The sequence below is a fragment of the Salvia miltiorrhiza genome, chromosome 1, assembly GCF_028751815.1.
Source record: "Salvia miltiorrhiza cultivar Shanhuang (shh) chromosome 1, IMPLAD_Smil_shh, whole genome shotgun sequence".
In the NCBI taxonomy this organism is placed as follows: Eukaryota; Viridiplantae; Streptophyta; class Magnoliopsida; order Lamiales; family Lamiaceae; genus Salvia; species Salvia miltiorrhiza.
The window spans coordinates 26,191,550-26,263,638 of NC_080387.1; the positions used below are offsets into that span (position 1 = coordinate 26,191,550).

A 72,089-nucleotide genomic window follows, 5' to 3' on the forward strand; every position below is an offset into this window, starting at 1 on the left:
GATAATAATTATATATACTTAAACTTATAACTATTGAAAATAGTATTTTTCGAAGCATGTTTATTATTTGAAATAAAAACAAGCAAGTTGAAATTGAATAAATTTCCTTTATTCTGTAAATAATTATACACACACACACACACACACACACACATATATATATATGTATATATATCAATGGTCAGTGGTCATTCCTTTCACGAGAATTCATCTTTTGGGCAGGTACTATTCGGCAACACATGTGTTATGGTTGACAGATATTATTTTTGTTCGGCAAACGTATTTGAAAAATTTAATATATATTAAACTTATAATTATGGAAAATAATAATTTTTGTAGTTAGTTTAAGAAGTTAAATAAATACAAACTAGTTGAATTCGAAAAAAATTTCCATTTATTTTGAAATTATGTTTTTTTTTTTTTAATTTGTTCCTTTGGAATAAATATCAGTTTCTTTAATTATGTTATACGGTTTTGGCATTTAATATTCGGCAACACATTTTGTATTTCGGCAAATGTTTTTTAGTTCGGCAATAAGGTTTGGCAGGCTATATTTACTTCGGCAGCTCATAGTTTGTGCCGAAATTTAATTAAGTTAATAAAATCAATTTATTTCATATAATTTATATATAAAAAAAAAACAGTACGAGCGATTTTTTTTCTAAGAGGTCGTAGTGCTTTTTTTTTTTGGTATCAGCAAATAATCTCGGCACCCATATTTTTTTGCATATCTGTTATTCTAAAAGTGTTTCTCTTTAAAGGCGGTTTTTTTCATTTTAGCCATTATTATTTTCCCGCTTCGTTTTCTCTTCTTCTCCATTTTCTTCTTCCGATCTTTTTTCGATTTTTGTCTTCCTGTCAGTGAATCTTTTTGTAAATCGGTTCCTCGTTTGGAGGTCGGTCTTCATTTCGTATGGTGAATCGGTCTTCATTTCAGATCTCGCTTGGTGGTGTGAATATGACTCTTATTTTCAGTTTTTTGCTTTTAAGTTTTTGTAATTGTGTAATTCTATGGCTTAGCTGCACACTTTTTGTCAATACTTTAGCCGCTCACTTCATAAGTTCATTGTTTTCAACAAATAACCCGGGCATTCCTATGCAAAGTGCATCCTCTTCACTTTCTTTTCGACGCTACTCAATCTGTATTTCTTCGAACTTAAGCACAAAATCATGCAGAGATGTGCTCGCATTACAAAGGCTCTTTAGAACTTTGTTGGTTACCTCACTACGTGAGGTAGCATGTAGGCCGGCGCATAATCAGTGATTTGTAAATGTAGAGGACCATCTAGTCTTCAAACCGTACATGGTGTTAAACCATCTATGATCACCAAGCTCATACTGATCAATCATAGACTTCCACGCATCTTCAAATTCGACAACCGTATCACAGCCATTCATACAATGAAACCAAGCTTTCTTGAAAATAAAACTCCCGTTCAGTTTTCCGAAATGAGATGGCGCGTTCTGATTGATATGCCATTGGCAAAGACGATGACTATAACTCGTAAATACGAAATCAACTGCATTCATAAGAGATTGGCATTGATCGGTAAAAATCACCTCTGGTTCTTTACAAGACATGCTCGCCCAAAAAGTAGTAAGTAGCCATTCATACGATCGGGCCATCGGCTAGTTTCATCTGATAAAAAACCAATTATGTACATCACATTATTCAAGTGGTGGTTGACACCAACAAAAGGTACACAAACAAGTTTGTACTTGTTCGTTCAATATGTATTATCCACATATAAGACATCGCCGAAATACTCATAGTCCAACGAGCTGCGCGTGTCTCTGAAGAAGAAATTCAGAAGTCGGCCCTCATCATCAAGTTGAAAGTCCCAATAGAAGAATGGTTCGGTATTTGCCTTCGTCGTAAAATATTGAACAAGGCACTTTGCATCACCGTTCTCTACTTTCGTCTTCATCTTAAGGCCATTAATGTGATTATATGCATCCTTCCTAGTAAAACCACAATTTTGAAGACCGTCGGACTCCTTCTCCATGAATCTACAAGCCTTAGCAATGCTAATACCGACTGACTGCATGGCTTCTAGCAAAGATTTCTTACCAATCGACAAATTACGGCCTGATCGTAGCAAATAAGATTGCTGACTCGGAAATAATTCATGATTGTGCTCTGCGTAGAATGAAGAAACTTTCCTTTCCCCCTTCCACTTGCGTGACACCCTTAGCTTTCCCTTACACGAACACCGCCGAACTTGCTTCTTGAAAGTTGGCATCCTTCCATCAGATGCTTTGACATCACTCTTGCCATTGCAAGAACAAACAAATTCTTTGAAACGCCATATTTTAGTGCCTGTGAAGTAATCTTGGTTACGTCTTGACACGCTAAAGCCCTTAAGTCTTCCATACTCACAATATAGAAGGTGAGCTGTATCAGGATCTTGCACGGGTTCCCCTGGTTGAAATATTATTTGAAATTGATCCTGCAAATCCAAATCTTCATCGTTCAGATTTGCATCAAAATCTGAATTCAAATTTGCATCAAACTGTCCATCATCCAAATTTTCATTATCATCTTCTAAATTTTGCTCACTTTCTTCAACATCTTCAACATGTACGACATCTTCAAAATCGTCAACATGTCCAACATCTTGAACATCCTCAGCATCTTCAACATGTACACCCCTATCTTCATCTCCAAGATCATCAAAGGGAAGTTCATTCAAATCAAAGTTCATGATTAACCTAAAATATGACAAAAATCATTCAGCATACCAAAACATTACATTGTACAATTACAAAAAAGGCATTTGCCGAACTACAAAACAAAAAATCTTAAGACATTTGTGATTTGCCAATTCCGGCAAGTACATGCCGAAATATGTACTTGGCAGGTTGTTGTTGAATAAAAATATGGTCATAATGTGTAGTTGCCGAAATTTAAAACTGCCGAAATATGTACTTGGCAGGTTGTTGTTGAATAAAAATATGGTCATATATGTAATTGCCGAAATTTTAAAACTGCCGAACAATACATGTTGCTTTTAGTTCGGCAGTTTTAAAATTTCGGCAACTACATATGTGACCATATTTATATGTGTTTTCCTATTCTTGGCAATTTTTTTTTATAAATTTACCTATTACTAGATTGTTAGGCAATTTTTAAATTTCGGCAACTACATATATGACCATATTTTAATTCAATAGCAACCTGCCAGGAAGCATGAAACACGAAATTATTTTGCCATATCAATTACATAATATAAAAAAATGATAAAATAAAACATGACAAACACATACGAAATATACGATATTGTCGTGATAAAAAAACATAATACAAAACCGAATCAACAAAATTCGAAAATAATCGGATAAAAATTCGTATTCTTAGAATGGAGCTTCTAATTAGTCGAATAATGATACTTCACAGTGGAAGAATGACGCTACAATTTTATTTTTCATTTAAGAAAAATTAAGAGCTTCAAAATATGCTCATATACAGTAAAACAAAATAGAATCAACACAATTAAAAAATAATCAGATAAAAATAGAATAATACGTAACCTTTGAATGGAGTTTCTATTTAGTCGAATAATATGATACTACACAATGGAAGATTGAAGCTACAATTTCTTTTTTGATTTAAGATCAATGAAGAGCTTCAAAACAAGCTCAGAGTTCGTGGGGAAGAAAATGGACAAAGAAAACCCAAAAGTCAAGATTTGATCCCCCACCAAAAAAGGAATTCGAAAAATCGCTCCCAAAAGTACAAATGTGTCAGTGTTGCCGATACACTAGGCAGCAAAAATTGCCGAATTCTGATGCCGAGACGTATCTATTCCCAAGAAACCAATGAGTGCTAGACGACTGAATTTGACGGTGTTAACTATTAGTTGCAAAAGAAAAATCGAAATTCATAAAGTTTACTTTGCCACATGTCGCGCATCCAAGGTAGGAGTGCTGGAGACCTTGGTGAAGGATAGAATTTACCGAGAGCCGATGAGTTTTGGAAGAAAGAGAGAGAGTTTCCTCTTTTCTTGTTTTTAAAAGTGATTTATATTGTTTTAGGGTTTTCTTTTTAATTGAATTGGGCTCTATTAATTTGTGTAGATGGGTTTTAAAAATCTGATGGGCCGAAAATTTTTCTTGAGTTATTGGGCTAATTTTTATTTTTTTTGAAAGGGGCTATCTTGATTTAAATTGTTTGGGCTTTACTATTATTTTCGAAAGTGATTCAATTAGTCTTATTAATTTATTAGATTAATTTTATTTTTAATTAAATCCTTATTTCATTAAATTACTAATTGTTTTATAAGTTGTAAATCCATTATTAATTATTTTGGGTATTATTATTATTATTATTATTATTATTATTATTATTATTATTATTATTATTATTATTATTATTATTATTATTATTTGATCTCCAACAAGTCATCACTATTAATTTCTTAAAAATCGGACGAAGTATATCAATAGTTAGAAAATCCCTATTCTTTAGAAATTAGAATGGAACCTCGAGACCTATTTAAGAATAGATTTCTTGTAGGTTAGAGTGATCAAAGGCAATGAAGCTTCAAACGAGCCAAGTGTCGAATCTCCACTCTCGGGGTGGGCTATATTTTGGGTAAAATGTATCTTGAGTTATATAAGCTCTGATATTTCATGAAAATAATTGTTTATTTAATATAAATGTTTTGATGTGCGTTCTGTATTGTTTAATGCTCGCATAAGCATCGATTGAGATTCTCATTTGGCCTAACACATTAGATAAGGATTGTGTACACAAGGTTAGTAGCTCGGTGGGTTGATCACCATCATGCACTAACAAAGCTAAGCAGACGTTATAAGGGTGCTCCTGGACACGTTCCAAAGCACAAATGATGATGTGTTCTGTCTAGGCCAGGTTCACTTAAGCGGCGGTAAGTGATCCGACGGTGGTTAAAGGCCTGGGATCATAAGCAGCGAGTCACAATCGAACGTTACCTGGAGCCCTCAATGTGAAAAATGTTTTGTCATGCTTAGAAGTTGATTTCTATTTTTATAATCTTCTGAGTTATGATATGATTATGATATTGGATAAACTGCTCTATCTATTTATTTCATAATATTTTGTAAACTCATGACCACTACTCAGCCCAAATTCTTTTCAAATGTTTTCAGGGTAGGCGGTTGGCATATATGGAGCTAAGCTGGGGAGTGATCCTTGTTCAATCTTTATCTATCTATCAGATGCTCTATCCAATATTCCTGATTAATGTTTTATCTAGCTATGATGAGCCTAGACTCACTTAACATTATTCCGCTGCTTTTGGTTAATGTTATGTATTGGAGCCATGAAACAAAACCTTATCGAATCCTTGGAGTTTTCGAGTGCAAACTCATTATTAATCGTAAATCCCTTTATTTTAAAAGCACTTTTATTACATTTTTGAATTTTTCCCAAGTCGGGCTGTTACAATTATTGTTGTTGTTGTTGTTGTGTATGAAAAATTTGAATTTAATTTTAGAATTATAAATCATATAATTAACCTTAATAATGTAATTTGTTGTTACGAAAAAAATTAATTAGAAAATTTTATTATGGAGATTAAACTACAATTTAATTCTTATATACATTGATAAAAGAGAGCGCTTTTGAAATAACCATTTTGAAGAAGGAAACACAATATTTGGCCACTAATTGAAAAAAAAACACAAACTCTGGCCATTTATTACGTGCAAAACTATTTTGCCTTAAGTTAGGGTGGACTAGATTCGAGTCAAATTTGGGTTTGCACGCGGGTTAGGCACATATGGCTCTATGCCAACCGAAAATAAAAATAAAAAAAATCTAAATATATGTCACTAATGACACTAATATAGCAATAAGTACCATTCATCCAACACTACATAAGAGAGTATATGGCACTAATGACACTAATATGACCATAAGAACCATTTGTGCACCACACTAAATGGAGAATCTAAACCATAAATGAGGAATCTAAATCCTAAATGATAATTTAAACCCTAAATGAATAATGTAAACTCTAAATGGATAATCTAAACTCTACGGAAAAGTGTTGAAAATGGTCATCTAATTGTACTCATCTAAATAATATCAGCACACATGTATATGGCACTAATATGACCATATGTATCATTTGTATGACACTAATGACACTAATATGACCATAAGTATCATTGTGCAACACTGAGTATATGACACTAATGGCACTAATAGTGTCATGTATGCCTAACCCGCGCGCAAACCCGAATCCGGCCTGAATCTTCCGCTCTAATTAATGGCAAAACAGTCATAAAACATAAAAATGGTCAGATTTTGTATTTTTTTCAATTAGTGGCCAAATATTGTATTTTCTTCTTCAAAATGGCCATGCGAATATATTGTTTCATGATTAAATATATTTATTCAATGATACAAATCTAGAATCCTAACAATTATTTTTGATATTTTCAAACGTCAGAATATGAATTTATTAAAAATTATTTTTCACAGAATCATTTTCCTAAAAATAATAATCTCAATTCACAATATTTCCCGTACAAACAAACATGCCCAAAGTTATTATCCGTAGAATTTAGGTGAACTATTCACTAATTATTTTGAATTGATTTTTTACAGATTAGACGCTAGCTATAAATAAATGAAAAAATAATAATATTGAATTCAGCAAAACCAGAGCCGGCAGAAATCGAATCTTGGATTTGATTCGATAGAGATGCACGAGAAACATATGTCTGCAATTGTAAAACGCGAAAAACTTCACCGCCTATTAACGTCTATATATATATTTTGAGATATAATTAACATAATTTCTTGTTGGTGCAGCGGTGAGAGTCTAAAGTGTCTCACTTCCCAAAGGTTCCAAAGTTCGAAATCTAATACTCTCTCCGCCATTTTTGCGATTTTTTCCTTTTATCTTTTTTTCTTCTTTTTTTTAACACTTTCTGGGTTTTGTTATTCTGGTTTTGTTTCTTTTTTTATGTTTTTTTTTTCCTTTTTCTGTTTTCTTATTTATTTATTTTTTTGCATTTTTTTATATATGTTCTTTTTTTTCTTTTCAGTATTTTCTTTTTCTTTTTTTTACTGTTTTTCTATTGCATTTTTTTAATTTTACTGTTTTTCTTTTGCATTATTTTATATATTTTGGTTTTTTATGCTTTCGGTATTTTCTTTATTTTTCGTTTGTTTTCTATTTATTGTTTTCTTTTGCCTTTTTTATATTTTTTGTGAAAAAATGTACTAATATTTTTAAAATATTACATTTCTTTATAACAATAATTACTTTTATGACGACAATAATTACTTGTGGAAAATAACTAAAAGTATAAGTTCTCGTGAATAAAAATAACAATTATCGTGAACAAATGTTTCAAAATTATTACATTTGTTTATGATAATTGTTACTTTTATTTATTAGAACTTGTACTTTTAATTATTTGGTTAAGTAATTTTTTTTTTAGAAAAGTTAAGTACTGTAATTATTATAGTAATAAAAAGTAATTATTGATATGAATAAAAGTAGTGCTTATTTTTACTCATTAGAACTTATATTTTTAGTTATTTAGTCAAGTGTAAATTGTCCTAAGAAAAAATAACCATTGATATGATGAAAGGTAATATTTTAACAAGATAACATTTCTTCACAATAATGTTTATTTTTGTTCATAAGAACTTTTACTTTTAGTTATTTTCTCAAGTGATTATTTTTGTAAGTAAAAATTATTGATGTGAAGAAAAGTAATGGTATTTTCACTCGCTAGAACTTTTATTCTTAGCTATTTGGTCAAGTAATTATCATCATAATAAAATGTATAATTTTTTATTTTTAAAAATTTTACATACATAAATTTTCAAATGATAGACAAAAGATGACGCTCTCTTCTCCCTCGCTAACCCTAGCCTCATGCCATCCTTAACCGCCGCCGCCGCCGTCCGTTCTTCCGGCAGATGGCTTACACGGTCGTCGGTCCAGATAAGGGGGGACTCAATCTCCCCTCGGTTTCAGCCAATTTTGAAGCACCTCGATCTCAATCTACTTATTCATCCCTTTCTCCGTTTCAGCGTTCTCTGCTCTTGGGGTCGGGATCTTCTGCCGGAGCAGTTGCAGGTCGGCCGCGCTCGCCCGCTGCTGCTAAGGCTCCGATCGGCTCTATCGTCCCTACTTCTGTAGTCGATAACTCCTACAAGAACCCTAACGTGCAGGAAACTAGGGTTTCTTATGCGATTGCCACAGGCAAGAAGACGGATCTGGCAGCGCATAACTTCCATGATCTCAAGCCCACGAAAGAGGGTGATCAGTTCTCCCTCAAAATACCGATGGATCTTTATCTTAAGGAAGTCAAGGAATTCGAATTTTCTTTGACGGGGCGCTTGCTGCTTCGGAAAGGTGATAAGCCTCGATCAACTATGGAACTTAAACTGGAGCTTCAGGACTTATGGAGTTTAACCTCTCATTGGCAACTCATTCTGTTGGGAAAAGGTTATTTTACGCTCCGATTTACTTCGGCAGCGGACTTTATGATAGCAAAGGCGAAAATGGTTTGGGAACTCTCAAAGGGGCATCTTCGACTCCGTAAATGGACCCGAAATTTTGATCCTTTTAAAGAGAACTCTCCTTTGGCGAATGTTTGGGTTCGCATACACTATCTGCCAATTGAGTATTAGAATCCACAGGTGATCTCCGGGATTGGACGGTTTTTGGGTCATCCTTTGAAGATTGATAGAGCGACGGTGGGGCGCGAATTTGGGCAATTTGCACGCATACTAGTTGAAATGGATATGTCTCACAATCCCCCTTCTTCTCTTCTGATTGACCGCGGGGATATTTCATTTTACGTTGAATTTGTCTTCGAAAATTTACCGCTCTACTGTGATAGTTGCAAAATAACTGGTCATGCACATGATACGTGTCGGAAAAAAAGACGTGTAGAGCCGGCCTCTAAGATCGACTCTACGACTGTTGAAGGCGTGCCTGAACTACCAGATCCGAAGACACTGCCTGGCACTGAGTGGCAGGTTGTTGAGATGGGAAAGAAGCACGTGGCTTCAACGGATCTGGCCGTCGGGGCGCAACAGCGTTCTCCGGGGAACTCCTTTGCTCTTCTTTCGACGAAAGAGCAAGAAATACAGCAAGAGCAGCAACAACTCCAGGTTATTTCGGCGGTTCAGGAGCTGCGGCCTCATAGTCCTGATTTGCCAGCTGCGGCGACGACTCCGGATGACAAGGGGGATGATATTCAGCAGGCTGGGAGCGATGTGGAGGTGGACGAGGAGATTCAGGTTGAGTTGCCGGATGGAAGCGCAGCTGAGGTTGCTTTGGGGAATGACCTGACTTCCTCAAATTTGGACCGTAAGGCTTCGGTTCTTGAGACAAGCAGCGGGAATGAGGATGCACTTGCGGCAGCGGGAATCACTTCCCATGATGGCAAGGTTTCGAACACTACTACGACGGATGATTTTGCTAGTCGTCTAGGTAGGTTAGAGGAGCAAGTTAACCAGGGCATGCAAATGCTCGCTGAAAATGTGACGCCTAAGAGACGGGGCCGTCCTCCGAAGGGGATGGAACGTCCACGTGTTCCACAGAGTTCAGAAGATACTATAAAAAATCGCCTTAGGAACGCAGTGGAAATGGGCTATAAGCCTAGAGACTTTGTCATTGATCATGGCAGAAGTGCTAGTATGCAGGTTATGAATAATATCGCCAACGGTAGATGGGCAGATGAAATGGAGTTGCAAGAGCAGCACACAAATATGGATTTTCCTTTTGACTAGTTAGTTGTGTGTTTAGGGTGTTGAAGCCTTTCTGGCTTGTGAGTTCTTTTTCGGTGTTTTCTTGATCTCTTTTTTGAGTCCCGATCTCCTAGTCTGCGTCTTTGTGCTTTCATGAGATCATTTTTTCTTTTTCTTATATAAAACCACATTTTAATAATTATCATCATAATAAAAAAGTAATTATTGTTATCATGAAATGTAATGTTTCTAAATTATTACATTTGTTCACAATAATTATTACTTTTATTCATGAGAATTTGTACTTTTAGTTATTTAATCAAATAATTATTATTGTAAGAAAAAAGTAATTATTGATATGTATGAAAGTAATTTTATTTTTACTCGTTAGAACTTGTAATTTTGTTATTTGGTCAAGTAATCATTATCGTAAGGAAAAGTAACTATTGATATGATGTAATGTAATGTTTCTAAATTTTTACATTTGTTCACGATAATTGTTAATTTTATTTATGAGAATTTGTACTTTTAGTTATTTGCTCAAATAAAAAATTTTGTAAGTAAAAGTAGTTATAGATGTGAAGAAAAATAATATTATTTTCACTCGTTAATACTTTTATTCTTAACTATTTGGTCAAGTAATTATTGTCGTAACAAAAAGTAATTATTGTTACAATAAATTGTAATGTTTCTAAATTATTACATTTGTTCATGATAATTGTTAGTTTTATTCATGAGACTTTTCACTTTTAGTTATTTAATCAAATAATTATTGATATATATAAATGTAATGTTATTTTTACTCGTTATATGTAAACACAAGAAAACAACAAGCAAAAAAGAAATATATTTTTGGAATAATATGAAAATAAATAAAATACAAACAAAATAAAATAAATAACATTATAAAAAATCAGAAAAAAAAAACTAAAGCAAAATATAAATAAAACAAAAAAAAAATACAAGAAAACAAGCAAAAAAAAGAAGGAAAAATGCTAAAAAGAAGGTAAAAGAACGCCAGGTAGTGGGTTTCGAGCTCGGTAAACAAACATATTACCACTGCACCACTTAATAGTTTTAACTTTAATTACGAAAATTTATACTTCTTTCGTTCCACTCCAATAGGCTCATTTTCCTTTTTAAATAAAAAAATTATACTTAATTGGTGTGGACCACACCACTTTACTATCACTTTCCTACTAAAAAGTAATTTTTTTAATTTTCGTGCCTAAAAAAATGAGCCTATCAGAATAGGACGGAAGGAGTAATACATATATTAATAACGTGGGTCAGGGTGGAACGCCCGCATCATATGCGGACATCCGCATGAAATACCAACTGATTTTAAAATGTCGACAGGTAGGCATATACTTATATGCCAAACCTTTACCCATCTCTCTCACTCTCTGTATATATACTACACCATATCTGTAATTAAAGCTGTAGCCTGTATGATATTGATAAGTAAGTCATAATATGATTAAAAAAAATTATAAAATTTATGTACTTAACTTTTTATGTTTAAAATAAATATAGGATTTAATTAGTTTTATTTTTCTACATATTGTAGCTATTTTTTATATTTTTAAAAATATTAAAAAAATGAAAAATTGCCAAAAAAATTACAATATGTACAAAATAATAAAACTAATAATGTTAATATATTTTTATTTTAAACAAAATATTTAAATACATTAAATTTAAAGTTATTATAATTACCCATATTATGGCCAAATAGTGATCTTGGGTACAACTGGGTGTACCGTATAATCGAGTTGACCCTCATCTTGATCTGAACCCGCATTCTAACCCAAATCGTGCAAATGGCATTATTCAGTTGTACAAATTAATGACACTGCCTGTAATTGACATGCACTATTCTATTATACAATGACACTGCGTATAAATGACGCTATACATAATATTATAAATGACACTGTGTTTAATTGACATTATTCAGAAATATAAATGATATTTTTTGTAATTGACATTGTAAATGACATTATAATATTTTAAATGACACTATAAGATTGAAAATGACACTATGATATCTTAAAATTTTACAATGTCATTTATATAATCGAATAATGTAAATTATAGGCAATATTATTTGTATAATTGAATAGTATCATTTATACGATTTGAATCAAGATATAAATTTGAATTAAAATAGGAGTTAAAATTTGAGTGCGGATTAATCCGATTACACGGTAGACCTCATTTTACTCAAATTGGTGTGCTAATAATATATGTATACCTCGTTTTACTCAAATTGGTGTGGTGTGCTAATAATATATGTATATACTCCGTGCCTCATAATTAATTAATCTTGAACGACGTGCATATAATCTTGGAGTATATTTTTTCTTCTAATATTTTATGAATACAAAATCGAGGAACGACGTGCCTCATAATTAATTAATCATCTTGGGGACCATGCTAACATAATAAGAACAAACATGAAATTTGAACTGGAGGCGTACGTTGTAAGACTGTAGTCTGTAGATCTCTCTTAAAAAAACTAGTAATAAATTTCAAAAAACAAGCTCGAATACTATCTAAAAATAATTCACGAATAACTTAATTTATTCACAGCCCTAAGTAAGATTATAAGGGCCCGTTTGATTTTCAGTATTTGATTAATCAGGATATAAATTATCCTGATAATTTAGTGTGGATTAGTCATGATTTCTAATCTCAGATGGGTGTTTGATATCATTGGTAATTAATCCCAAAAAGTGTTTGGTATCCATTGAAATATGTTGGATTAACATATCAAATACCTAAATTAGTAGCCTATGGAGGGGGTGAAATAATTAGTGTGGATTAATCCCATGGGGGAGGTGAGATAATTAGTGTGGGTTAATCCCACAAAATAAGCTAAGGTCTTGGGATAAACCTGGAGTTGACCATATTAGTAACACATAATATCAAACACTACATAAATCCATATTAATTTAACTTATCCTACTTTTAAACCCATATCAAACAGGGTCGTCGTTGATCGTCAATCTAATCGAAAGAGAGACATAGAAGTTCGATTATGATCAAGAGTTTTTAATATTCTAATTAATTAATGTAGAAGTTCGATTATGATCAAGAGTTTAATATTCTAATTAATGATTAACATCTCCTCCAAATCAAAACCCATGCGTTGGATTGGAGAGCCATGGGCAGGGAAGTCAATTGCACTAATTAAGCCACCAAATTTTGAACTAATCTTATCGATTTGTCGGGTTATTCAAATACGGGTTAATCGAATTAAAAGAATTTCGGGTTAAAAATTTTCAATTCTAATTCTAAACGTTCGAGTTTCGAGAGTCGAGCTCAAAAATTTATTAAAAAAATATAACTAATATATTTATGTTAATAATATTATATATGTAACAAACAAACAAACGCATAAAGAACTAACATTTCAACATCGATTTACATAATAACTAGAGTAAAATTTTGAAGTAGCCAAAATGAAGCATAAAACACAATTTATGGTCACACATTGAAAAAACACAAATTTTGGCCATTTTTATTGATTTGGACGTTTTTGCCCTTAATGAGGCGGACTGGGTAGGATCAGGCACGCGGGTCGCGTGCCGGGTCGGGTTAGGCACTTATGGCACTATTAGTGCCATAAGTGCCATCGGAAATCCAAAATAAAACCAAGTAAAATAGTCATTTTGGCACTTATGGCACTAATAGTGCCATAAGTGCCAACGAAAATTCAAAATAAAACTAAGTAAAATGGTCATTTGGGCACTTATGGCACTAATAGTGCCATAAGTGCCATACGTGCAGCACAAATACAGAAACAACAACATCATTTAAACCCTAAATGAAACATTTAAACCCTAAATGGAACATCTAAACCCTAGGGGGAAGTGTGCACTTATGGCACTTATGGCACTAATAGTGCCATAAGTGCCATACGTGCAGCACAGATCAGATCAGATCAGATCTGATCTGCCGCCGCCGTCGCCTCATCATCCGCCACCTGACCAATCCCTCCTCCACGCGTTTCAGAGGATCGGATCTCCTCCACCGCCGCCGCCTCATCCTCTACTCCGACGAATTCTGCCACTGACTTCTGCTCGACGCCGCTGCGATCAGATCAGCTGCGATCAGATCTGCTTGGCACCGCCGCTGCGATCAGATCAGCTGCGATCAGATCTGCTCCGATGACTTCTGCTCGGCGCCGCTGCCGCGTAGCCGCTGGAGAAAGAGAGAGGGAGATGAGAAGGGGAGAGGAGATAGCGCAGCCGCTGGAGAGAGAGAGAGGGAGATGAGAAAGAGAGAGGAAAGAGAGAAAAGGGTAGAATAGTCATGACATACAAAAAATGACTAAAATTTATGTTTTTTCAAATGGTGGACAAAATTTGATGTTGTATGTTGAATAGGGCCATTCGGCCCTATTGTTTCTAATAACTAATATGCAATTCCTTGAGATATAACTTTCCAATATTTAATCAAAATACATTTCACATACTTTTAGAGAAAAAAATTTATTATACTAAATTTTACAAGCAAAGTAAGAAAGTTGAAAATCAAATAACGAGAAAATTTTTATATAATGAGACCGGAGAATTGAATACATTATTTTCGGGTCAGCCTTTTACAGTTCAGACTATTTTTGGGCGATCCCTATCGAGTATCGAGCTATTCAGTTAAGGGCTATTTGGGATATAATTTTATCGGATTGAAAATTTTCAGCCCTAACTTGTTGAAAATAAATGACTATGTTGGAGAATTTTCAATTATATTTGGAGAACACAATTGGAGAAACAAGTTTATTTATATATATTGAATGGACATGTGTGTGTGTGAAGGAATTTGAGTGGGAGGATAATTTACTAAATTCTTCTTCAATTCACTTCGTTCTTAATTACAAACATGCAAGTTATATTTATACACTTATTAGAGCACTCCCAGCAGAAATCCCAAAATTATGCTCCTATATTCCTTCCTAAAGCTTCCCTATTTAATTTTAGAATCTCGATTTTATAAATGCATACACCAGATCTCCTATTTTCTACATAAAAATAATAATTATGTGTGGGCCCTACGAATTATAAGCTTAAAATAAATTTAGGGTGGGTGTAAATTTAAGACACTACAAAAAAAACGGTTTTTAGTGGCGACATTTTTTGTCACTGTATGTATCAAAATTGTCACTATAAGTGATTAGTGACGACTTTTGTGTTCGTCGTTGAGTCGAGACTGTATGCACCGACACTAAAAGTATTAGTGACAACAACAAAAATAACGTCACTACATATTGAAGTATAGTGACAGAGGATCTTGTCACTGAAGATGATGATGTTGTGACAATAATTAGTCATCGCAATATAGAATTTTTATAGCCACGTACAATGATCGTCATTATAGTTCATTGTTTCAGTGACATGAATTATTTGTCACAATAAATCACTTATGTAGTCACACATTATAATTGTCACTAAATTATTCGATATATAGTCACATTTTTTTATCGTCACTACAACTCCATCAATTAGTCACGTCTATTTACTGTCACTATATAATTTGGTATGTAGTCGCATGTCTTTATCGTCACTAGAAGCACATAAATTAGTCACATTCTATAGTTGTCACCAAAACAATTTGTATATAGTCACGTGTGGCTACCGTCACTAAAACGACTCGATTTAGTCACATGATACAATCGTCACTACTATTCCGTAATAATGTCACGCAGTATAGTTGTCACAAAATAAATATTTTTTATTGTCATTATAACAATATTATTTTAGTGACAAATCTATTTCAACACTGAAACAAATTAATATAGTGACTAAAAGAAATTCTATAGTGACATAAATTATTATCACTATAATTAGTGTCACAAATTGATAATAATTTAGTGATGGAAAATAATTTTGAAGGTTGTCACAATATTAATATAATGTCAAGTATACAATTTGTCACTAAATTTAAATTATTCATCATATTTAATATTTTTTTTATCTAATTTGCTAGTTAATATACAATATTATCAATTATTCTTTCATTAAAAATATGAAATATATATATAAAAATTGAGAAAATTAAATTAAAATAATATATTTCATAAAACACATTAAACGTCATATCACATTGTTTGGAAATAAATACATTAAAAGACACCTAAACGACATTAATTGGAATTTGGAGTTTCACTATTTTGACTCAAGCTTTGCATGAGACCTGGGAGCTGCATTCTCAGAACAGCTTCGACTTGAGTCTGTAGGTTGACTTCATTGTTACTAACTTGAGCTTCTAAGGACTCAAATCGAGCTGTCAATTCTTGATTTTGTTTTCTTAATTCTTCATTCTCCTTTTGAAGATCAAGATTTATCATTTCTCCTCTTTTAGAAGTTGGCTTGATCTCATCTCCACATCCACGTAATCTGCTAGATTTTTCTTCTCCAAGAACTTTTATGAATGCTTCATCCTCGGTCATAGGTTCTCCACCGTCTTCTGGTAGACTTTGACACATAATAAGCTTTTCCTGAACATAACAATTTATATTAGAATTTGTACTTCATACATATGTATGTACACATAAACAGAAATATGCACTCACATAAACTTCTTTAGAAGCATCATCAACCCATTGTTTTTTCTCATTGTTGTATCGACTTTTTCTCCATGCGGCTGTACGAGTAGGCTCCTCGCCAGTTTCAGGATCACGCTAATATCGTAAACATGTTAATGTTAACAACATATAATTCAAATATGCACTATTTCGATTGGACAAACATTAATAATCATGTACCTCTTCATAGCAAGCTTGGGCAATGGATTTTGTTCCACATGAGTGATTCATTGTAAGTTTTTGTCTATTCTCTTTATTTCTCCCACTAATTTTCTTCAAACAGTACACGTGAAACATGTCAAAAAAAAGGCAAAAGACAATCTAAGAATAAACATGATCACGCATATTTTAGAAATAGGTTTCAAAACATGATCACGCATATTTTACAATTAGCTTTAAGCAGCCAAAAAAGACATATGATAATCTAAGAATAAACGTGATCACGCATATTTTTGAAATAAGTTTCAACAGTTGCGTAGAAGACAATTTAATAGTAAACTTGATCACGCATATTTTACAATTAGCTTTCAGCAGCAAAAAAAGACATAAGACAATCTAAGAATAAACGTGATTACGCATCAAAAAAAGACATAAGGCAATCTAAGAATAAACGTGATCACGCATATTTTCAAAATAGGTTTCAACAGTGTGGTAGAATACAATTTAAGAGTAAATGTGATCACGCATATTTTACAATTAGCTTTCAGCAGCCAAAAAAAGACATAAGACAATCTAAGAATAACCATGATCATACATATATTCCACATGGGTTTCAACAGTTGGTCATAAAAGAGTAAACATGATCACGCATATTTTACAAATAGCTTTCAGTAGACAAATGAAGAATAGGCGTGGTCATGTATATTTCAAAATTGCTTTAAACATTCAATTACACAATAGGCATGGTCATGTCTAGTTCATACTATGCTTCAAGAATCTAAATATGCTCATTGAAACCAAATTACCAAAAGATCACATACCACACAAATAAAATCAATGTCGATCGAACAAAGTATATCAACATTATCAACCACAACCAAGCTTGAATAAAAAAAAAACTATTACCTTGAATGCATCGCTCTCAAAATAATCAATTAGTAGTTTCCAATCTTCACGATTTACTCCATGTGGAGACTTATCCAAGATAGTTCTTTCGCCCTTGTTTTCAAGATAGTGCACGTGCAACTTATGCCTGTAACTCCTATATTGGCGATTGAATTGGTGAAATACTACTTTTTTGACGTGGACGTCTTCTTCCAGATTAAACTTTTGCTGCAAGAAAAAGGTGATTGCTTAGAAAAATACAAAATAAACGTGATAACACAGAAAACTTTCCCACTAATTTCATGGAACGAACGATTGGGATGTCTTTCCAACGTACGATTGATACTGAAAATAAATATTTTTGTATACCTTCATTCCAATCCACATGGAACGAACGATTGATACTGAAAATAAATATTTTTGTATACCTTCATTCCAATCCACATCTTCCTCTTGTTTTCCATTGGGATGTCTTTCCAACGAGGGTGTTGAACTTGTGCAAATTGTTTTACCATCACACACGCTTCTGTCTTGAAGTCTTTAGCATTCTCGCCAACAATCCGATTTCTTGTCGGATGTATAATCACGTCTAATTTTGGAGTACGCTGACATTTCTTTTGGAGTGATAAGCCTTTCGTAACACCTCTGACTTTCCGTTTGGGCGCACCTATATCAAATATATATTATGGTTTAGCTAACCAATCACAATACGAATATACATTACATACAAACATGAAATTAATAATAAAACCATTAGCCGTATCGTGTTGTGAAATTATTGTTTCCTCCATTGATGGTTCCACCAACTCTTCTTGAAAATCTTCATCCATTTCATCAACTGTAGAGAGAAAAAATATATTATTTCTCATATAAAGAAATCAAAAAATTGAAAAGGAAAAAAATTCAATGAACAAAAATAACAACTTACACGAGGTGTTCACGATGCGATCGTTTGACATGATGTTGGGAAGATGCAAAAGAAAATAATATAATTTTGTAGTTTGCAGGAGAGCAAAGATTTAGACGAGAATGAGGAGAAGAAGTATAGAAATTTGCTTCAAAGTGAATAACGTGAGTTGAGAATGAGAGAAGAAGAATAGGGTTTAATTTGTTGAGTGGTGACTGAAGTGGGAGAACGTGAGTGGATGAGAACGTGTGAATATGTATTCTTTTATATTTTGCGGTAAATATTTGATATTGGCGGTAAGTTTTATGTTTTAGATTTTCTCCAAAAATTTAAATTTCACGTTTCATATATTTTTCAAAATAAATTTAATTCTTTTTTTTAGATATAATAACGGATTGCCTCTAAAAATATTGAAGACACTGCTAATTAAGTCTGCCTTTTTTTGGTAATAAACGTGATCACATTTTCTGTTAAATACTCTTGGTCAAATTGTAAAACAAAACATATTATTGACGCCAAATTATTATACACGCTTTTCTTGTTATAAGCATGATCACGTTTATTTTGCAATAATTTTGATAGAGAATATAATACGAACTAATTCATATTATAAGCTAAATCAAACTCTACATATATATTCTTTTGCAAAGTTCTACATATAAGTTATAAAATTAAAATTTAATTATTAATTTAAGTTAAATTAGTGAATTTGAGGAAAAATATAATAAAATGAGGTGAAATGGTTGATATGAATGTATTTCACTCGCAAGACTATGTATTACAAGTCGATTCAACTATTCGTTAAATATTTATTAATTATTTTAAAGTAAAATAGTGATTTTGAGGAAAAATATAATAAAATGAGGTGAAATGGTTGATATGAATGTATTTCACTTGCAAGACTATGTATAGCAGGTCGATTCAACTATTCGTTATAAAACTTGTAGACAATGTATTATAATATAGTATTGAAGTCGATTTGATAATAAAAAAAATGAAATACTATAGTGTAAATAATGAAGTCGAAATAATTATACTCAATGAAATGAAGTTGAATTAATTAATTGAATTAAATTAGTGAAGTTTTAATAAAAAAACGAATCATATGATGGGGTTTTTATCGGAAAGCTATATAACATATACTTTATTAAAAGCGATATAATAGTAAGAAAATGAACTACTATAGTGTGAGTAATGGAAAAAAAATTAATTCAAGTGAATCATACAATGGGATTTTGCTCGAAAAACTATATAACATATACTTTATTTGAATATATTATAATGAAGTATTGTAATCGATATGATGATAACAAAATGAACCACTATTGTGTGAGTAACGATGTCGAAATAGTTATACTCGATGAAATGAAGTTTAATTAATTAGTGAAGTTGTAATAAAAATAAATTTTATAAGATATATATAATGAAGGAAATTTTATTAAAGTATAATCAATCCTACGTAGAGATTTTGCTCGGAATCTATATAACATGTACTTGAATACAATGAATTATAATATAGTATTAAACGCGATATAATAATAAGAAATAATTATACTCAATGAAATAGAGATGAATTAATTAATTGAAATAAATTAGTGAATTTGAAAAAAAAAATTGAATCATACAATGGCATTTTGCTCGGAGAACCATATAACATGTAATATAATACAATACTTTATTATAATATATTACAATAAAGTATATGTAATATTGTTTTTCGAGCAAAATCTCATCGCATGATTCCGTTGAAAATTTTCTGTTTCGTTACTCACACTATAGTAGTTCATTTTCTTATTATCATATGGCTTTTAATAAAGTATATGTTATATAGTTTTCCGAGTAAAATCTCTACGTAGGATTGATTATATTGTATTTTTGCTTTCAACTTCACTAATTTATTTCAATTATGTAATTAAACTTGATGAACGTTGAGTTTAATTATTTCGACTTCAATAAAATATTATAATACATTCTCTTAAAGTATATGTTATATAGTTTTCCAACCAAAATTACATTGTATTCACAATTTTTTTTTTGAACTTCACTAATTTATTTTAATTAATTAATTAAAATTTGTTTCCTATTGTTATATAGCATTTACTGGATTATTATAATACATTTAATTCAAGTATATGTTATTTATTTTTTCAATCGATGCCCCATCATATGATTAATTTTATTTTTCTTTCTAACGCTTCACTAATGCGGTTGCCACTATCGGACAAGGTGGCAAAGTATAACTCACATATTTTTAGTGTCTCAGGTTCAAATCCACCAAACACCTTTTTTCTTGTATTTCGCTTTTTTTTTTAAATCATCTTCGAATTTTTTTATTAAATAATTGAAAAAAATATAAAAATGAAAACAAATCTAGGAATACTTTGAAAGGAATCTCTAAATTAGTAGAAATAAATAAAATTAACATATAATTCCCAAAATAAAAAATAAAAAATAAAAATTGAAAAATAAAATAAATGTCAAAATAAATCTAGGATTATTTTATAAGAATCTCTAATGTCGTTGGACTCTTTCAAGCTAATTCCATGTCTCTTTTTTCATTTCTTTTTAAGTACCATCCTTTTCAATTAATTTCGAAACAAGTTCATCGTTCTATTGAGATTTGTTTTAGATTTTTTTTTACTATTTCCATGTATATCTCCTGATTTTGTTATGCAAATCTACTATCTAATCTCTATATATATTAGAATTATTGAGCTGAGTGGTCACATCTCTTCTCATTCTATTATACCAAATTTTAATAGACTCTTTTATTGCAGGTGTAAGATTTCTATATTCTTGAGTTTTATGGATGCGAATGAGGATAACAAAGTGAGATCATTCGATATGCAATTGCTAGTCGATGATTATTTTGTCGACCCAATAGCATCGGTGAAAAAGCTTTTAAAGGAGGCAAAAGAATCCTTAGAAAAAGCTGAATATATGGCTTTGCATCTTAGGTCTGCACAAGAACGTATGAATTTGTTTGCACCTGATTCGGAAGTTGAAGACGACATTCACGAGTCTCGTGCACCATGCATTCGACGTAGCGCAATTAAGGTAGAAAAGAAGCCCATTGTGAATGATGAAGATGCGCAAGAAACTGTTAGAAACTCGAACTCGATGCTTAAGATTCTCCTACCAGACTCGACAGCGAAGATGATTTATGATGTTTTTTTAATTCTATTTTAATATATTTGTTGTTACGAGAATTATTTAAACAAGATTGACTCTTATTTCATATATAATAAACGTGATCACGTCTTCTGAACAATACTGTATTCATAATAAGCGTGATCGCGTCTTCTGAGCAATACTCTTATTTCATAATAAGCGTGATCACATTTTCTGAGCAATACTCCTTATTTCATAATAAGCGTGATCACGTTTTCTGAGCAATACACATATTTCATAATTAGCTTGATCATGTCTTCTGAGCAATAATCTTTGTGAACCAAAGCCTGATATTAGCATATCAATTCATTGCATTATGCTTTTTTTTTTATTATAAACGTGATCACGTTTAATGTGCAGTAGTGTGGTTGAAGAATTACAAACTAATTCGTATTAAAATACAAATTAATTTGTATATTATCATCGCATTTCTTAATATTTATAATATCATTGTTATTTTTGTGACATATAGTGACAATACATCCCGCCAACAATTAAGTTTGTCACTAATGAATTTTTTGGTGACGAGTGAAACGACTGTCACAACTTAACAAAGAAATTTAGTGACAATAAATAAGAATAATTAATATCGTATGTCACTATTGCACTTTGCGGTGACACCATAATATATTGTCACTATTTATATGATTGCAGTGACAAATTTAACAATCATCACAGACGTATAGTGACATTAAATAATGACAATAATACAATTCATCACTGTTATAATCATTGTGACGAAAATAAATTATTGTAACTATAAAAATATTTATACTGACAAATTGACAAGTGTCACTAATATATAGTGACAATAAATAATGACAGCAACAAAATTTGACACTATTATGTTATTTTGTGATATTAATACGTGTTGTCACTATATTCAAACTTTTAGTGATAAAAATATAATTGTCACTACTATACAGTGACATTAAATATCCGCAACAATATAATTTATCACTATTACATTATATTGTCACGATACACAATATTGTCACTATACATATGTTTTGTAGTGATAAAAATAAGATCATCACTAACATGTAGTGACAATAAATACTGACAACAATTAAATATGTCACTACTACACTATTTTGCAACGGTATATCGTACCGTCACTACATGCATATTTATAGTTACAACACTCAATTCGTCACTGATATATAGTGACAAAAATTATCGACAATACATTTTTTTGTCACTGATACATTATTTTGTGACAACGATTTTTTTTGTCACTGAAAAGCTATTTGTAGTGACAGAAATATGATCGTCACTCGTATTGTTGCCACTAAAAACCGTTTTTTTTGTAGTGAGATTGAATTTAGGTAGGTGTAAAATTTTTTGTGGGCCCCATCCAATTTAGGGGATCTGCTGGATGCATTTTTTTTTTTATCTCATTTTCAATTATTTTAGCCTAAATTTAGAGTTAGTGATGCATTTAGGTGATCTGCTGGGAGTGCTCTTATATCGGTGAATTAGTAGCACCGATTTTACTTTGTGGCTAAGGTCAAATCTTCTAGCTTTTTTTATAATTCTCTATAATCTTCATGCTTTAGATTTTTTCCTCCTATTATCACACGTGCACTTATCTAGAACTTTCTCTATTTGTCTTTCAATTCTTGTATCTAGACATTTCTTAAAATATCTATTACAAAATATCATATCTTATTCAATTTTAGAAATCAAGTTTACATTCTAACACTCCTCCTTAAACTTGATTTGTCATTCTAAGCAAACTTCTGAACTTGATAAAGTCTTCATATTTGAGAGGTTTGGTGAAGATGTCTACTATTTGATCCTGCGATTTCACGTATTCCACTTGAACCTCCTTTTATGCAATGCATTCTCTGATATAGTGGAAGCGGGTGTCAATGTGCTTACTTCGATTATGAAACACCAGATTCTTTGAGAGTGCGATCGTTGACTTGTTATCCACGCAAATAGTTGTTGGCTCCTTTTGTGGCCATCCGAGCTCCATTAATAAGCTTCTGAGCTAAACTGCATGGCAAAAACTGGATGTGGCAGCCACATATTCAGCTTCACATGTTGATAGCGTGACTATGGGTTGCTTTTTCGACATCCGGGTGAAAGCGGTGTCTCCAATAAAAAACACGAACCCACTCGTACTCTTTCGATCATCGTTATCTCCAGCCCAATCGCTATCACTATAACCAACAAGCTTATAATCATCAGTATTCACTACGCCAGATTTGCTCATAGATAACGGATTTTATCCGTTATCTATGTGCGAAAACATCCGTAATATATAATGGTGTAATGTATGTGGATTTCATACATAACGGAGATTTAAGCGTTATCTATTCTATTATACATAACGGATTATATCCGTTATCTATAGTATTATATCCGTTATCTATTCTATTATACATAACGATTGTTTATATATACGTAACGGATTATATCCGTTATCTATAGTATTATACATAACGGATTATATCCGTTATCTATAGTATTATATCCGTTATCTATTCTATTATACATAACGATTGTTTATATATACGTAACGGATTATATCCGTTATCTATAGTATTATACATAACATTTCAAACCGTCATGAAAGTTTAATATTCACTGTTATGTACACACCTATACATAACGGTTTTTTTATATTAATAACGTTTGGTAATCCGTTATGTATAACGTTTTTGACCGTAATTAGATTTCTATTTCTCCGTTATCTATTAATTTATACATAACAATATAAATGATAAAACCAACAATAATAATATTATATATCATCCAAAATATTTAATTTTATATTATTATCATAAAAAAGAATTCATACAAGATTTGAATATAGTCAAAATTCAACAACTGCTCTATCTATACTATTATGCCTTACAAAAATACTAAACATATTAAATATGCAACTAGCTAGCCATATGGTACAACTTTTCTTGTGAATTCACAAGTCTCTTCAGCTCAACGTACGACTCATTTAATCCACCACAAACCTGCCACAAAATCATACAAAGAGCCAACCAAGAATCACAATATAGAGCATCATGATAAACACTTAAAAAGCATATCAAAGTGATTGGTAAAATGGACAAAACCTATCAAGTTACTAAGCACTAAAAACTTCTCCATTTCACATTTTTTAGGAAATATTACTAAACACTAAAAGTACCCAAAATTGATGCAAGAACTCAGTAGGAATAAGCAAATATGACAGTGATGTGAGTTCCATATAAGTTGGCAATTTTTATTAAACTGGTCTAATGTTATCACATCACTCGTATTATCTTTCAAATACACAATCATATACTATATTCTTAATACTAAAAAGTAAATGCCCCTGAGATAAACATATTACATACTATCTACCCTACACACAATTTGGTCGAGGGAGACGAACCTGGAGTGTTAGAGCACTTGTATGCTTAGTCACCAGGAAATTGCACAATAATCCACTGTTGAATTAACGAAAAGAAGAATCCACATGAATTTATGTTCCTTTCCAAGTGCGACAACTAAGTTAAATATATCAGGTTCCATTACAAACACAGCCAAACTACAACAGCAATCGGTGCCATATAAAGCATCAAATTCATGGAGTTAAGCTTTTCCCTGCAATGACGAGTGAGCTTATTAAAAGCTGGTAGTCAGCTATGCTTTGAGAAAGAGAAGATGAATTCAAACATAGAGCAACAATTATCAAAGTAAGGATACAACAAATATTATTTCTATTAAGACAATCAACTAGACTATATATTGCTTCAACCGGTATAGACTTTACTGCCAAAAGATTTTTTTTAGGTAGAAGTCATACAAGAAAAGCAAAAACAATAGTCAAGAAAATATTTAGCAGATATTATGATTAGTTACTTATCCTTCACTGGAAAGAAGAGCCCCACTTGAAGGCTGAATAAAATATGGAGGTCTTAGTTTAGTCCTTTCTAGTTCATGATGGATCAGTTTCAAAGAAGGCACTAGTAGAAAAATATGCTTAACTTAAAGCTTTCATAGAATAACTCACACGTTGCCTTTCAATGGTAGATTTCCTCAATGCGCTATCTGATTCAGTACCAAATCTTTTACTTGGTGCTGCACTCAAAAGTTCCTGCATAACAGCTTACAAGCACAATCAGAATGGTAAAGAACGTAATTTTTTAGTTGGTTAATAAAGCACCAGAATAAGCATCGAACCGCCATTTTAAATTGCACTTACTTGATGACCATTCTCCCCTTCCTGTATATCAAGAGGAGAAAAGGAATAAGAACCAAATGCTGAGACAGTTCCTAAGTACAATGGAAATATTAATGAATATACCATGAGGCCAAATAAACACAATCTATTGATTTCATTAATTTTTTTCACCTGTGAGAAAGAACCAATATTATCTCTTCTAAGGACTTAAAAAGAATAAACTACATGGAAATAATGAGCTAATTGTCCGATAACTGATTCAAGAGTAGAAAAAAAGTTATATATCAACCTCTGCATTTCGGTCTTCAGCTTAATTATCTCTGTCTCTGCCTCCATAGCTAGCTTGTTCGACTCTTCATACTTCTTCTCTCCTTCATCTACTTTCTTTTCCAGAGAACTCACTAAACTCTGAACCAACCATTCAGGATTCGCCACAGCCTATCATGAGTTACGAAACATATGTTTCACCAAGAGATAGTTAAAGCAGACCTCAAATGTTACCTTCAGCTTTTCATTTTCAGCTGTTAATTTCCATACATGATGCTGATGCTCATGAAAAATGCAAGTGAATTTGTACTAACCTCAATAGAGGCCTAGCATCTTAGCTCGGTCACATGGCTGGGATCATTGAACAAAACTTTAGCTGCATCTGTAAAAGCAGAAACTACATACTCAGAGAGGAAGGTTGTCAGGCACTTCGCAGCATCCATCTCACGCTTGCCGGTTTTTTTCTAATGACAAATGCACCAAGATAAACAGGAAAGTTCAGATAACTAGGAAATGGTTTACCACTTGGTAACTAATATCAAAGCCACGAATTCATTTCAAATGACAGAAAATCTGAAGTTCACAGTTCTTATATCAAAAAGGCATTTAGACTAAACAGGAATCTCATTATAGTGACATCAATTTTCTCTAACATCTAGAGTATGCTTCCACTTTACAAAGAGATTATAAACTGGTGACCGGTGACGCCTCTAGCAGGCTATGTGTATTGCATCGACTTTTGAAATCGAAAGATTTTAAGTTAGAAAAATGAATAGAATAAAAACAGTAAAAGAAAAGAAATAGAAGAAGAAGAAGAGGACAGCAGCAACAGCCGCAAGCCACTGCGGCGTGGAGCAGCTGGCGGCGGCAACCGCCGGCGCTGCCCGCGCCACGGCGGTCCGCGGTGGCTACCAACTGAGAAAGAGAGAGGGAGATTGAGCGAGAGACAGAGTGGGATACAGAGAGATAGAGACCGACGAGAGAGAGATGGATGGGGAGAGAAAAGAAGCTTACCTGAGACGGCCTAGGGTACAGGCCGGCAGCCGCGCCGGAAGGGGAAGTCGGGTAGGGGGTAGTCGCCGCTGGAAACTGGAAGCCGGAAGGGGGTAGTCGCCTCCGCCTCCAAGGACGACGCCTGTCGCCTGGGCTGCCGCCGGAAGGGGGCCTTCTTCTCGCCTCTGGAAACTGGAACCGAGAAGGGGGTAGTCGCCTGGGCTGTCGCGTCGCGGAAGGGGAGACGCCTGGCCCAGCCTGGGTAGTCCGCGACAGGCGGACGACACGGCGACGACGGGTGGACGACGGCACGGCGCGGCGCTGGACGGAAGGGAGGGACGAATGAGAGGCTGAGAGTGAGAAGAGCGGCGCGGGTAGGAATAAGGAGGAGTTGAGTTTCAGATGTGTTAGGGTTTAGGGTTAAAATTAGAAAATTAATTATATTATAAAATATAAATATATAATAAAATATTAATAATGTTTGGTATTTAGGTTTTTAATAATGTTTTCAGATTTTAATAATATTTTGTTTCACTTTTATAATAATGTTTGGTATTTAGGTTTTTAATAATGTTTTGTTTCACTTTTATAATTAATCAATTTTTGGTATTTAGGTTTTTAATAATCTTTTCAGATTTTATATAACTGTTACTTAATGAAAAAAAAAAGTTATGAGTTTTTAATTTTTCAAAGTCTATATTTACAAATAGATTCAAATTTTAGAATAAGTAATTTATTTTTTATTTTTAAATATAATATAAGTTTTAAAAAAATATGCATACATAACCATTTTCAAAACATGTATACATAACAGTTAAATAAACCGTTGTAAATAATACTCATATATAACGTTTTTCGTAACGTTAGAATAACCGTTATAAAAAGATGATCATAGATAACGGTCGGCTTAACGGTTTTGTAATACCGTTATGTATGTAACTAATAGATAACGCACAAACATAAAGGTTTAACTCAAACCGTTATCTAAGCGTTTAGACAACACTACATAGATAACGGTTTTTCGTCAAAACCGTTATCTTTTCCTAAAATGCGCTCATACATAACGGTTTTTTAAAAAAACCGTTATGTATGCGGTGTTATGTATGTGCATTTTTGTAGTAGTGATTTGAATAGAATATGCCATAGTTGAGCGTACCTTTGAGATATGGTAGTATTCTCTTCGCTGCCTTGAAGTGGATGGAGGTTGGATTTTCCATATAGCGACTCACGAGCCCTGTCGCATAAAGAATGTCCGGTCTTGTGCAAGTTAAGTATCGTAAACTTCCAACCAAGCTCTTGAATAATGTCGGGTCCACCTTTTCTCCTCCATCGTTCTTGGATAATTTTATCCCGCATTCCACTGGCGTGTTGATTACTTTGCAGTCCTTCATCTTGAACTTCTTGAGAATTTCCTTGGCGTAACCTTTTTATGTGATGAATATCCCATCTTCGAGTTGCTTGACTTCCACACCGAGGTAGTACGCCATCAGCCCAATGTCGGTCATCTCAAATTCTTTTGACATGCCCTTCTTGAACTCCTCGATCATCTTTGGATTATTTCCTGTGAAAATCAAATCATCTACATACAAGCACACAATTAAGACATCTCCACCATTGACTTTCACGTAGAGAGCATGCTCATGAGGGCATTTAGTGAAACCATTATCCTCCAAGTACTTATCGATCCTGCTATTACATGCCCTTGGTGCTTGCTTTAGTCCGTATAGGGCCTTCTTTAACTTCAAGACTTTATCTTCTTGCCCTTTCACCTCGTAGCCCATTGGCTGCTTGATATAGGCTTCTTTGTCTATATATCCATTCAAGAAGGCTGACTTGACATCCATTTTATAAATCTTCCATCTATTTTGGGCTGCAAGAGAGAGTATTAGTCTGATAGTTTCTAAGCGAGCGACTGGAGCAAATACCTCATCATAATCGATTCCAGCTCTTTGACTATATCCTTTCACGATGATCTTCACTTTATATCTTTCAACTTCACCCTTGGAATTCTTCTTAACTCCAATGGCCTTGTGCCCTTTTGGTAGTGTCACGAGCTCCCACGTATCATTCTTGTTTATGGCATCGATCTCTTCATCTATTGCAACTCGCCATTTTCACTATTTGCTGCTTCAAAGCTTACAGGCTCACAATCAGCAAATAGGCAGAATAAGGTGAGATTTTCTAACCTTTCAGTATCCTCATATATCTCGCCCAAACTCCTTGCTCGTAGTGTGGCTCTTTCATTTAAGAAAGATGGTGGCGAGTCTTCAGTGACTGGCACAGGTGAAGCTGGTGGAGTCACTGGCTCTTGTTGGACTTCTCCAACTTGCTCTTCTACTCTTTGTTTGTGGGATATAGGTGAAGTCACCGCCGAAGCTGAAATCCCATACTTCTTCTTCGTCGAACTCCACGTCTCGACTTATTACTATTTTCTTGGTATTTGGATTATATAACTTATAGCCTTTAGAGTTAGAGTCGTACCCGATAAAGATGAATGCTTCACTTTTATCATCGAGCTTCTTCATTTTCTCATGTGGTACATGTACGTAGGCTTTGCTCCCAAATACCTTCAGGTGGGAAATTCCTGGCTTTCTCCCGCTCCAGGCTTCTTGTGGAGTCTTTTCCCAAACGCTTCTTGTCGGCGATCGATTGGACAGATACACCGCGCACGCCACTGCTTCTGCCCAAAACTCCTTAGGCAGATTTTTTGTCTTTAACATGCTTCTTGCCATCTCCATGATTGTTCTATTTTTTTCTTTCCGCCACTCCGTTCTGTTGGGGGAATCTTGGAACTGTCAGTGGCCGCTGAATTCCATTTGCTTCGCAGAACTCCAAGATCTCCTTGGATGTGAATTCTCCCCCTCGATCAGACCTCAAGGCTTTGATTTTTCGTCCGCTCTCCTTCTCGACGACAACTTTGAATTTCTTGAATGCATCAAATACTTTTGACTTCTGATTCAAGATATATACCCACGTTTTTCTAGAAAAATCATCAATGAATAGCAGAAAATAATTATTTTTACCAAGGGAGCTTGGATTTATCGGTCCACACACATCAGCATGAATCAACTCCAAGGGTTTTTGGGCTCTTGAGCTTGACTCCTTTGGGAATGGCTTTCTGAACTGCTTCCCCAGTAGACAACCTTTACATAGTTGATCAGGATGCTTGATAGATGGTAGATCTCTCACCATCTCCTTCTTTGACAGCAACTCCAAACTACTGAAATTCAGGTGCCTAAACCAAAGATGCCATAACCAAGACTTATCTTGGTTACATGCTTTTAGGCATTTTGCCACGTCATTTCGAATATTCAATAAGAACATTCTATTTTTAGACATTGGCCCCTTGGCAATAAGATTATTTTTGCCATCTCTTATTGAAAGGTTATAATCTCTCATGTGCATATCATAACCTTTCTCTAAGAGTTGTTCCAAACTCAAAATATTATTTTTCATATTGGGCACGTAATAAATGTTGGAAATAAATTCATGATTTCCATTTTTCAAGCGAATTAAAATTTTCTCTTTTCTTTTGACTGGAATTTTAGATTCATCACCAAAGGAGACGTTGCCACTGACCTACTCATCAAGCTCCACGAACATGCTTCTTTTCTGCACATGTGATTGCTAGACCACGTGTCATCTTGTCTTCCAGCTTCTCCTTTATATGCCAGAAGCACACTACCAATTTCTTGACTTGTATTTTCAGCATAATTGCCCTTATCTTCAATCCTTAATGTTTCACTTCTGCACTCGGAAGCATAGTGCCCAAATTTATGACAATTATAACACTTCACTGAAGATTTATCGTACCTCGACTGCGGGTTGCTCCTTCCTCGACCACTTGTATACCCATTTCTTTCGTTGTTGTTGACGAAAGCTCCTCGTCCTCGACCACGTCCACATCCTCGGCCTCTGCCTTGATTTTGTCCTTGGCCACGTCCTCTCCTGGACTGTCCATGGCCATTGCTCGAACCTTCTTATTTCTCTTTCGAGCTTACGTGCAACTTTAAAAGTTGCTTGGAAATTTCTTGCTTCTTCTTTTGCTTCTCCTCATATGCTTGCAATTGTGATTACTATATGCTCAAATCTTGGAGTTAGTGACCGCAATATTTTCTCACTACAAAAAAAAACGCTAATAGACAACGGTCAAAATCCGTTGTCTATTAAGAAATCAACTGTTGTAAATGAGAGCATTGTCTATTGAAGGGCGGTTGTCTATTCTCTGATAGACAACGGTCGGGAACCCGTTGTCTATTCTCTTAATACAACCATTGTCTATATTACAGTTTTTCTTTCGTATTTATATTTAAAATTTCCTGCTTTTTCAATATATATTTAAGTAAATCTAAAAAACATAATATGGAAAGCCAAAAATACATAAATTAATAATAAAATTCATACATTAGAATCAAACATCATCATCATCATCCTACATTACATTAAAACATAATTGACAGACACCGGAAACAAGCAAGTTACACGTAGCTTGTGTGACAGATGGATCGATTTCAGTTGAACATGTAGCTCCCAGTTGCTCTGCCATTCTCCACAAGTGGTGGTGCTCGACTGTGAAGTTGATCGGGATAACACGCGTGAAGACTATTTTGCAATCCTTCAAAACTTCCTTCCGAACAGTTTTTAGCACCTGCAAGTAGAGCATAGAATATGATAATGTCATAAATCAGGCAGAACATCTGAAAGTCATTCATCACCTCAAATGGTGCAGTAGAATGCGACATAGGCAGCTAAAACTTAAATAGAATAAGCAGAGATCACTCTTGAAGACCATGAAGTATTTCACTGCATACATGATGGGAACTGATGGATGAACTGAACAAAATATTTTGGATATTGCCAGAGTAAATATCAGCCTGTCCGACCCACTTGAGCTATTCATGTGCCAAATATTTAACTATGAGCATTTTATAACTACAGGTTGCAATGACACAGGTCCAAAACAATATCAAGACCCTTTTGATACTCACCGCTTCTGTATCATCAAGGATGAGGACAGCGCTTTCTCGCCCTAAAATAATATCAAGACCCTTTTGATACTTCTGAGTGCAATCCCGGCAAACCTTGGGCAGCCACTCCTTGACGAAATTGACGTCGCTGAGGAACAAATCATCGTCCTCATCCTCAACGTCGTCGTACGCCACGAGGCGCAGCGGCTTCTCAACGCCGACGAAGACGAGCTCCACGACGTGCAACTCGGATATCAATCTGCAGAAAACTTGCTTGAAAGGCGTGATGGAGGACCGGGTGAAAGGGGATCGAGACTTGGCGTAGCGGAGGTGGGAGCAGTAGAGGTGGACGGACCGGATCTCCGGTGCGACGGAGTTGAGTGCGCGGGAAGCGACGCGGCAGCGGGCGACGTCGGCGGAGTCGGAAAGGCGGCCGAGGATCTCGAGGAGAAGAGGCGGGGGGAGATCTTCCATGGCAATTGAAGAAATTTGGATGAGATCAAATTAGGGCATTAGGGTTAAACTAAAATCTAGAATTTGTTATTATATTGGAATTCAAACTAAAATCTGAAATATGAATTTCACCATAAAATAAAAAGAGGCACCAATCGCATTTAGCGCCGCGCCGGAGGAGGAGAATCTGAGCAGTGCCGCGCCGGGGTGGACGGAGGCGGATGGGCGCAGGGGTGGAGGGACTACGGTGGTTGTCGTCTCTGGCAGGGAGGCGTCGCGCCAGGGTGGAGGGAGGAGCGAGGCGGTGCCTCGCAGCCGCGCCGGAGTGGAGGGAGGTGGTAGGGTTATGCGGCGACTGAGCTGGGTGGAGGGGATAGGGGCGCCGCTTTTCAATTTTGTGTTCACTCACTTTTTGTTTTTTTTTGTGTATTTAGGTTCCGGGTTTAGATATTTGAAAATAAATATAAAATATATTCATTGTCTATCATGACTATTTAGGGCGGTCATAGACAACGAGTCTGAAAACCGTTGTCTATTCTAATAGACAACGGTTTTCAGACTCGTTGTCTATGACCGCCCTAAATAGACAACGGTTCTCCAAAAACCGTTGTCTATAGTCATGATAGACAACGGTTTTCAGACTGGTTGTCTATGACCGCCATAAATAGACAACGGTTTTTGGAAAACCGTTGTCTATAGTCATATTAGACAACAGGTTTTGAAGCTTGTTGTCTATATTGTGTTGTCTATGAGTTGAATTCTTGTAGTGTCTCCATAATTCTAACATCCTCCAATTTTTCACCATTTCTTTTCATTTGATTTGACACCGCCAAGACTCTTGAAAAAAAATCCGAAATCGATTCGGACTCTTTCATATGCAAAGACTCAAACTCTCTTCTTAAAGTTTGAAGTCGTACCTTTTTTACTTGCTCTGCTCTTTTGCACGCGTTCTGGAGCTTCTCCTACACTTCTTTGGCGGTGCTCGCGTTCGAGATTTTCTCGAAATCATCGTCCCCTTCGTTTTTTTCTTTTTTTTTTTCTATTTTGTTCTCCTTATAAAATGTATATTCTCATAATATAACTAATTTTTCTTATTGAACCATAATAGTAAATATGTTATCTTTTCTAAATACTACTCCCTCCGTCCCAATAAAAGTGGCCACATTTCCTTTTTGGGTGTCCCATTAAAAGTGGCTACTTTCTAAAAATGGCAAAAGTTTACTTTAATTAAGTCAACAATTATTCACTAATTTGGTCAACAATTGTAGGCCACTTTTTAAAAATGTCAAAATTACTCACTAATTTGGTCAACAATTGTAGGCCACTTTCTAAAAATTACTCACTAATTTTGGTGGGTCACACTCAATTAAAACATAACAATCCCCTTCTTAATCTCCGTGCCCAAAAAAAAGTGGTCACTTTTATTGGGACGGAGGGAGCAGTTTATAGGTCCATCGAAAATCGATCAGAATTAATAATTAATAATATTTGTGAAATTGTTAAATATACATTAGCAAAGAAATTATTCGCTAAATTTTGTACTTCTTAATTCAAAACTGACATTTTAAATTTGATTCTTCATTATATACAACAAAATCATTTTTTATAATAAATTATGATTTTTTTGAAAGCCCGTCATGCACATACCCACTAGTATATAGTGACACTGACAGTAGCAAAGAAATACAATTAGGGAGAAGTACTAAACTTACATAATATTCTACTTTTTAAAATTAGATTTGCAACCTTCTTACCTAAATCCCACATAGGATTAATTGAACCTTATCCAAAAAATAAAATAGAAAAAGGGAGATGAATTAACAAGAACAAACCCATGTTTAATATATGTAGTTTCATTAGTACATCTAGTCTAGATGCCGCTTTCTCTGACCCCTAATATTTGTAGATGCTTTTCATATTGGTAGTTCTAAAAGAAGCCAAAAGATATGCTCTTCAATAACTCAAACGTTTAAATAATGAGAATATATGCGTATTGACTAATATTAGAAGATGCAATTATTCATAAATGTGCTTATTTCTTTGGATCCCAAGAACATTAGTGATTTTGCGTAGTATTTAGATTTTAATATTATAATGATCAATGTGTACATGTACATTAATTTTATAGAGTGACAAAGGAGCTCGTGTGTATGCAAGCGCTCCTCCTTTAGCAGTTATAGACTAAAAAGGGTATTAAGAGTTATACTCCCACTGTCCACGAAAAAGTGCCCTACTTACCCTTTTTTTTTCCACGAAAAAATGCGATGTTTATCTTTTTGTACATTCATACCCTTTACTTTTCAATTTATTTACAACTTATGTCATTAATAAATCCACACTTTTATTTAATCTATGTAATTAACCCACACAATTAACCCACTAATTAAAACTACGAAACCAACTCCCCCACACCTAATCAATCCCATTTCCCCCAAAATTAAATTACTCTTTCTTTGAACTCAAACAAGTGGAAGAAATACACACAAACCTCCAAATTGTATCTCCAATTGTATCTACAACCTGATTTAATAGCTTTGGGGCTATGTGTGTTTGTTGATTAGCTCAATGGAATAATAAATATGTTCTGAAAATTAACTCCACTTCACGTGTGAATTCCGCACTACAAGAAATTGAGTTTTTACCCACACATAATTACCCACACATAATAATGTGTGGTAGTTTAGTCACACATAATTTCAAAATGTGTAGGTAATTCACAAAAAAAAAAATCATTAGTTATTGACATTTAAAATGTGTGACAAAAACATTTTCGTGACATTTATTATTTTACGATTATTTTTAAGTTTTATTTATGTATAATAAAATTTATTTTTAAATTTGTTGCGCCAACGTGGCAAACTAATAAAAGTTATTAACCACACATAATTCTAAATTATCTATGTGTGGGTAATGAATTTTATCATTATTTATTCTTGACATGTAAGGAACGTGGGAAAATATTTTTAGCTACATTTATATTTTGGCTTTAATTAATTATTTATGCAAATCTTAATTGATGTTTTACCCACACATATTTTGAAAATGTGTAGGTGAAACAATTTGAAACTTTCAATTAGTTATTGACATTTAAAATGTGTAGCAGAAAATTTATTTGTAACATTTATTATATGGCGGTAATTCTTTTTTAAGTTTTATTTTATTTAATGAAGTTTATTTTTATATTTGGTGTGCACCTCTATTAATTTTTTTAAACCACACATAATATATGTGTGGATAATAATATTTATATTTATATTTATATTTTGACAAATTAAAGTAAATTTTATTTTATTTTTATATATTAGTGCCAACTAATCAATTGATTTCTACAATTATACAATAAAATAAAAATTAAATAGTCTTTAACATTAAAATAGGCATAAAAAAAGAATGAATATGTTAAAAAAAACACAAGAATTAAAATAGGCATAAAAATTAAATACTAGTCTTTAACATTAAAATCGAACTCAATAAAGAGTATGATTGTTTAAACTCTCAACAACTAAAAGACAAGAAAATATTAACAAACTAATCAATGTCATTAGAACTATCCCTATTGTAATTTTTACCCCACTCAAAACAACTTTATTAGCTTTCTTAGTACCCGTGCCGGCACCCAAATAGGGCACTTTTTCGTGGACGGAGGGAGTAATAGAGACATATTCCCTTAGCACTTATAGACTATATATAAAAAGGGTAATCAAGAGTTACAATAGATATTATATATTCCCTCTATTAATTCTATAAAAATAGTCGTAAGAGGGAGTGACACGAATTTTAATAATATCAACTGAATGTTTTGTGAGTAGAGAGAAATCTACTTATGTAGTGTTAAAGTGGATAAAAGACCCATCTTAGTGAATAATGGAGTTTATATATATGTTAAATTAAAATGGTGTGTGTCATATATTGCGGAATAGTGTCTATAAATTAAATGGAATATAATTATTTTTTGTGTCCATCTCAAAATGAAATTTAGAACTATTTTTACACAACGGGAAATATATATAGTATATCTTTGAATGTTTACCAAGAGTTAATTACATTAATGGCATATATAACACTACTAAGATATAGTAATTCCTTTCTTCGTCCACGAAAATTAAGTGTATTTTCAATCCCAATGTATAAAAAACTCATATATATAACAAACCATTTATGAATTGTCTAACAAATGAAGTTACCCAACTATTTATTAAAATTTGTGTATCTCGAATCACACCATACTTTTGGTGGACTGAAGAGTAATATTTTTAAAAATAATTATTACGTACACTACTTTAAAAAATATTAATTATGGCTAGGGATAGAATAGACAAAACCTAAATTTGAGAACAAATTAAAACTCCTTTTATATAGGTATGGACACAGATATATATCCAAGAGAATCTTATGACCTAAATATATATAAAAATGATCACATGATACACACGCACTCTCTTTCTACTATATATAATAGAAGCAGGTAGCATTGTTGCAACTCATGAGCCCTCAGCCATTTGTTTAGATATATAGAAAAGATGGTATCAGCATCAGCATGGTTGATTTTGATTTTGGTTTGGATGAGTAATAGTGTAAGGGCAGAGCAGAATTTGAGATGGGAGGTGGGATACATGCGGTGGTCTCCAGACGGGGTGGAAGATGTGATTATGACCATCAACGGCCACTACCCGGGCCCCACCATTCGGGCTGTGGCCGGCGAGACCATTCAGGTTCACCTCACCAACGGCCTTCCCACAGAGGGAGTCGTCATCCACTGGCATGGAATCAGACAGGTACATCTCCTCTCTATATCTCATTATATATTTCATTATCATACTCTATATATATTTTGCATGAAAATTTCAATATATTTTGATTTAATAATACGCAGATTGGGACACCATGGTCGGATGGAACAGCCTCCATCTCGCAGTGCGCCATAAATCCAGGAGAATCATTTGTCTACAAGTTTACTGTCGACAGGGTACATATATACATACATATATTAAATAGATAAATCTGTTTATTAATTATATTAGTTTATTCGTATAATTTATTGATTTGTTCATTATTCTTATTTCTCACTTGAACTTAATCCTATGTATAGATATATGATGGATGGAAAATGATTAAATGTGGTGCAGGCGGGTACATACTTTTACCATGGGCATTTCGGGATGCAACGGTCAGCGGGGCTCTACGGGATGTTGATCGTGAACTCGCCCCAAGGACAGGAGACGCTCCAGTACGATGCCGAGTTGGATCTTCTGCTTAGTGATTGGTGGCATTCCTCCACTCGTGATCAAGAGGTTGATCTCTCCTCCAATCCTATGATTTGGATTGGAGAGCCACAGGTAATTCAATTCCATTGCCTCGATGATATTAATTTAATATGTATATAGTTTTTTACGATGCTTGTTGGCATGCAGACTTTGTTAATGAATGGTAGAGGGCAGTTCAATTGCTCCTTGGCGGCCAACTATGGGAACTCATCGTTAGGGCCGTGCAACATTAAAGGCGGTGAACAGTACGCTCCCTATATCTTTCACGTCCAACCCAACAACACCTACCGCCTCAGGATAGCTAGCTCCACTTCATTGTCTTCTCTCAACTTGGCTATTGGGGTAACCATCTTCCACTTTATTATCAAATCTTCTTCCTCATTTAAAAAACTAATGTTATTTATATACACAGAATCACAATCTCACGGTGGTGGAAGCCGACGGCAACTACGTGGACCCATTCACCGTGCCCAACATGGACATCTACTCCGGCGAGTGCTACTCCGTCCTCTTCACAACCAATCAAGACGCCACCCAAAACTACTGGATCTCCGCCGCCGTCAGAGGGAGAAAGCCGGCCACCCCGCCCGCCCTAACCCTCCTCAACTACCAACCCACATCCGCGAGTCAGCTCCCCCTCTCGCCCCCTCCAGTGGCCCCCGCCTGGGACGACTACGACTACAGCAAGGCCTTCTCCAACAAGATCCACGCCCCCACCGGCTCCACTCCGCCGCCGCCCAGCGCCGACCGCCGGATCGTGCTGTTGAACACGCAAAACAACGTCGACGGGTTCACGAAATGGGCCATCAACAGCATCTCACTGTCCCTCCCGACCACCCCCTACTTAGGCGCCATCAAATATAACCTCACCGACGCCTTCAATCAGACCAGCCCCCCGGACCACTACAGCCCCGCCGACTACGACATCACGCAGCCGCCCCCCGCCGGCCAGGTCACCACAGTCGGCAACGGGATCTACACGTTCGACATCAATTCCACCGTGGATGTGATCTTGCAGAACGCGAATACGCTGACGCCTAATGACAGTGAGATCCACCCGTGGCACATGCATGGCCATTATTTCTGGGTGCTTGCTTATGGAGAGGGGAAGTTTACGGACGCGGACGCCGCCGTGTTGTCGAACTCGACGGCGCCGCCGTTGAGGAACACGGCGGTGATCTTCCCGAACGGGTGGACGGCACTGCGGTTTGTGGCGGATAATCCGGGGGCGTGGGTGTTTCATTGCCATATTGAGCCGCATTTGTATATGGGAATGGGGATTGTGTTTGCGGAAGGTGTGGATCTTCTCGACGTTCCCACTGACGGCCTTGCCTGTGGATTGACGGCCAAATATCTCATGAATAACTGATCATCAGATCATCATCAGACTAGCTAGCTTCTTCTTGCTTTTATTCTAATTTAAGTAATTATAATCCCACTTGATTAATTAATTAATCATGTATTGCTCCACTTTTTTATTGTAAGCGTGATTGTCGATCTAGTATGAGGTTGGTGCATCTCGATTCAAATTCTCTATTGTCTTCTATAGTATGACATTTTCTATTACATTTGATGATAATGAAAATATATATATACACCTAACATTAACCAATATTCTTAAATCCTTAAGATTAATTCATGTCCTTCAACTAGCCTTTCTTGTATAAGCAAAGGAAAAATTGTCCATCTATATAAAAATATGGAAAAACTAGTCTTTTTAATGTAAATGTACAATTATACCATTAATATAGTTATACACTTTTTTCGCAAAAGCATGTAATTGCAAAAAAACACTACAAAAATCTGACCGATTACTGACGAAAAATTATGTCGGTAAAGTCAGATACCGACGGATCACCGACGACCACCGTGTGTTGCCGTAAAAGTGGTCGTTAAAAAATTTACAGACGGAAAGGACGACGGACCGTCCGTAGGCGAGCACGCGACGACGCCGGCGTCGTCCGAAATCAGCGACGGAAATGACCGTCGGTATTAGCGACGGAAAATAATTCTGTCGCTAATTTCATTTTTTTTACGATTATATATATATATATATATATATATATATATATATATATATATATATATATATATAGGGTAGGGTTAATATAAAAACCCTTCTTAAGATGAAAACTAGGAACCAATTTAAAGCCATTGATTTAAATAAAATAGAGGGCTGAGATTAAACTAAATATGCACAATTTCGATTGCATAGATGCACAGTTTCAATTGCATAGATGCACAATTTCGATTTGCTTGAGTATTTTGCATTGTTGGTTTCAATTGCATAAATTGCATATTTTTTAAGTGCACAGTAAAATATAATAGATGCACAGTTTCTTTTGTTGACTAAATCCTAACCATTAGATCTAATATTTAAAAGGTCAAGATTAGGTTTCTAGTTCTCATTTTAACAGAGGTTTTTATTAGAACCTCTTCCTTATATATATATATATATATATATATATATATATATATATATAGAGGGCGGTTATTCAATAAACCACTCTTATTTTAAGAATTATGAACCAGCAAAAATACATGAATTTTATGTATAACACGTATGAATAAACTGTATAAAGGTATGAATTGCGAAAAATAATTTTTTGCTACCTTTGGGATTCGAACTCAGGACCATGAATTTATCCAACAAGATGATGAATCAACCGTAGATCTTGATGATCTAAGGGCTGAAAATGGTTCTTAATTTATATTTTAAGAAGCGTTCTTATTTTAGCCTTCCCCTATATATATATATATATATATATATATATATAGGGGAGGGATCTATAGAGAATTAGTGTATAGTAAAGAATAGAGAATTAATATATACCGTCTGATCCAGCAGATCCGATGGCTTCAATTAAATCAGCTTTTTAATTTAAAAACACGTTTCATTAATTTCGTCCAATTTTTTATAGAGGCGAAGGGGTTATTCGGAATTTTACCACGAAGGTAAATCTGGAAGATTCTATTTCTTCCATCTTTCACGCTCAACTTATCTTTGTTCTTGAGGAATAGATTAGGGCATTCCGAACAAAAACAATTGATATGCTACAATATTTTATGCAGATTGACGAGTAGACTTGAAGTTCATCTTTGTTTCAGAAAATTTTTCAGATAATTGACATTGGTAAGTTCGAAGATTTTGCAGTAGTAAGTTTAACTCCTTATTCGAAAATAATATAATAATTTTATGTCGTTTTGAAAGTGAACGAATCTCGATCTGGAAATTCTTCTTGTTTTTTTTTTTGTGTTTCATTTTCAAAGTGAACGAATCCAGATCGGGAAATTCTTCTTCTTTTTTATGTGTTTCTGTACTTGTTGGTATTTTATTCGAGTTTAGCTATTCTTTATTATATTTATAACCTCATGATCTTGCATAACTATGGGAAAAAGAATTTGTAATAACTATGAAGATATTCATTAATAAATGAATGTTATTCGCTAAGTTAGTGTATTTTAATTGTCAAGTATGTCAACTGTTAGATAAACATATGTGAATGAATATTTGATGAAAAAACTCTATTAATGAATGGTTTCTGTTAATTCTAGTATGTTATTTATACTTAGTTGTTATTGTTAATGATTTGAAAAACATATTGAGGATGATGACTAATTTTGCATGTTTATTTGACAGATTTTGTCGAGGAACTAAATACCCAAAGCTCAAAACCCGAAGCACACATGCTGCATTTTACAAGAAGTTGCGAGATCTGAACGAGGCACAACGTGAAGCTGTTCGTTCCATTGGATTTGGGAGGATCCTGGATTTTACAATCAAAGATATGCCTTAAAAGCTAGCTTACTAGATTATAGACAAATAAAACTCTCAGAGTATTCATTTTTTTTAAAAGCAAATTCATCTTTCTTTACTAAACACATATTTCATAAATATGTGTGTGACGAATATTGTTGGGACGTATGGGGCAACACAAATCATACGAATCATCAATATAACCGGTTATAGAAATTTCTGGAAAAAAAACAGAGTTATAATTCTGTGTTTACGTAAAATCATAACCCGTAACAAAATTGAATAAACAAAAAATAAAATTGAATAAACAAAAATTAAAATTGAATATCTAAACCTGTCCGCTTCATAAACGAAAACACATTAAAACTTAAAAAAAGAATATGAGATACATGCTGCAAACAGCAATAGCAATACTAAGATGTTTGTTTGTTTGGTTCATTACTGGGCATTATTGCAATCCTGATTATATAATTGTTTGTTTGGTTCATCTTCAGTTTTAACTCCTATAATGATTTTTTTCGGAATGATGTTTGTTTATTCAATATTTTTGTATTTTTATTCATTGAAAAAGAAGCACAGCACAAACATTCAATATTTATTTTTATATTTTTATTCATTAAAAAATTGTGAATATTCGTTACATATAATCACGAATAATATTACTTTATTCACCTAAACATTTTTCGTATCATTTTCGCTATTCACAATTTACGACTAATAGAAACATTATTCACCAAACTATTTTGAAATAATTATAATATTTATATAAAAAAAGACTAACATGAAGCTTTTTGAATAAATATAATAAAATTAAGGATAGTGATACCTGATTGAAAATTGTAAAAATATTTAAAATAAAACTTTTCGAACAAGCGTAACAAAATTACGAATATCTAAACAAAATTTTTGAACTTTTTTTGCTCGCATAAAATATTTCGAACGAGCATAAGAAAAATTACAAACACCTAAATAAAATATTCAAAATTTTCCTTTGAGATATAACTTTTCGAACAAGGGTAACAAAATTACGAACATATAAAAAATAATATTCGAATGTTTAAATAACTAAATTAAAATGTAAAAAATATATAACATTTTTTCGAAAATAATAAATACCGATGTTCATGCATGTATCTCTGTAAATAAATTTTTCCAGTTGCGATTTTTTTTTTAAAATTGAAATACATACCTGTATTCATTTAATCAGTGGATGAAATATTAAACTATGTTTTTAAATTTATTCTCTGCGAATTGTGATAGAATTCTTTTGATAGATTATTGAATTCACTCTAATAACGCATTAAAAATAAAAGAAAGAAGAATAAAAAAATTTCAATGATATCAGTTTTATAATTACCGAAAATAAAGAGATTTGGTTTAGATTGATAACTAGATACACGGTTACAAAAAATGTGCATTTACATAATTAGCCTTAAACATAATTAATCACTTAATTCACATACTTAATCAAATAATACACGGTTATGCTATAAACCGTTAGATCTAATAAATTGAAAGGATGTGATTAATTCTTCATTCTCAAAATACTTACCATTCTCTATGGATCTTCTCCCTATATATATATATATATATATATATATATATATATATATATATATATATATATATATATGGGAAGGGCTAAAATAAGAGCATTTCTTAAGATATAAAATAAGAATCATTTTCAGCCCTTAGATCATCAAGATCTACGGTTGATTCGTAATCATGTTACATGGATTTATGGTCCTGAGTTCGAATCCCAAAGGTAGCAAAAATTTATTTTTCACAATTCATACATTTATACAGCGAATTCATACGTGTTCTACATAAAATTCATATATTAAAAATTGCTCTTATTTCTTATTTTAAGATGTGCTCTCACGGTAGCCCACCCCTATATATATATATATATATATATATATATATATATATATATATATATATATATATATATTATATCAGTCTAGCTTTATTCCCCACAAGTATTTTGATATTCATAATGTATTTTGAACTTAATTGCATACGTTAAGACGAATTTTCCAGTGGGTCACCCATCTTAGTTGTGCTCCAAGTTAAGCACGCTTAACCTTGAAGTTCCTTTTGAGTGGTCACCTGTACAAAACACACGTATTATTGATATAACTACCACTTATTAATACATTTAAACTCTATTTCAATATACAACTAGTACACTCGCCCGTGCGATGCACGGCGAATATAGCTTTGCATCAAAATTAAACGATGTAGTGTGTGTATCGGCTAAGTGATTAGGGATTAATGTCTAAAACCGAAGGTCTTGAGTTCGAACCCCCTATGGCGCGACCTTTAAATTTCTTTATTTAATCATATTAATTTATAAAAAAATTAAATGATGTATCAAATGAATAAAAAAATAAATATTAAATATAGTTAGAATATAAGTAAATGTAAATTATTTTTTCTTAAAAAATTAAAATAATCTACATCAATTACTCAGTAAAGATCCTTAATTTTATTTTATAATTTTCAAAAGTATCATTTTTAATTTTCCACCTATTTGATGGAAAACTTTGTTTTCTTCCCTAAAATTATAGAATAAACACATCATTCAAATTAAAAAAAAAAACGAAGAAATAATAAAAAAAAAGTATTCACATCACAATATATATTTTTAAAACATGAGCTAATCATGCATAAAATTATTTTTTCTAAGTTAGCTCATTACCTATGTCATCTTATTAGAAAAGCTTCAATTGATCAGTAGGAAAATAAATTACTCCATATTATTAGAATTTTTTAGAATACTAATAAAAGTATTGAATAATTATTTGATGCCAAAAAACAAATCCCAATAAAAATGAAATATATCATTTTGCTTTAGCTTTCTCCTTCAAACATATTTATTTAAATATATTTCTAAAATCATTTTTTTGCTAAAAAGGTATCATTTCAAAGTTTATAAAATTTTATTGATTATAATTTTGAACATGGTATATAAACGTATATTTATAATTATTTGTAAACTATTTAAATTACTTATAATAGCAATTAACATCACATATTATTATTATATAGTAATTAAATATCTTCATTCACAATCATAAAACAAAATTATTTTTGAAATTCTATTTTTCATATAATCCCAGCTTGACATAAATATGATTGTGTGTAAAATAGATATAACATCAGTTGGATGGAAACAACGTCGTTTCAAGCTGTTAGACAATTAAAAACCCTAAAATTATTTTAATTCCTATTTTCGTTTTCTCCTAATCCTTATCTAATCATATTTTTTGCAGCAAAAAGAGTTTCTATCTATTACTTTGATTTCTTGGATTACTTCTTGTCATTTTCTCTCACCAGCTTCATTCATCTCACTTTCTCTCAATTTAATACTTCTATTCTTAATTTATTTAGTTAGATGTTAATTTTAAACGTAAATGATGGTATGTAAGATTTCATATATAGTATTTCAGCACAAAATTTGACCAAAAAATAAGCGAGTATGCAAAATAAAAAATATATAATAATTGGATAATTTTAATATATATTTCAAAATTGATGTGCAAAGGCCACTAAATTTATATACAATAGTAACCAAAGAGAAAAAGTAAACGTTTGTTTATTATTAAGGAGATGTGATATTTCCACAAAAGAATTAAAGGTATATTTATGTTATGCTTGATAAAATAATTCAACATATAAATATAATGTTTCAATGATATTTATTTTTTTTATCAAAAGAGAAGAGAGTAGAAACAAAATTTTGTAGTAGAGAAGGAAAGAGAAAAAATATTAATAATAACGACAACCTTAAAACAACCATATAAATAAGAAAAGACAAAAAAATATGAAATTTTGATTAAAAAAAAAGAGGAGAGAGAAAAAATAAACATCTTAAAATTATAAAATATAATAATTTATTTATTTTAAATTCATATTTGATAATTTTTATACCAAATTAAAGATCTTGCATTTATCTTTAATTTAAGATATATACAATGAATATTTTTTTAAAATAAAATTTGATGTTTTTAAAAAAAATCACAAAAATATAAAAAAGAGAATATGAGAGAGAGAGAGAGTATGTATAGAAAATTGAAAGAAATGGTGTGATGAAAGAGGAGAGAGGAGAGAGGAGAGAGAAAATACATAAAATTAGAATTTGTTAAATTTTGTAAATACCCTTAACATGATTCTTTAATTACCATTTTGCCACAAACTGTGTTTTCATATAATAAATAGATATCATTTATTCATAACCTTAGAATATGTCGAGATGATATCTAAGACTTGTGGTGCCGACGAAAGAATGACGGCAAAAAAATTAAAATAATAAAAAAATTAATATTATCGTTAATTAAAAAAAGAAAATATTATTGTTGAAAATAACAATAATTTTAAAATATTCTCAATAATTTAAAAATAAGAACAAAATAGAATATTAATTAAAAAATAATAAAAAAATATTTTTTAAATATATAAAATTAAAATAACAAAAAAATTAATAATATTTACCGACGGATTAATTAAAAAATTAAAAAAAATAAAAAAATTTAAAATTAAAAAAATAATATTTAACGACGGATTCTGTTTTGTCGCTAATAATTCCGTCGCTATTCGATCGGTATGACTAAAAAAATAAAAATAATAATAAAAAATAATATTTAACGACAGATTATTATCAGTCGCTAATAATTCCGTCGCTATTCGGTCGGTAAAATTTAAAAAATAATATAAAAAATTAACTAAAAATAAAAAATAATTGTTAACGACGGAATATTTTCCGTCACTAATAATTCCATCGGCAAACTTTGAAAAACATTTTCGTTGGAATTATGTCGGTGTCAGGTAAATTTTTTTGTAGTGAAGTGTGTAACAGTGTAAAATATAATATCACATACATTTTCAAAAATCATGTAATGATCGTGAAAATCGTGTAATAGTGTATTTTACACTGTTACACACTTTTTTACAAAAGTGTGTAATAATGTAAGTGTGATTGCGAAAAAACGTGTAACAGTATATTTTACATTGTTACACACTTTTTCGCTTCTATAAAGTACTCCCTCCGTCCCAAACAAAATGTCCTATTTCTTTTCGGCACGGAGATTAAGAAATGTGTATAAAGTAAATAAAGTGGGTTAGTGGAAATTATTTAAATATTAAATATAGAGAGAGAGTGTATTGCCAAAAAAGGAAACAGGACATTTCGTTTGGGACAGCCTAAAAAGGAAAACAGGACATTTCGTTTGGGACGGAGGGAGTATGTAATAGTGTATTTTACACTGTTACACACTAACAGGACATTTCGTTTGGGACGGACGGAGGGACATTTCCGACTTCTTTTACTTCTTCCCATGTGTGCGAAGGAATCAAGATGCGCGGCTATGCAATGAGGTCGCACATCGATAACTCCCAGCCACTTTTGAATTTCATTCCACACCGCTTCCACTTTCGGACACAACAGAAACAAATGGTTTATAGATTCATGCGTTGCACATTACCTCTTCATTTCCTACCGGGATGTTCCTCTTCTTCAAATTGTCGCAGGTTGGCAATCTATTCCTCAATGCCCTCCATGCCGTTACTCTTGCTTTTCTGCAGTGCGGGTGTATCCCACACTTTGGCGATCAATTCTTTATTGGGATGCGACGTCATTTCCTCTTTCCTTGTCTCCATGATGGTTTCATATGCCGATTTTGTTGAGAAGGAGCCATTGTTGGATGCGCACCAAATCCATCCATCCTCATTTCCTGCAACAAGAGCAACACTGGAAATAGCAGATAAAAGCTCGTTAGTAGCCTCAGCCTCCCTCTGAAGAAGTTCTCGTCTCCACTTCAAATCCCAGACCCATCCCCGCCCCATTCACCCAATTTCCCGACTCGCTAATCAGTGCCTCCTTATTTGCGCAAAGCTGAAACAGTCTAGGATAAGCGCGCTTAAGGGATACGGTGCCCACCCAACTGTGTTCCCAGAATTTTGTTTCCCTCCCGTTACCAATCTTACGTCTAATATTATTCACAAACCACCTATTTGACTGTCTCTCGCCCAGAGAAATAACTTTTGGCCACCACCCTGTCCTATGTCTACCGTTTTCCGATAGTTTCAGCCCATCATCCCCCCATTCTATCTCCCCATAAATCGACCTCACTGTTCTGGCCCATAACTTCCCTCTCCCAACATGATATCTCCAAACCCATTTCAATACCAAAGCCCTATTAAACCACTCTATGTTGTTGGAATAATAAATTATTAAACTTGATTTGTAGAAGGAAAAATCTAGAATAAAGATATTTTGTATAAACAAAAGAAAAAAGAGAGAATAATCTAGAATCTCCTAGCTAGCTAAAGTGCCGTGTGGAATTAGGAAATAATATTAGAAGATCAATCTAGAAGAACTAATTAAAACCACAAGTTGAAGTCGGTGATCTAGTAATCACCGACATAATACTTCTATAAATATGTATTGTGCTCCATTAGTTGAAGTGAGTAGAAAAAAAAGCATAAAGTGTTTTATTTGTTTTATTCACTTTCTTATCACTTACACACACACACGTCCACTCACACACTTGCACAATATTTCTCCATATTTTCTCCCATCAATTAAATCAAATTCTCCATTTATATATACTTATATTCCAACAAAGTGGTATCAAAGCCACAAGATTCTACTTGTGGTATGGCGAATTTACAATCGTTTCAAGTCCCCATGCTCAACAAGAGCAACTTCGACAATTGGAGCATCAAGATGAAGGCGCTATTGGGAGCTCACGACGTTTGGGAGATCGTGGAGAACGGCTACGAAGAGCCGCAAGACGAGGCCGCACTATCCCAACAACAAAAGGATAGATTGCGAGACGCGAGAAAGAGAGACAAGAAGGCTCTCTGTCTCATTTATCAAGCGCTAGGGGACGATGATTTCGAGAAAATCTCAAATGCGAGCACCGCCAAAGAAGCGTGGGAGAAGCTCCAGAACGCGTGCAAAGGAGCGGAGCAAGTAAAAAAGGTACGACTTCAAACTTTAAGAGGGGAGTTTGAGTCTTTGCATATGAAAGAGTCCGAATCGATTTCGGATTATTTTTCAAGAGTCTTGGCGGTGTCTAATCAAATGAAAAGAAATGGTGAAAAATTGGAGGATGTTAGAATTATGGAAAAAAATATTGCGCTCACTAACCCCAAAGTTTGAGCACATTGTGGTGACGATCGAAGAAACTAAAAATTTGGAGGAGATGACAATCGATCTTTTGTTGGGGTCGTTGCAAGCATATGAAGAGAAACAAAAGAAGAAGCAAGAAATTTCAGAGCAACTTTTAAAGTTGCAAGTAAGCCCGAAAGAGAAAGAAGAAGGTCCGAGCAATGGCTATGGACAGTCTGGGAGAGGACGTGGCCAAGGACAAGATCGAGCCAGTGGCCGAGGCCGTGGACGAGGACAAAGAGGCTTCGTCAACAGTGGTGAAAGAATTGAGTTTACAAGTGGTCGGGGGAGGAGCAACCTGCAGTCGAGGTACGATAAATCCTCAATAAAGTGTTATAATTGCCATAAATTTGGGCACTATGCTTCCGAGTGCAGAAGTGAAAAAGTAAGGATTGAAGAGAAGGCCAATTACGCCGAAAGTACAAATCAAGATATTGGTAGTGTGCTTCTGGCATATAAAGGAGAAGCTGGAAGACAAGATGACACGTGGTACCTCGACACTGGTGCTAGCAATCACATGTGCGGGAAAAGAAATATGTTTGTGGAGCTCGATGAGTCGGTAAGTGGCAACGTCTCCTTTGGTGATGAATCTAAAATTCCAGTTAAAGGAAAAGGAAAAATTTTAATTCGCTTGAAGAATGGAAGTCATGAATTTATTTCCAACGTTTATTATGTGCCCAATATGAAAAATAATATCTTGAGTTTGGGACAACTCTTAGAGAAAGGTTATGATATTCACATGAGAGATTATAACCTTTCAATAAGAGATGGCAAAAATAATCTTATTGCCAATGTGCCAATGTCTAAAAATAGAATGTTCTTATTGAATATTCGAAATGACATGGCAAAATGCCTGAAAGCGTGTTACCAAGATAAGTCTTGGTTGTGGCATCTTCGGTTTGGGCACTTAAATTTTGGCGGTTTGGAGTTGCTGTCAAAGAAGGAGATGGTGAGAGGTTTACCATCCATCAAGCATCCCGATCAACTCTGCGAAGGTTGTCTACTCGGGAAGCAGTTCAGAAAGCCATTCCCAAAGGAGTCAAGCTCAAGAGCTCAAAAGCCACTGGAGTTTATTCATGCTGATGTGTGTGGGCCAATAAATCCAAGCTCCCTGGGTAAAAATAATTATTTTCTGCTATTCATTGATGATTTTTCTAGAAAAACGTGGGTATATTTCTTGAAGTAGAAGTCAGAAGTATTTGATGCATTCAAGAAATTCAAAGCTGCCATGGAGAAGGAGAGTGGACGACAAATCAAGGCCATGAGGTCCGATCGAGGCGGAGAATTCACGTCAAGGGAGTTTCTAGAATTTTGCGAAGCAAATGGAATTCGACGGCCCCTGACAGTTCCGAGATCCCCCCAACAGAACGGAGTGGCAGAAAGAAAAAATAGAACAATCATGGAGATGGCGAGGAGCATGCTAAAGACGAAGAATCTGCCTAAAGAGTTTTGGGCCGAAGCAGTGGCGTGCGCGGTGTACCTATCCAACCGATCGCCGACAAGGAGCGTGTGGGGAATGACTCCACAAGAAGCCTGGAGCGGGAGAAAGCCAGGAATTTCCCACCTAAAGGTATTTGGAAGCAAAGCCTACGTGCATGTACCAGATGAGAGAAGGAAGAAGCTCGACGATAAAAGCGAAGCATTCATCTTTATCGGGTACGACTCTAACTCTAAAGGCTATAAGTTATATAATCCAAATACCAAGAAAACAGTGATAAGTCGAGACGTCGAGTTCGACGAAGAAGGAGTATGGGATTTCAACTCCAGCGGTGACTTCACCTTCATCCCACAGTTAGAAGAACAAAGAGCAGAAGAGCAAGTTGGAGAAGTCCAACAAGAGCCAGTAACTCCACCAGCTTCACCTGTGCCAGTTACTGAAGACTCGCCACCATCTTTCTTAAATGAAAGAGCCACACCACGAGCAAGGAGTTTGGGCGAGATATATGAGGAAACTGAAAGGTTAGAAGATCTTACCTTATTTTGCCTATTTGCTGATTGTGAGCCTGTTAGCTTTGAAGAAGCAACAGATAGTGAAAATTGGCGAGTCGCGATGGATGAAGAGATCAAGGCCATAAAGAAGAATGATACATGGGAGCTCGTGACACTACCGAAAGGGCACAAGGCTATTGGAGTCAAGTGGGTGTATAAAGTTAAGAAGAATTCCAAGGGTGAAGTGGAAAGATATAAAGCAAGGCTGGTTGCAAAAGGATATAGCCAAAGAGCTGGAATTGATTATGATGAGGTATTTGCTCCCGTTGCTCGCTTAGAAACTATTAGACTAATACTCTCTCTTGCAGCCCAAAATAGATGGAAGATTTATCAAATGGATGTCAAATCAGCCTTCTTGAATGGGTATATAGACAAAGAAGTCTATATCAAGCAGCCAATGGGCTACGAGGTGAAAGGGCAAGAAGATAAAGTCTTGAAGTTAAAGAAGGCCCTATACGGACTAAAGCAAGCACCAAGGGCATGGAATAGCAGGATCGATAAGTACTTGGAGGAGAATGGTTTCACCAAATGCCCTCACGAGCATGCTCTCTACGTGAAAGCCAATGGAGGAGATGTCTTAATTGTGTGCTTGTATGTAGATGATTTGATTTTCACAGGAAATAATCCAAAGATGATTGAGGAGTTCAAGAAAGCCATGTCAAAGGAGTTTGAGATGACAGACATTGGGCTGATGGCGTACTACCTCGGCGTGGAAGTCAAGCAACTCGAAGATGGGATCTTCATCACACAAGAAGGATACGCCAAGGAAATCCTCAAGAAGTTCAAGATGGAGGGCTGCAAAGCAATCAACACGCCAGTGGAATGCGGGATCAAATTATCCAAGAATGATGGAGGAGAAAAAGTGGACCCGACATTGTTCAAGAGCTTGGTTGGAAGTTTACGGTACTTAACTTGCACAAGGCCGGATATTCTTTATGCGACAGGACTCGTAAGTCGCTATATGGAAAATCCAACCACTACGCATTTTAAGGCGGCAAAGAGAATTCTTCGCTACCTCAAAGGTACGCTCAACTACGGCCTATTCTACTCAAGTACTAATCAATATAATCTTGTCGGGTATAGTGATAGCGATTGGGCTGGAGATAATGATGATCGGAAGAGTACAAGCGGATTCGTGTTCTTCATGGGAGACACCGCTTTCACCTGGATGTCAAAGAAGCAACCCATAGTCACTCTATCAACATGTGAAGCTGAATATGTGGCTGCCACATCCAGTGTTTGTCATGCAGTTTGGCTACGAAGTTTACTGGAAGAGCTTGGGTGGCCACAAAAGGAGCCAACAACTATTTGTGTTGATAACAAGTCGGCAATCGCGCTCTCAAAGAATCCGGTGTTTCATAATCGAAGTAAGCATATTGACACCCGCTTCCACTACATCAGAGAATGCATCGCAAAGAAAGAAGTTCAAGTGGAATACGTGAAATCACAAGATCAAGTTGCAGACATCTTCACAAAGCCACTCAAGTATGAAGACTTTATCAAGTTCAGAAGTTTGCTTGGAATGACAAATCAAGTTTAAGGGGGAGTGTTGGAATAATAAATTATTAAACTTGATTTGTAGAAGGAAAAATCTAGAATAAAGATATTTTGTATAAACAAAAGAAAAAAGAGAGAATAATCTAGAATCTCCTAGCTAGCTAAAGTGCCGTGTGGAATTAGGAAATAATATTAGAAGATCAATCTAGAAGAACTAATTAAAACCACAAGTTGAAGTCGGTGATCTAGTAATCACCGACATAATACTTCTATAAATATGTATTGTGCTCCATTAGTTGAAGTGAGTAGAAAAAAAAGCATAAAGTGTTTTATTTGTTTTATTCACTTTCTTATCACTTACACACACACACGTCCACTCACACACTTGCACAATATTTCTCCATATTTTCTCCCATCAATTAAATCAAATTCTCCATTTATATATACTTATATTCCAACATATGTTTCTAAATCCCAGCCCCCCTTCCTTCTTATCATTACAAAGATCTATCCATTTCACTCACGATATCGAACCTTGACTCGCACTCCCCCACGATATCGAACTCGACGGCGCCGCCGTTGAGGAACACGGCGGTGATCTTCCCGAACGGGTAGACGACGCTGCGGTTTGTGGCGGATAATCCGGGCGTGGGTGTTTCATTGTCATATTGAGCCGCATTTGTATATGGGAATGGGGATTGTGTTTGCGGAAGGTGTGGATCTTCTCGACGTTCCCACTGACGGCCTTGCCTGTGGATTGACGGCCAAATATCTCATGAATAACTGATCATCAAATCATCATCAGACTAGCTAGCTTCTTCTTTGCTTTTATTCTAGTTTAAGTAATTATAACCCACTTGATTAATTAATTAATCATGTATTGCTCTACTTTTTTATTGTAAGCGTGATTATCGATCTAGTATAAGGTTGGTGCATCTCGATTCAAATTCTCTATTGTCTTCTAGTATGACATTTTCTATTAATACATTTGAAGATAACGAAAATATATATATACACCTAACATTAACCAATATTCTTAAATCCTTATGATTCACGTCACATGTCCTTCATCTATATATATAATAAAAAAATGCCACACAAATTGACAATAGATGATCTTAATTAAATGAGTGCATTTAAGCTAGTCATAATGGAAATATATAATTTCTCTATCTCACTCGGATAATCCTCTATTTAATCTATTTTCTAAATTCAAATAACATTAAAATTTTCTTTTACTCAACTGAATTTTCTTAATTAATATGTGTGAAAAAGCAACATGGACTATCAAATGGGATGGATGGAGTATTAATTAATGAAGACAAGTGATGCAGATATATATAAAAGATAATTATAAACCTTAACTGGGATTAATTAATGAATCCTAGTTAATAATTTTAAAATTAAATTAAATCACATAAAATTGAAATCAAAGAAAAAAAATAATTAAAAAAAATGAATAGAGGAATATATAGTAGGACATCAAAATTAAAATAGAGAATCTTACGTAAGGCAAAGGCAGCAATATTTCTCGTCATAACAAACTTTCATGCGAGTAGCATTTTGTAGGAGAGGGATTTTGAGAAGCAACTTCTCATGTATCTGCATAAGCTTTGATCTATATATGCATGATGTGGAGCTAATTGGTGTATATATATCATAAATATTTAAACTCAACGACTAGGAGGGATGGGACGAGGGATGATGAGTATGGCGGTGTTGGTGGTGGCGGTCGCGGTGGTGGTGCTGCGAGGCCCCGTGGAGGGACGATCGTCGGAGGAAAAGGGGAAGTGCCTGATGGGTTGCGGCGAGAAATTGGTGATATGCGCCGCCGAGTGTGAATTCAAGGGCGCCAAAACTGAATGCTATGAGGATTGTGGGAGTGGCGACGCCAAATGTGTTGAGTCATGCATTGCATCTAAGAACACCCGCTTCAATATTATTGCTTCGCCTCCTTGATCATCATTCATATATATATCATCATCCGTAAATAAAGATGTATCTATATCCAAGTTAATTATCTACGAATAAATCGATATATATATTCTTCTTTTATTCAATGATTTTACTGTCGCTCCAAGGAATTAGCCCCACTGGCCGGCACATTTTTAAATTACGTACCTAGTATAATAATACTCAATTCGTATCTTCCTCTAAAAATAAATAAATACTCAATTTGTACCTGAAAATTATGCATTTTTTTTTATTTGAGGCACTCTCCCGTGCAACCGGTTGCACCGTGCAACTGATTTCTCAATGACACTACTTCAACGTACAAATGACACTTGAAGATCTTCAAATGTCATTTGTAGGTTGAAGTAGTGTTATTGGAAAATGTTGAAGTGTCATTTTCCGAATGAAGTAGTGTCATTCTGGAAACCAGTTGCACGGTGCAACAGATTGCACAGGAGTATTTGTATTTTTATTTTTGATACGTTACCCCAAATATATGTACTTTTTATTTTTGGACACTATCTCACGCATAATTTGACAATTTTACTCTTAGCGTGGGATTTTTTCTCAACTATCAATACACTTAATGTGAGACGATTCTCCACTATCAATAAAGTCAATAACATTCTCAAGACTTTTTATTAAAATTCTTGCCAAAAGATTCTATGTATAAGTATATATAATGGATGGATGAAGCGTTATTATTTTACTGGTTTAATTGTTACTATGTTTGGCATTATATTTTATATAGCGAAATAATTAATAATATAGCTACTTTAAGATAGTAACTTAATTATTATTAATTAATAGAGGAGGAATTCTTGAAGCTGCCATGAACAACCTATGTGGAATCCTTTCTCCCAAGAAGGAAAGTCGATATGCTCCTCTGTCAACAAGATGTTCATTGAAACCTATGTTGTCATTGTCGCGAACCTTTGTGAAGATAGTGTCTGCATGTAATTAGTTTTGTATAAGGCACTTACGTGCAAATCATCAAATTAATGCCCAGGGACTGCCATGCAACCACATGAAGAAGTTGTTATAACTAACTTCACCAACTTCTTCATTCCGTTGAAGGTTTTCAAAAGGCATGCAGCTGGGGTGTTTCTTCCTTATGAAAAGGCTGGTTCCACTACAAAAAAATTGTTGATTACCGACGGCGAAATGCCGTCGGCACCAAAAGACGGCCGCCGGTAAATAGTGTTACCGGCGGCAAGATCCCGCCGCTAAACGGTTCGTCGGCAACGACAATAACGGCGACGAACATCCGCCGTCGGCCGTTAACGGCGGCGATGCCGCCGGAATTGCCGCCGTTAAACGGCGGAGCCATGCCGGAGAATTAGCGGCGGCATCCACTGCCGCTAGTTACCGAGGGCGTTTTTGCCGTCGGTAGAGAGCCACCGGAGTCCGGCGGACCCCTGCCGGAAAACTAGCGACGGCGATTACCGCCGCTAAGTGGCGGCGGCAGAACGCCGTCGGTAACAGGGCACCGCCGTCCGGTGGTTCTTTGCCGGAGGAGGGCCGGGTATTTACCGAGGGCAAAACGCCGTCGGTAACTACCGACGGCCTTTTGCCCACGGTAATGTTTTTAATTTTATTTTTTTTATTTTATTTTATTTTATTTTATTTATTTATTTATTTATTTATTTAATTGTATATTGTATATCCATAATTTATTTCCGTATTTATATGGTATTGCATACTTTAGACGAACTTCCCAGTCGGCGACCCGACTTCCCAGTGGGTCACCCATCTTGCTTGTGCTTTGTGTCAAGCACGCTTAACTTTGAAATTCTTTTCGAGTGGTCACCAGTACAGAACACTCGTATTATTGATATATCTACATCTATTAATTCATTTAAATGCTATATACTCACTCATATAATTATAATCTTTTAATATGTGGAGATAATACCTGAAATATGTTGTTAATTAGTGATCGAGTTCGTTTCGGTCCTTATTTTTATCGTCGGTAAAATATTTAATTAATAATTAATTAATATATATATATATATATATTTAATATTAATACACCAAAAGTGTTTTAATTTGGTTATTATAATGTGATTTGAATTTATTTGTTTATGTTAAATGCAATCATCATCATCATTGCCATAAATATATAAAACATATAGTTTTAATAATTAAAGCACTTGAAATATATAGTTCAATAAAATATAAATTTGAAAAGAAAGTGCAAATGTAATTTTGTTTGAAAACATAAATATAAGTCTAGCATGGTAATAAAAGACGGAAAGTTCTAAGCATCATCATCATCATCATTATCATCATCATCGGCATCAGGGTGTGGAGGTGGCTGAGCATTATACATCCTCATAAACGCCTCCAATTGAGCCATGCGGTCCTGCATCTGTTGGCGTTGTGCTTGCTCTGCCGCCATGCGCTCCTCCATCTGTTGGCGTTGTGCTTGCTCTGCCGCCATGCGCTCCTCCATCTGTTGGCGTTGTGCTTGCTCTGCCGCCAATCGCTCCTCCAGCGTGGAGATCCGTGTCTCATAAAGCTGCTGAGACACCGCAGAACTGCCCGTGCTGCGGATAGACCCCCTACTAGCCTGACTCTGCCCGGCACTCCCGACGCCGTAGATCCGTGACCTATCCGGATGCACCACCTCCAAATACACCTCATCTAGCCGTAACTCTCGTCCTGTGGCAGCGGCCAGTCGATGAACCTCGGCCTAATTCATACATAACAATGTATAATTGTTAGAAAATAAATACATTCACTAAATATTTGAATAAACTTAAACACTTACGTCAATTCTTGCATCTCTCTCCGACGTATAACTTTCGTCGGCGTACATGTGGAAGCGGAGGAAGGTGGCATAGTTCGGTGCATCCTGGGGAGTATCATGCTCCAAGCTCTGTAGATGCATTTATATAAGATAAATAAGTTATACTCCCTCCGTCCACAATTTAAAGCCCCACTTTGATGTGGGCACGGAGACTAAGAAAGCTGAAAATGGTGATGTGGATGAAATAAAAGGGTAGTTGACTAAAGTGATAAAGTAATTGACTAAAGTGTTAAAGGTGTTGTGTGGTGGGTCCACTAATGATAAAGTGTAATAAATATAGAATATAAAAATAATAAAGGTGTTGTAAGGTGGGTCCATTAGTGGCAAATGGTAGTAATTTTAAATAAAGAGGGAGGGTAAAAATGTACAAAAAGCAGAATAGGGCTTTAAATTGTGGACAAAAATTTAAGAGGAAGTAGGGCTTTAAATTGTGGACGGAGGGAGTATTAGTCAAGATATTAATTTAATTTATATACTTAATTATTTGTTAATTACATACCATATACTGCTGCAGGATACGAGTCGACTGGGACCCGCCCACGTGCTTACTGATCCCTGTACCCTCCCCATCGGGCTCGGACATCCGGTTGGCACGTGCTCGATCTGAAACAGCCTCAGCCTCGGGACGATGCCAGTAATCCCGGAGTCCAGTCCAAAAATCGGGAGTCATCCAGACGGGTCTAGACATCTCTCTCCCTTGGCGGGTACACTGCTTGAGATCTGACTTGTAGTCGCTCATCATGTCGGAGTACCTTTTGCGGGCGTTTTTCACCCACATTTTCCTCACGTCACGCTCATCACCGGGCTGCCACAGAAACTCTTTCTGTTGAAAGAAAGAGAATTAATTTAAGGGGAAATTGCACCTAAATACACAAACTTTGCCAAAAATTCATATTTGACGCAAAGTTAGGATTTTACATTTTAATACACCAACTTTCGGTGTTGTCCAAATTTGACACAACTTAATTCTTAAAAATTCAAAAAACAACCCCTTTTTGTAAATAATTATACAAAGACCCACTTATGTTATAATTTGGGACATTTAAACCAAAACAAGATACTCCTTATGATGTTTTCTTTTAAACCATTTTAGGCGCGGATCAAAGATTAAAAGAAAAACATCATAAGAAAATATCTTGTTTTGGTTTAAATGTCCCAAATAATAACATAAGTGGGTCTTTGTATAATTATTTATAAAAAGGGTTGTTTTTTGAATTTTTAAGAATTAAGTCGTGTCAAATTTGGACAACAACGAAAGTTGGTGTATTAAAATGTAAAATCCTAACTTCGCGTCAAATATGGATTTTTGGCAAAGTTTGTGTATTTTCACGCAATTATCCCTTAATTTAATATCAAACATTTTAACAATTTAATATGATATATTTATATGTACTATAAATTTAATTGTACTTGTAATTCATCCAAAAATTTATCCTTCATCGCCGGGGGCGTCAACTTCCATGTGTACCCGCCTGGGTTATCAAACATCTTAAATATGCGCGTGCAAGCTTTGGACAGGCCGGAGGGCTCCAACAAAACACTGTGTACAAGTAATTTTATCACTTAATCATGGTGTACGAGAAACAGTAATTTAAACTAAAATACTTACCCAGTCGTAGGATGCCTCTGAAATACCGTCCTCCCATCAGGTGCCTTAACCTCTCTCTCTCTGATAGCGGCAGTTGTAGGGCCCCTAGGCCTTCTAGCCCGTGAACTACTAGAAGCCTGGGGAGTCTCGGGAGTCCTAGAGATATGCGTCCCGAACCCATCAGATGTATCTGCTGTAGCTTCTGGCGCATTAACGCCAGATCGCCTCCCAAATCCCAAAAAACCTCTGTGGGTAGACATGATACCTGTTGCATACAATTACATTAACAAATATATAGCCAAACATAACATTAACAGTAACTAACAAACATAACAAATTTGCAATCAAATTCAACCAAAATGTGCATTTACATTTATTCATCATCATCACTACTATTATCATCACTATCGTTAGATGTCAACGGGGGATCATCGTCTTCTGATTCATCGTCATCTTCAATCTCAACGACTCCACCAAGGGGATGAAGAAGAAGTGGTTGTTCAATGCCTACACTTGTGTGAGTAGGCATAATAGTAACCACTTCTTCTTGAAATGGTTGATCTAATGTTGATGTAGATGCTGCAGTAGACACTTCAACCTTTGATCTTGCGTTGACTTTGCATACTGACCACCAATTTTTCTTTGATTGGTTCGTACTGGGATAGGGACAGTAAAACACTTGAACTACTTGACTCGCCAAAACAAAGGGATCATACTTCTTATATCTTCGTGTGTGGTTCAATGAAACTAACTTGAAGTCTGTATCAATAGAAGTTCCCTGAGCCGACAAGTCAAACCATTCACAGTTGAACAAGACTGTCTGCTTAATTGGATACCCCGGATACTCCAGCACGCAAACCTCTTGCAGACGCCCATAAAAGTCTAACACATCTCTATCACTACCATAGACCGAGCCTTTTATGCAAACGCCACTGTTCACAGTCGCACTCTCTCTATCATGATCAGTTGTGTGAAATCTGTAGCCATTCACGAAATAGCCGGAGTATGTTACAATCTCCCTTAATGGTCCAGCTGCAAGCGACCTAACATAAGGGTTCAACTCGTCGTTACAAGGACGACAAACCTGTTTCACACAAATATTATTTAAGTTTGCTAACCAATTTTATAGTAAGTAAACGTATATTTAACATAAATGTATCGTCTCTTACGTAATGGCTAAACCACACAATAAACTCGTTGTGAAACGCGACCTCAAACTCTGCATCAGTCATGTAAGGATTTGCATATCGTTTTTCCTCCTCGAAGATCCTTGGATACAAAGAAAAAGTTATATGTTAACACCTATATATGATGAATACTTCGTATACATAAATTGAACGAGAATACTCATTTGCTATATGTCTCTGCAACCTCTGCACAATTGCTCAAAATATACATGTGTGCAGCAAGTCATTCGCGCTCATCCATGTATCTCTTCGTCCCTCGGCCAAGTGAACGCCCAATAGGTTTGAATATGGCGAGACAAAGAGGATCATCATTTTCAGCAACGGGCATCTCAATATTGCGAGGCAAAGTTGTCCACTTTGTAGATATTTGATCTTCAAAGTAAAACGAAGAGAATGTTGACATTTCTGCAAGTAAGTATGCATTGGCGATGGACCCCTCAACCTTGGCTTTGTTTTTTATATGATTTTTTAATGTCCTCAAATATCTTTCAAAAGGATACATCCACCGATATTGCACTGGACCAGCCAATCGTGCCTCATCTGCCAAATGAACTGGTAGGTGCTCCATTGAATCACATAAACTAGGAGGGAAGATACGCTCAAATTTGCAAAGAGTAACAGCTATCTTCTCACTCAGTATTCTCATGTCATATATGGCCACGTTGCGGGAAGTTAATTCTCTGAAGAAGAAACTTAACTCTGTAATTGCCTCCCAAACATTCTTAGGAAGAAGTTCTTTAAAGGCAACAGGCAGAAGGATTTGCATGAACACGTGACAGTCGTGACTTTTCATGTTGTGCATCTTCAGGGCGTTCATGTCAACGCATCTACTAATATTTGATACGTACCCATCGGGAAACTTAAGACTCTTGATCCATTGAAGTAAGATCTTATTCTCTTCCCTGTCAAGCGTATAACATGCTTTCGGATACCCTCGGGTTCCATCCACTTTCTTCAACCCTTTCCGCTTGCAGAAGGTGTTCAATTCTTCTCTGGATTTTTCTGTATCTTTTGTCTTCCCCTTCACATTCAGGACAGTATTAAACACGTTATCAAACACATTTTTCTCAATGTGCATGACATCCAGATTATGTCGAATCAAAAGATGTCTCCAATAGGGTAGATCCCAAAATATGCTTTTCTTTTTCCACCCTACATCTTGATATTTGGCGAGTTGAGCGTTCCTGCCATCGAAGTCTTCGGTAACCTTCACGAAGCCTAACCCTTCGATTTGATTCAAGATTTGTATTCCTGATCTTTGTTCTGGTGGACCAACATTGCATGTCTTATTCCTCAAGAATGAAGTTTTGTTTCTCCTAAACACATGGTTAGGAGGTAAGAACTTCCGATGATTATCAAACCACGATTGTTTTCCACTCAACGGCAAAGTGAATGCTTCTGTATTCTCCATGCAATGTGGACATGCCAATTTCCCAGCTGTACCCCACCCAGACAACATAGCGTACGCTGGAAAATCACTGATAGTCCATATCAGAGCTGCTCGCATCTGGAAATTTTGCTTCAACGATATGTCGTAAGTGTTCACACCAACCTCCCACAGAGATTTTAAGTCGTGTATCAGTGGCTGTAAGAATACGTCCAACTTCATCTTTGGGTTTGATGGGCCAGGCACGAGGACTGTGAGGAACATGAATTGTTCTTTCATGCACAACCACGGAGGCAAGTTATACGGCGTGACAATAACTGGCCAAGAAGAATATTGACGCCCTGATTGTGCAAATGGGGCAAAACCATCTGTAGAGAGGCCCAATCTCACATTTCTGATCTCCTCGGCGAATCCAGGAAAGACTGAATTCAAATGTTTCCATGCCGGAGAGTCGGCCGGGTGGCGCATTATCCCATCGTTTGTGGAGGTCGCATGCCACCGCATGTGTTCAGCAGTCGCATGAGATGCAAACAATCTCTGCAATCGGGGCGTCAAGGGAAAATAGTGCATCTGTTTGGCGGGCACTTGTTTCTTTCGGCGACTCCCAGATGCACGCAAGCTGTCCTTATATCGTGATTGGTCACAGAACACAACTATGTAGCTCACTAGTTTCCCCCCAATACAACATGCAGTTATTAACACAGCAATCGATCTTCTCTGCTGGCAAACCCAAACCACGTAGATTTCTTTTCGTACTATAGAAGTCTTCTGGACAGTTGTTACCCTCTGGTAAAGCAGCTTTCATCATCGAAGACATCTGATTGTAAGTCCTCTCTGACATGTGGCTTTCAGTCTTTATGCTCATGAATTGAGTCATCCAGCTTAATTGTGTGTACGTGTCACATCCTGCGTACAATGGAGTATCCGCTGCATCCAACATGTTATAAATCTGTTGAGCGTCATTATTGGGCGGCTGCTCCAGATTTGGAGGATCTTGATAATTACTAGGTCCAGCATGGTCATGCACCATCCTTTCGTAGTTATTTTATAATCCATCATCCTCATTCATTATAGCATGTTCTCTCGGCATATACAGCGGTGCTTCCCCGTGACAAACCCAAACTTTGTAATTCAGGACAAATCCACGCCTACTAACATGTTTTCTGACCGTAGGTACATCTAAATACGCTTGATTCTTGCACTTCTTACACGGGCACCTAATGTTACCTTGTCCATCTGTGTACGCCGTTTGATTGAACGCCCACTCAAGGAAAAACTCAAGCCCCGTTTCAAATGCAGTACGATCATTGTATCTCGCGTACATACACATACGATTATCACTCATTCTTGCAAATTCTAATTGAAAAAAACAAATAAAATATAATAAATTACTTGAAATCTAACAAAATTTCGACAGCATAACCCCACCATCCTAACTACCAAGTGCTCGACTCTACCAGCAACTATAGTGACCATAGTGGTCCTAATTTACTAAGCCTATACTAGGTCTACCCGGCCCCCCAACGTCGAAGCAATAATACAATACAAATAAAAGCAATAAAAATCATGGTAATTAAATTAAAAACAATCATTTGTTGGGAGAAGATCCTTAAGAAATAATCAATTTCTATCCCAAAGGGAGAAGATCCTTAAGAAATTGATTAAATCTATCCCACAATATATATATATATATATATATATATATATATATATATAATAATATAACATTTCATAAACACATAGCACATAACATTTAATTTAACAAAATTATCCAACATATATAAATTATTCTAACAAACAACTTAAACTAATTGATTAAAATTAATATAATTTAAAATTAATCATGCTTCATAATTTAAAATTAAACTAACAACATATATTAAATGGATTAATATTATAATTTAAAATTAATCATGCTTCATATAATTTAGTTATAAACAAAATCAATTATAAATTAATTAACTATATATAACAAATAAATCTATTTAATTAATATATAATTATATACATAAATAAATTCATAATTAAATAAATAAATAAGAGAGCGTACGGTGGTGGTTTCCGGTGGGTGTCGTGAAGAAGGCGGTGAAACGAGGTCGTCGAACTACAATAAATAATATAAGTGAAAATTATATAATTATATATATATATAATTAAAATTAATGAGATATATATATATATATATATAGATCTAGAGAGAGAGAGAGTTACCTGCTAGGGCGGCGGCGGCGAAGGAAGAGTAGCAGCAGCAGGGGAGAGGGGGGGGGGGGTGGATTTTCTGTTCGCGTGTGTATGTGCGGCGCAGAAACTGAAAAAAGAAGGAGAACCGCTGCCCTATATTTTAACGGTTACCGACGGCAAATGCCGCCGTTAGCTAGCGGCGGCAATTTTACCGCCGTTAATTCTATAAAATTAATTAATTAATGCGCATTTTAACATTAACGGCGGCGTCGCCGCCGCTAGATAACGGCGGCGAGTTCGCCGTCGGTAACTGGACGGTAATTTCGAAAGTTCGGGTCGCCTGGACTGCCGCCGCCGTGCCGCCGTTAGCTACCGACGGCAAAATCGCCGCCGGTAGTTTTCGCCGGTAAATACGCGTTTTTTTGTAGTGTTCATAGATGCAGTACTGAGGTTGTTGTTCATTAGAGTTTTACATCAAGTTTAAAGCTTAGTTTAAGAGTTAAGAAACGTAGCAATCTTGGAAGATTAATTTGTGAGATACATACCCTTCTAGTTTCTCTAGTTATTGGTTGAAATCTGTAAATTCTTGTTGAGAGTTAGTAGTGGATTTCTTGGCTTCTCTTCCGTGGATGCAGATCGAAAGATCGAACCACATAATTCGGTGTTCTTGTTCTCTTCTTGCATTTTATCTTTTCATTGTTTCCATTCACAAACCAATCAACAACAAGTGGCGCCGTCTGTGGAAAAAAAATGAGACCGTGTTCGACGCGAAGATCCCAAGGAAATAAGGGATTGATATGAGGAGATCTTAATAGGAGGAGAATATAATTCCAGTGTACAGTGTCTGCTCAATATTGATTGTGATTTAATCAATGGCCACTGCTAAGTTTGACACAGAGAAATTTATGGGCAAGAATGATTTCTCCTTATGGAGATTGAAGATGAAGGTCGTCATAGTTCAACAAGGACTAGCTGATGCTTTGAAATTAGAAAAGACAATCAAGGAAGAGGAAACCAAGGTGAAACATGAGGAAATGTTGCAGAAAGCACATAACACTATTATTCTCTGTCTTGGGGATAAAGTATTAAGGGAAGTGTCTAGAGAAGAGTCTGCAGCTGGTGTATAGGCTAAGCTTAAAAGCCTATACATGACTCAATCCTTGGCCAACCGATTGTACATGAAGAGAAAGCTATATGCCTACAAAATCACAGAGGAAAAGAGCATCTTAGATCAACTCGATGACTTCAATAAAGCCATTGATGATTTGGCAGATATTGAGGTGGAACTTGAGGATGAAGATAAAGATATCCTGCTTCTGAATGCCTTGCCAAAATCCTATGACAATTTAAAGGATGATATGCTATATGGAAGTGAGACTTCTATCTCTTTTGAGGAAGTCATGAATACCTTGAGATCCAAGGAGCTTCACTATAATTTGTTATTTTTATCATATATCATTTCAAGTTCATTTGTCTTCGATTTTCTCTCTCTAACAAATATTTTCTCTTTTTCGCAAAAAAATCTCTCTCTGATTTATAAGCGCAATTACACAAACACTTTAACAACTTATAAGCTCTTAACAAAATATCTTATAAATTATTAAAATATTTTATAAATTATTGGATCTTATAATTAAACTCTTTAAAATAAACTTAACAAAACACCCTCTTAATCTTATTTATTTTGCCATTTTCAATTTTGTTTTTCGTTTATGTCTTTGTGTCTGTATTTTCATAATCGTGGTTGCTTTTTGTCAAAGTTCACTTGTCCGCATTAAGTGACATTATTTATTGGTTCATTAACTGACAGGTTACCAAACTTGTCACGAGGCAAAGTGTGTAAAGAAAATGGTATCAAAATTTTCAAATCACAAGTGTGTATAGAAATTCCCCTAAAAGAAGAAAGTGTGCAAAGAGGCATTTTCCATATGCGTTTTAAAATTATATATATATATATATATAGGGGAGGGCTAGAATAAAAACACTTTTAAGTGTATAAAATATGGATGAATCTCAGCCCTTAGATCATCAAGATCTACGGTTGATTCGTAACCCTCCTGGACGAATTCGTGATCCTGGGTTCGAATCCCAAAGGTAGCAAATATTTATTTTTCACAATTCGTAATCATGTTGGATGAATTCGTAACACTGTTGGATAAAATTCGTAATTTGAAAAAACGTTTATATTTATACACTTAAGAGTGTTTTCATCCTAGCCCACCCCATATATATAGGGTGTGGTTCTGGAGAGAACTACATTATTTGTGAGAACGTGAGAACCATCAAATCTAATGCATTCACTGTAAAAATTAATGCATTCGCTGTTAAAATTAATGCATTCAAAAAAATAAAAAAAATTGCTTCCTTCAGGATTCGAACCCAGGATCTGCATTCATCCAACAAGATGATACATCCACCGTAGATCTTGATGATCGAATGGCTGAAAATGGTTCTCCGTTCTTTTTTTATTTATGGTTCTTTCTTGAACCTCTCTCTCTCTCTCTATATATACATATATATATATATATATATATATATATATAGAAATGTTAAACGGAGAATGCTAAATATTTAGAGAATAGAGAAATCGAAAACAAAAACGAACAGATCTACAAATTTAACGAACAGATCAATGTACCGCATGAACAGCAATTTTCCCAGGGTTCGAATCCTGTTGGTGGCGAGATTTTCTTTTTTTTACTAAATACGTCTGTTCAAATTGCTGTTCATGCGGTACATTGATCTGTTCGTTAAATTTGTAGATCTGTTCGTTTTTGTTTCACGATTTCTCTATTCTCTAAATATTTAGCATTCTCTGTTTAACTTGACCCTATATATATATATATATATATATATATATATATATATATATATATATATATATATATATATATATATATAGGGAAGGGCTACCGTGAAAACACTTCTTAAAATAAAACTAAAAACGTTTTTCAATGTACGATTTTTATGTAGAACACATATAAATTCATCCAACAGGGTTACGAATTGTGAAAAATAAATTTTTGCTACCTTTGGGATTCGAACTCAGGATCATGAATTCATCCAACAGGGTTACGAATCAACCGTACGTAGATCTTGATGATCTAAGGGCTAAAAATTATTTATATTTTATATTTTAAGAAGTGTTTTTATTTTAGCTCTCCCCCGGAAGAGGTTCTAATAAAAACCTCTGTTAAAATGAGAACTAGGAACCTAATCTTGGCCTTTTAAATATTAGATCTAATGGTAAGAAATTGTGCATATATATATAAAAGATGTCTTTTATGTGGTTTGTATTAAAGTTCATTGTGTATAATGACCTAACAGTACTATCGTGTATATCGATAATATGAATCCTTTTTGGGTATATATTGCCAATATGAATCCAATTAATGGGTTAAAAGGAAGAAGACAAAGAGCATGCATGAGATCACATGTACATGAAACTCGGTTTGTCAATTTCAAATTGACCGTGTATATTGTCGTGTGTATATTCATTTATCGCTGTTCACAATTATTAATCAATTCTAAAGTTTTAATTAATTTTGAATTCTACTAAACTTTGAACCCCAAAATCATCATAAACTAACACGTCAATATTAAGTTATTAACTAATTACTTCTACTAAAACTCCGTACTTTACATCTATCACTTATTGAAAATTTGCATCAGATCGATAAATTTGACCCAAACAATATTTTTCTTGAGGTCCATTCTAACGGTGTAATAACATAGTAATTAAGCTCGAGACATAAGTGAAGTTACCATATAATAACTCTCCATACTTTCTGATAAGAATAAAATTCTAGTACATTATAATACTACTACTTTCAGGCAGGAAAAAGAAGAAATAAAGAATTAAAAATCTAAGGCATGAAGAAGGAAGTGACACGACACCAACGAGCTTTTGAAAATGATATCTTCTCCCCGTCCACGAAATGAATACCCATTTGAGTGTGGCACGAGTTTTAAAAAATTGATTAAGTGTGTGAGAGGCGAATAAGGGGCTCACTTTTATTGTAAGTGAGTTGTGTGAGATACAATTACCAAAAAAGAAAATGGATGCTCATTTGGTGGACAGACCAAAAAGAAAATATGAGTACTCAGTTCGTGACTGGATGGAGCATATGATTTATGAATATATTACTCCCTCCGTCCCATTAAGCATGGTCACTTATTTTTTGCCACAGATATTAAGAAGAAAAGTGATTAAAAGATATTAAAGTGATAGAGAGTGGTAGAGCCTATATAACTTTTTGTGAGATAAAAGAGTTTTCTTTTATGGAAGTAGTCATTTGTAATGGGATAGTTTAAAATGAAAAAATGATCATGTTAAATGGGACGGAGGGGGTATGATTTAGTGTGATTATTGTGAAAATTGTGAGAACTATGTAATGAACTTATAAGTTATTGAAATATCACTGCAACAAAATATTTCAGTAGTGATATGATTTTTGAGGAATCATCACCCTAAAAGATATCACTAAATAAAATTGTTACATTTTGTGATGACACGTGTCACAAAAATAAAAGCATATATGTCACAAAATTTAGTGGCAGTACTTGAGGATGTATCAATTTTTGTAAGTAAAATTTTCTTACAGTTGAATATATAACAAAAGCATATAGATACATGCACATAAGTAACTAGAGATTTTGTCACACAAAAATGTAACAAATATTTTGCCACTTCTTTTAATGTTACTACTAGAAAATTTTGTTGTGCTGATAACATTGACGTGTATCCATATTAGAAATGTGGACATACACACTTAACAAATATCGTGATCGCTAGCCATAAAATTCACTATATACAATGTGAAGTAATTAAATTTATTGCATTGAAGTATGTACACTTATCTACGTAAGTACACTCCCCCCACCCCCCCGCTTTTGTAGTATATAAATGAGAAGCAGGTAGCATTGTTCCAACCGTAAACTAATATTTGAAAGCCTTCTCTCCCAGCTTCCCAAACAGAAACTTTTTAATATTTCATAAATATATAAAAGATGGGTGTATTAGTTGATGTGGTTTTGATTTTGGTATATATAATATACACAGCAAAGGCAGGTGAAGTCCAGCATTTGAAATGGGAGGTGGAATACAAGCGGTGGTCTCCAGACGGGAAGGAAAGTGTGGTTATAGCCATCAACGGGGAGTTCCCGGGCCCCACAATACGGGCTCGGGCCGGCGACACCATTAATGTTGAGCTCATCAACAAGCTTCCCACTGAGGGGGTTGTCATCCACTGGCATGGGATCACACAGGTCTAGCTACCTCCTATTTCATTATTAATTATACTATATGATTGTGTATATCATAACGATATTGCATGCGACTTTGAATGTGATTTATTTCGAAATAAAAAAATTGCAGAGAGGGACACCATGGGCGGATGGAACAGCCTCTATTTCGCAGTGTCCCATTAATCCAGGAGAATCATTTGTCTACAGATTCAATGTCGACAAAGTACGTATCAATTCTCTCTCTATATATTATATTTGAGATGTTGATTATGGATGGAAATTAATTAAATCGGGTGCAGGCGGGCACATTCTTTTACCATGGGCACTACGGTATGCAACGGTCTTCGGGGCTCTACGGGATGTTGATCGTCGACGTGGCGGACGGAGAGACGGAGAAATTCAAGTATGACGGAGAGTTTGATCTTCTGCTTAGTGATTGGTGGCATAGGGCCTCTCGTGATCAAGAGGTTGATCTCTCCTCCAAACCCATGCAATGGATTGGAGAGCCACAGGTATATATATATAACTTTTTTTCCTCCTTCATCTCATCGAGAGAGAAAATAGTTGATTGGTTTTGGTGAAACAATAAAGTTATAATGTTTTTGTTTAACTACTTTCAATTGTCTCGGCAAATGCATGGATAGTAACAAGTGATAATATGTTGGCAGAGCTTGTTAATTAATGGGAGAGGGCAGTTCAATTGCTCATTGGCGGCTAGTTTTAGCAAATCGGCAGTCCCATGCGACCTAAAAGGCGGTGAACAATACGCTCCTTATATCCTTCACGCCCTTACCAGGAAGACCTACCGCCTTAGGATAGCCAGCTCCACCGCATTGGCTTCACTCAATTTCGCTATTGGGGTAACATATTCTTCTATTTAAACTAGGGGAAAAATTCAAATATATATAAACAATAACTTTTTCTTAATATATATATCAACTCTATATTAACTATAAAAATAAAATTAGATAATAAAAAATAATTAATTATAAAATTAAATTAAAGCATATAAAATTGACATAGAGATGAAACAAAATAAAATAACAATTGAAAATGAGTGACACAAAGTGTAAATCAAGATACTAAAACACTACAAAAAATTCGAATTCTAGCGACATAAATTTCCGTCTCAAAATCCTGCATATTCCGTCTTAAACTTGTAGTTACGACAAAAAAACGTCTGAATGCGAGAAACGCTATAAACGGGATGGCAATTCTTAACCACAAACGGATTTTCTATGGAAGTTTCGTTTCTGACCGAAATAGATGAAATAAAACAATTGAAAATGAGAGACAAAAAAGTGTAAATCAAGATGTTATATTTAAATCCCCATTTTTAGTGTTAGTCCTAAGTTTTTGCTACATGTGTATGCATATATAGAATCACAAGCTGACGGTGGTGGAAGCCGACGGCAACTATGTGGAGCCATTCACCGTGGACAACATCGATATTTACTCCGGCGAGAGCTACTCCGTCCTCTTCACCACTGATCAATACTACCACCGAAACTACTGGATTTCCGTGAGCGTAAGAGGGAGAGAGCCCCAGACTCCGCAGGGCCTAACCATCCTCAACTACCACACCGAATCGGCGAGCCGCCTCCCCGTGTCGCCCCCGCCGGTGCCACCGCGCTGGGACGACGACCACTACAGCAAGGCCTTCTCCAACAAGATCCTCGCCGCCGCCAGATCCCCCATGCCGCCGCCCGCCCACGACAGGCGAATCGTGCTGCTGAACACACAAAACACCATGGACGGGTTCACAAAGTGGTCCATCAACAACATCTCACTAGCCCTCCCCAGCACCCCCTACTTGGGCGCCATCAAATACAACCTGGCCGACGCCTACGACCAGACCAGCCCCCCCGACCACTACACCCCCGCTGACTACGACATCCGGGTCCGACCCCCGAATCCGAACACGACATCTGGCAATGGAATCTACGTGCTGAGCTTCGGATCCACCGTTGATGTGATCCTGCAAAACGCGAATACAAATACGTTTAATGTGAGCGAGATCCACCCTTGGCATTTGCACGGCCATGATTTCTGGGTGCTTGGTTATGGAGAGGGCAAGTTCACGGACAAGGACGAGGCTGGGTTTAACCTGAAGAATCCGCCGTTGAGGAACACCGCCGTGATCTTCCCTTATGGGTGGACGGCGCTGCGGTTCGTGGCGGATAATCCTGGCGCGTGGGCGTTTCATTGCCATATTGAGCCGCATTTGCATCTGGGAATGGGGGTTGTGTTTGCAGAAGGTGTTCATCGTCTCGGCGCCATTCCTAATGAGGCCCTTGCCTGTGGATTGACGGCCAAATATCTCATGAATAAGTGAGACTGCTGCTACTTTCTTCTTCTTGTTCAATTTAACTATATGTATTCATGACTCCAATCCTTGATCATTCTCATGAGACCTACTCTATTCTCCATAAATAAAGATTTAACTATTAATTAAATCTCGAATTATCATACACGAACGAAACTATGGATGCACTGATTCTTGATGATTGTGCGTTTAAGCAAGGCCGTTTCTAATGAAAAATGGGCTCAGGACAAAACGATATAAATGTGCCATCTATCCACCGTCGTAAAAACATAAGATAACTTTTTTTAGAGTCACGTTATAATATTTTAGTAGGAAAAAAAGTATAAATAATTATTAAGAATGACTTTTTCTCGCCTTTTTACTTGCAAAATCATTTACATTTGTTTCAAGATTTTCTAAGATATCTTTTTCTATACACAAAATTACTAAACCATTATTAATTTTTCTTGTGAAATCGACGATCTCTAATATGTCTTCAACATTTTAACTTCGATAAACTACATTCAGCCGAAGCTACGGTAATAGGAATAGTTAACAAGATCTGGTCTGGATAATAATCTGCAATTTTCACAAATTCAAGAATTTCAATAGCTGACATTATTATTAAAATGCGGCTTTATATTAAAAGAAAGAAAAAAGAAAAGAAAACCTAGAAAACCCTGACATTATTTTATTTAACAATGTCATTCGTAATATTTTTAATTCAGTAAATAAATCATCTAAATCTATATTGGATATATTATTATCATGAGCAAAAATAGATTTTAAATTAACACAATAATGTCTTAATTTTTTAATATCCAAAGATTTTAAAGTTTTCGAATCAAACAAAAATCAAAATATATGATCAAATGATTTCATTATTTCTTCAAATCTACATTTTAAAGAAGCAATCACCATATACAAAACAATTATAAAATACTTAATTCTAAATGTTTAATCTTCGGGCGATAATGAAACTTCAGCATTTTCTCCCTCATCAATTTTTTTTTTTCTAGTAATACAACATTTTGTTAAAAATATTGGCTTTATAATATTCGTATTAAATGCAAGACTCTGTATTCCTATTTTTTTTTTTTTAAATCATGTTAGACATTAATTCTAATTGTTTCATGACATAGTCAATACACATTGTATACACAAAAAATGTTATTAGACTTTATAGTAATATTTTTGGGCCACAAAATTCTTTTGGGCCGAATTTTTGGTTGTTAAAAAAAAATAAAAATAATAAAATATTTAAAATATAATTACAGACTGAAATTTCGATCGTTAAAATATTTTAAAGAAAAAAAAATCGATCGTAAATTGGTAGTTAAGGCTGCTAAATTAACGACCGAAATCTTCGGTCGTTATACGTGTGTTTTCTTGTAGTGAACAACCATGAACGGCGTAGACTTCGTCAGAAGTTATAGAGCGGCGGAGAGGTGGTGGTTTCTGAGACGAAATCTAA

At 34.9% G+C, this 72,089-nt stretch overlaps 3 protein-coding genes and 3 long non-coding RNA genes across 6 annotated transcripts; 3 read left to right on the forward strand and 3 right to left on the reverse strand.

The window, feature by feature from the left end:
* Positions 1-15,854: 15,854 nt before the first annotated feature.
* Positions 15,855-18,169, reverse strand: LOC131005210 (uncharacterized). The gene is made up of 6 exons (XM_057932048.1): positions 18,091-18,169; positions 17,768-18,006; positions 17,361-17,567; positions 16,476-16,568; positions 16,284-16,391; positions 15,855-16,208 (listed from the first exon to the last, which is right to left on the reverse strand). Exons 1-6 carry the CDS (start codon positions 18,167-18,169, stop codon positions 15,855-15,857), a joined length of 1,080 nt encoding a protein of 359 aa, XP_057788031.1.
* A 6,017-nt stretch (positions 18,170-24,186) lies between these two features.
* Positions 24,187-24,843, reverse strand: LOC131016991 (uncharacterized). The gene is made up of 2 exons (XR_009099297.1): positions 24,800-24,843; positions 24,187-24,395 (listed from the first exon to the last, which is right to left on the reverse strand). It is a non-coding gene; the product is annotated as an uncharacterized LOC131016991 (long non-coding RNA).
* Positions 24,844-24,857: 14 nt separating this feature from the next.
* On the reverse strand, positions 24,858-27,508 carry LOC131017014 (uncharacterized). Its single transcript, XR_009099328.1, has 6 exons — positions 26,873-27,508; positions 26,173-26,322; positions 25,881-26,029; positions 25,613-25,633; positions 25,421-25,504; positions 24,858-25,011 (listed from the first exon to the last, which is right to left on the reverse strand). It is a non-coding gene; the product is annotated as an uncharacterized LOC131017014 (long non-coding RNA).
* Positions 27,509-36,744: 9,236 nt separating this feature from the next.
* On the forward strand, positions 36,745-39,064 carry LOC131017000 (L-ascorbate oxidase-like). Its single transcript, XM_057945852.1, has 5 exons — positions 36,745-37,046; positions 37,145-37,237; positions 37,398-37,607; positions 37,683-37,877; positions 37,948-39,064. The coding sequence occupies exons 1-5, from the start codon at positions 36,792-36,794 to the stop codon at positions 38,902-38,904; spliced, it is 1,710 nt and encodes a 569-aa protein (XP_057801835.1). The 5' UTR covers positions 36,745-36,791; the 3' UTR covers positions 38,905-39,064.
* Positions 39,065-40,323: 1,259 nt separating this feature from the next.
* Positions 40,324-41,405, forward strand: LOC131017023 (uncharacterized). The gene is made up of 2 exons (XR_009099340.1): positions 40,324-40,668; positions 41,176-41,405. It is a non-coding gene; the product is annotated as an uncharacterized LOC131017023 (long non-coding RNA).
* Positions 41,406-67,986: 26,581 nt separating this feature from the next.
* Positions 67,987-70,766, forward strand: LOC131017046 (L-ascorbate oxidase-like). The gene is made up of 5 exons (XM_057945853.1): positions 67,987-68,331; positions 68,441-68,533; positions 68,610-68,822; positions 68,979-69,170; positions 69,692-70,766. The coding sequence occupies exons 1-5, from the start codon at positions 68,074-68,076 to the stop codon at positions 70,643-70,645; spliced, it is 1,710 nt and encodes a 569-aa protein (XP_057801836.1). The 5' UTR covers positions 67,987-68,073; the 3' UTR covers positions 70,646-70,766.
* Positions 70,767-72,089: the final 1,323 nt, after the last annotated feature.

What these genes read in the sequence shown, in the direction of transcription:
- LOC131005210 (XM_057932048.1), bottom strand. Translation starts at nt 18,169, where the DNA reads ATGGATGAAGATTTTCAAGAAGAGTTGGTGGAACCATCAATGGAGGAA. An exon ending in ACAACACGATACGGCTAATG is followed by an intron (nt 18,007 to 18,090) that starts GTTTTATTATTA and finishes TATTTGATATAG; the next exon opens with GTGCGCCCAAACGGAAAGTC. An exon ending in CCCAAGCTTGCTATGAAGAG is followed by an intron (nt 16,392 to 16,475) that starts GTACATGATTAT and finishes TTACGATATTAG; the next exon opens with CGTGATCCTGAAACTGGCGA.
- LOC131017000 (XM_057945852.1), top strand. Translation starts at nt 36,792, where the DNA reads ATGGTATCAGCATCAGCATGGTTGATTTTGATTTTGGTTTGGATGAGT. An exon ending in ACTGGCATGGAATCAGACAG is followed by an intron (nt 37,047 to 37,144) that starts GTACATCTCCTC and finishes AATAATACGCAG; the next exon opens with ATTGGGACACCATGGTCGGA. An exon ending in ACAAGTTTACTGTCGACAGG is followed by an intron (nt 37,238 to 37,397) that starts GTACATATATAC and finishes AATGTGGTGCAG; the next exon opens with GCGGGTACATACTTTTACCA.
- LOC131017046 (XM_057945853.1), top strand. Translation starts at nt 68,074, where the DNA reads ATGGGTGTATTAGTTGATGTGGTTTTGATTTTGGTATATATAATATAC. An exon ending in ACTGGCATGGGATCACACAG is followed by an intron (nt 68,332 to 68,440) that starts GTCTAGCTACCT and finishes AAAAAATTGCAG; the next exon opens with AGAGGGACACCATGGGCGGA. An exon ending in CACTCAATTTCGCTATTGGG is followed by an intron (nt 69,171 to 69,691) that starts GTAACATATTCT and finishes ATGCATATATAG; the next exon opens with AATCACAAGCTGACGGTGGT.